This window comes from Urtica dioica, chromosome 3 (genome assembly GCF_054948205.1).
Source record: "Urtica dioica subsp. dioica isolate 48M chromosome 3, U.dioica_male_clone48M_v1_H2, whole genome shotgun sequence".
Classification (NCBI taxonomy): Eukaryota; Viridiplantae; Streptophyta; class Magnoliopsida; order Rosales; family Urticaceae; genus Urtica; species Urtica dioica.
The window spans coordinates 8,657,480-8,729,568 of NC_142758.1; the positions used below are offsets into that span (position 1 = coordinate 8,657,480).

General features: G+C 40.6%; 3 protein-coding genes and 1 pseudogene across 4 annotated transcripts; 3 read left to right on the forward strand and 1 right to left on the reverse strand.

Annotated features, from left to right (window-relative positions):
- The first annotated feature begins 13,111 nt into the window (after positions 1-13,111).
- Positions 13,112-16,442, forward strand: LOC149402336 (UNC93-like protein 1). 2 transcript variants are annotated; one of them, XM_089608195.1, is made up of 5 exons: positions 13,112-13,331; positions 13,441-13,900; positions 14,032-14,338; positions 14,966-15,457; positions 15,890-16,442. In XM_089608195.1, exons 2-5 carry the CDS (start codon positions 13,537-13,539, stop codon positions 16,122-16,124), a joined length of 1,398 nt encoding a protein of 465 aa, XP_089464321.1. In that variant the 5' UTR covers positions 13,112-13,331; positions 13,441-13,536; the 3' UTR covers positions 16,125-16,442. The 2 variants fall into 2 exon arrangements, with proteins under 2 accessions (XP_089464321.1, XP_089464323.1); XM_089608197.1 differs by having other exon boundaries at positions 13,112-13,900.
- Positions 16,443-31,195: 14,753 nt separating this feature from the next.
- LOC149402337 (putative enoyl-CoA hydratase 1, peroxisomal pseudogene) lies at positions 31,196-32,086 on the forward strand (annotated as a pseudogene).
- Positions 32,087-35,231: 3,145 nt separating this feature from the next.
- On the forward strand, positions 35,232-38,306 carry LOC149402338 (Reticulon family protein). Its single transcript, XM_089610158.1, has 4 exons — positions 35,232-35,564; positions 36,054-36,195; positions 36,770-36,839; positions 38,019-38,306. Exons 1-4 carry the CDS (start codon positions 35,386-35,388, stop codon positions 38,135-38,137), a joined length of 510 nt encoding a protein of 169 aa, XP_089466284.1. The 5' UTR covers positions 35,232-35,385; the 3' UTR covers positions 38,138-38,306.
- Positions 38,307-38,368: 62 nt separating this feature from the next.
- Positions 38,369-39,433, reverse strand: LOC149402339 (mitogen-activated protein kinase kinase kinase 20-like). The gene has a single exon (XM_089608324.1). It carries the CDS (start codon positions 39,431-39,433, stop codon positions 38,369-38,371), a length of 1,065 nt encoding a protein of 354 aa, XP_089464450.1.
- Positions 39,434-72,089: the final 32,656 nt, after the last annotated feature.

A 72,089-nucleotide genomic window follows, 5' to 3' on the forward strand; every position in this document is an offset into this window, starting at 1 on the left:
AATCGCCTACGCGTCCGGCATTTCCAACTAGGAATCACCTACGCGTCTGGAATCTCCGCCACAACAAGACACTCTTGACTTAGAGTCTTCCACGTCTCCAAAAGAGAGAAAACACACATTCTCTCTCGCATACGCGATCTCCGAAGTTCTGAGACGTCGCCGAGGACTCCTCCGTGCCTCGTCTCCTTCGTTGAGCACGCCTCTCCACCAAGGCTCCGCGCCTCATACTGCGTCCTACACGCTTGAACTACGTTCTGACCTGATCCCACACACGGGTACGTAGGCAGCCGACAACCAAGGCACGGTCACTCCTCCTCCTCACCCCCTACCTCTCCTGAGAGGCGGGTTGATCGGAGAAAACCCTAGCTCGAGACTATCGAGTTCACACTCGTGGCCCGGGTGCGATCACTTGGTCCGGCCTTGGATCGAACCGCCCGAGGTTTTAAATAGTTGTTCATTTTCGTGCGACAACATTTTGGCGCTAGAAGGAGGGGACTTCCCGACCTATTCAGCCCGAAATCCCTTCTGTTAATCTTCTTCTTTTCTTCTGCGAACTCAACTTTCTCGAACTTGAGAAACGATGAGTAGCCAACCAACCATACGTTCTAAGGGCGTTAACAACCCCGATAACGTCACTGGGACCAAGAAATACTTCTTGCGCTCCCAAACGCATGGTGACAAAGAGTCGCTCCACGAAGAGAGCTCGACCCGCTCACCATCTCCATCTCCTGATTGCTGGGACGACCGCATCACGGAGTTGGAGGAGAGTATCCGACAACTAAAGGCGAAGAACGCGAGGTATCACAACTGACTGGCTCCAAGGTCGAGTCGAGCATCGCTCCTCGAGTCGAGTCATACTCCTCGAGTCGAGCCTTGCTCTTCGAGACAAGTCACACTCCTCGAGTCGAGCATCGCTCCTCGAGTCGAGTCATCCTCCTCGAGTCGAGCCTTGCTCCTCGAGTCGAGTCATTCTCCTCGAGTCGAGCATCGCTCCTCGAGTCGAGTCATCCTCCTCGAGTCGAGCCTTGCTCCTCGAGTCAAGTCATTCTCCTCGAGTCGAGCATCGCTCCTCGGGTCAAGTCATTCTCCTCGAGTCGAGCCTTGCTCCTCGAGTCGAGTCATTCTCCTCGAGTCGAGCATCGCTCCTCGAGACGAGTCATTCTCTTCGAGTCGAGCTTCGCCCCTCGAGTCGAGTCATTCTCCTCGAGTTGAGCCTCGCTCCTCGAGTCGAGTCGTTCTCCTCGAGTCGAGCCATGCTTCTCGAGACGAGTCACTCTCCTCGAATCGGGCTTCGCTCCTCGAATCGAGCCTTAAACTTTACGTACGAAGAGCCTCCATCCGTGTCTCACGAAACGATTTACCAAGCGAGTTGTGCATCCGCACAATGACGCGATAGTTCTCAAAGCCCAAGTGGCTAACAACTTGGTGAAAAGAGTTCTCATCGACAACGGCAGTGCTGCCGACATAATTTTCAAGTCCACCCTAGAGCGCATGAGGCTCGGGGGGCTACGCCCAACTCCGATCCAAACGCCTCTATTCGGGTTCACTGGGGAGAGAGTCATGACCAAAGGCATCATCGATCTACCGGTCACCTTCGGAACTCCCGGAGGCATTGAAGTCGTTCACACGGTCCCATTCCTAGTGGTTGATCAGGAGTCGCCGTATAATGTCATCATTGGGCGACCCACGTGGAACCGACTACGGGCTATTACTTCAACATACCACCTACTGGTGAAGTTCCCCACCGAGGATGGAATCGGCATCATGGATGGCGACCAATCTCGAGCCAGAGTATGTTACATCCAAGGAATCGATGGAAAGACCGCTAGAAGGACGGTTAACACGATCTCCCAATTCAGAGATAGCGTCGAGTCGACCAAGGTCCTCCGCGAAGTCCACAAAGACATCTGCATGACACCCAAGTGCAAGGTGCCGACGTCCTCATCCCAAGCAGAGAGGGACCCTGCAGAGTCCTCCAAGTCATACATGACGGGACCTACTACATCAAATACACAGACGAAACACCGATCTGTCGCATGTGGAATGCGGAACACTTGAGGCAGTACTACCAATAGCCAGCGCTTCCCCCCATTTTATTTCTTTGCTTTCCAACATTCAATAAGGCCTACGAGCCAGCGTTTTAGGATTTCAAATTTTTGAAATATTAATAAAATTCGAAGTTTTTCTTTCAAAATCCACTTTATCAAAGATTTTTAATCATCAAAGATTACACTTGTAAACCCAAAACTCGGGGGCTAGTGACATAGGCAATGGTAAGTACGCTCAAAATCCTCAAGAAAGTACGCTCCGCAAATAGAAAGCACGCTCCACCAAGACAAAACACCCGAACACAAACGGGAACGAGCGTTCAACCAAGACGCCTTCGCGGCGCGCCGTAAGACATCCACGAGATGCAGGCTGAAGACGCCTCCGCGGCGCGCCATAAGACATCCCTGAGATGCAGGCTGAAGACGCCTCCGCGGCGCGCCATAAGACATCCCAGAGATGCAGGCTGAAGACGCCTCCGCGGCGCGCCATAAGCCATCCCAGAGATGCAGGCTAAGACGCCTCCGCGGCGCGCCGTAAGACATCCCCGCGATGCAGGCTAAGACGCCTCCGCGGCGCGCCGTAAGACATCCCCGCGATGCAGGCTAAGACGCCTCCGCGGCGCGCCGTAAGACATCCCCGCGATGCAGGCTAAGACGCCTCCGCGGCGCGCCGTAAGACATCCCCGCGATGCAGGCTAAGACGCCTCCGCGGCGCGCCGTAAGACATCCCCGCGATGCAACCTAAGACGCCTACATGGCGCACGTAAGTCGCGTAAAGGCGCAGCCCGTAAGACGCCTACATGGCGCAACCTAAGACGCCTACATGGCGCACGTAAGACGCGTAAAGGCGCAGCCCGTAAGACGCCTACGTGGCGCAACCTAAGACGCCTACATGGCGCACGTAAGACGCGTAAAGGCGCAGCCCATAAGACGCCTACATGGCGCAACCTAAGACGCCTACATGGCGCACGTAAGACGCGTAAAGGCACAGCCCGTAAGACGCCTACATGGCGCAACCTAAGACGCCTACATGGCGCACGTAAGACGCGTAAAGGCGCAGCCCGTAAGACGCCTACATGGCGCAACCTAAGACGCCTACATGGCGCAACCTAAGACGCCTACATGGCGCACGTAAGACGCGTAAAGGCGCAACCCGTAAGACGCCTACATGGCGCAACCTAAGACGCCTACATGGCGCATGTAAGACGCGTAAAGGCACAACCCGTAAGACGCCTACATGGCGTAACCTAAGACGCCTACATGGCGCACTTAAGACGCCTACATGGCGCAACCTAAGACGCCTACATGGCGCACTTAAGACGCCTACATGGCGCACGTAAGACGCCTACATGGCACAACCATAGCACACCTAAAACGCCTACATGGCGCAACCAAGATGCCTACATGGCTCATCTAAAACGCCTATACGGCACACCTAAGAAGCCTGCATGGTGCATCTAGGCCAACCCTCGAAATGTGCCTAAGGCGCCTAAACAACGCACAAAACCGCTTCTCACGACGCGCTAAGAGTCGCCACAAAGCGTTGAATATGATGACTAAATCGCAACGCACCTGAACCGCCGTACAAGGCGCAGTTCATGCTGTCTTCGCCATCGCCAACTAAACACGATCACCCTCACCTTGGGAGAATCCCCGTTCCATGCGAGTTAATTGAAGCTGCTCGCAAAGACTCGCGAACCCCGCCTCCGAGCAAGAACCTCGCTCGGCCTGAACTAGCTGAGACTTCGCTCCTCGAGTCGAGTCATCCTCCTCGAGTCGAGCTTCGCTTCTCGAGTCGAGTCAGTCTCCTCGAGTTGAGCTTCGCTCCTCGAGTCAAGTCATTCTCCTCGAGTCGAGCTTCGCTCCTCGAGTCGAGTCAGTCTCATCGAGTTGAGCTTCGCTCCTTGAGTCAAGTCATTCTCCTCGAGTCGAGCTTCGCTCCTCGAGTCGAGTCATCCTCCTCGAGTCGAGCTTCGCTTCTCGAGTCGAGTCAGTCTCCTCGAGTTGAGCTTCGCTCCTCGAGTCGAGTCATCCTCCTCGAGCCGAGCTTCTCTCCTCGAGTCGAGTCATCCTCCTCGAGTCGAGCTTCGCTCCTCGAGTCGAGTCAGTCTCCTCGAGTTGAGCTTCGCTCCTCGAGTCAAGTCATTCTCCTCGAGTCGAGCTTCGCTTCTCGAGTCGAGTCAGTCTCCTCGAGTTGAGCTTCGCTCCTCGAGTCGAGTCATCCTCCTCGAGCCGAGCTTCGCTCCTCGAGTCGAGTCATCCTCCTCGAGTCGAGCTTCGCTCCTCGAGTCGAGTCAGTCTCCTCGAGTTGAGCTTCGCTCCTCGAGTCAAGTCATTCTCCTCGAGTCGAGCTTCGCTCCTCGAGTCGAGTCATTCTCCTCGAGTCGAGCTTCGCTCCTCGAGTCGAGTCATCCTCCTCGAGTCGAGCTTCGCTCCTCGAGTCGAGTCATCCTCATCGAGTCGAGCTTCGCTCCTCGAGTCGAGTCAGTCTCATCGAGTTGAGCTTCGCTCCTTGAGTCAAATCATTCTCCTCGAGTCGAGTCATCCTCCTCGAGTCGAGCTTCGCTTCTCGAGTCGAGTCAGTCTCCTCGAGTTGAGCTTCGCTCCTCGAGTCGAGTCATCCTCCTCGAGCCGAGCTTCGCTCCTCGAGTCGAGTCATCCTCCTCGAGTCGAGCTTCGCTCCTCGAGTCGAGTCAGTCTCCTCGAGTTGAGCTTCGCTCCTCGAGTCAAGTCATTCTCCTCGAGTCGAGCTTCGCTCCTCGAGTCAAGTCATTCTCCTCGAGTCGAGCTTCGCTCCTCGAGTCGAGTCATCCTCCTCGAGTCGAGCTTCGCTCCTCGAGTCGAGTCATCCTCCTCGAGTCGAGTTTCGCTCCCCGAGTCAAGTCAGTCTCCCCGAGTTGAGCTTCGCTCCTCGAGTCGAGTCATCCTCCTCAAGTCGAGTTTCGCTCCTCGAGTCGAGCCAGTCTCCTTGAGTTGAGCCTCGCTCCCCGAGTCAAGTCATTCTTCTCGAGTCGAGCTTCGCTCCTCGAGTCGAGTCATCCTCCTCGAGTCGAGTTTCGCTCCTCGAGTCGAGTCAGTCTCCCCGAGTTGAGCTTCGCTCCTTGAGTTAAGTCATTCTCCTCGAGTCGAGCTTCGCTCCTCGGGTCGAGTCATTCTCCTCGAGTCGAGCTTCGCTCCTTGAGTCGAGTCATTCACCTCAAAAGTCGAGCTTCGCTCCTTGAGTGGAGTCATTCTCCTCGAAGTCGAGCTTCGCTCCTTGAGTCGAGCCATTCTCCTCGAGTCAAGCCTTGCCCCTCGAGTTGAGTCATTCCCCTCAAGTCGAGTCTTGCTCCTGAAATCGAACCATTCTCCTCAAGTCGAGCATCGCTCCTCAAAGTCGAGGCACGCTCCTTGATTCGAGTCTCGCTCCTTGAGTCAAATCATTCTCCTTGAGTCGAGCACTGCTCCTCGAGTCAAGATGTCCTCCTCAAGTCGAGTCACACCCTCCTCGAGTCGAGCCATGCTCCTCGAGTCGAGTCACTCTCCTCGAGTCATCCCTCTCGAGTCGAGCATCACTCATCAAGCCATTCTCCCCGAGTTGAGTCTTGCCCCTCAAATCGAGTCATACTCCTCGAGTCGAGCGTCGCTCCTCGAGTAGAGTCATATTCCTTAAAGTCCAGCCAACCTCCTTGAGTCGAGCCTAGCCCCTCGAGTCGAGACTTGAGTCGGCTCCCTGAGTCGAGCCTAGCCCCTCGAGTTGAGACTTGAGTCGGCTCCCCGAGTTGAGCTTTGCTCCTCGAGTTGAGACTTGATTCAGTCTCCTCGAGTCGAGCTTCGCTCCTCGAATCGAGCCTTGAGTCAGTCTCCTCGAGGCGAGCTTCGCTCCTCGAGTCGAGCCTTGAGTCGTTCTCCTCGAGTCGAGTCCCGCTCCTCGAACAAACGGCTGGAGCAACCTGAAGAACAGGTTAGCCAAAGCAGAGACCCGCGCTCGCGCCTGGGGAATAAGGGCCGATCTTCCGAACGCAGACGAAGAAGCGTCACCAAGGCAGGAATGGCGGATGCCCCGTGAGACCGACTTATGCTTGATGCGTGGTCAAACTTTTAGCGTTTATCCCCGAGAAGTCGAAGCCCTCCGGTGTGGCAGAGCCTTCCGCCAGGTGCCACTCCGTCTTCTCGAAGCATCCGCCCGCAGCATCAACCTCCGTCTTCGAGACCTCGGAATGAGCACGCCTCTGCAAAATGCAAAAGTGCAGTCACCTTCCAAGCTGGCCGAGACGGAAGCCATGATCTTCCCCTAATACGTCACGATTACACAATCGTCGCCCTGCTAGTCACCGTCGAGTCCCATGGACTCCGAATTGATGATATTATCAAGCAAAATGCCATCGAAGAAAGACTTGGGCATGACTTCGCCAAAAGATCAACGAGCCGCGACACGCCGGGCTGCCTCTACACAAATGCGTGTCCCGCCTGCCCGCGCATGTCCCCTTTGCTCCGGGACTAGAGCGATGGACGCAAACGCGTCTGCCTCGCCCACGTCGAGCTACTTCTCCTATCCGCTTGGATCCTCCTCCACGTGTCGATCACACACTCGTGTCGAGAGAAACGGAAAAGCGAGAGAGAGCACTAGCGTTCGCAAGAATATTCTCTATGTTCACAAAAGCTTCGCGACAGCGAAGCACTGAGAGATAAATTTTCCTCAAACACCCGGCAGAAACAACTAAAAGTTCACCGCCCGGGGCCTCCCGAGCGATAAACTTGGGGGGCTAATGTTGTCGGTCGTTTTCGGAAAACCCGAGACGCCAAGAAGATACGCCGTTCAAAGGGCCGATGGTCAGGCCGGAGGTCCTGAAGAGCGGCAAGCCTTCTGTCACGAGTCGACGGACAAGTCCTCGTGCCAAATCCTCACGTTCCTCGAGTCGAGCCTCGAGTCGTTCTCCTCGAGTCGAGCCTCGAGTCGTTCCTCGAGTCGAGCCTTGAGTCGTTCCTCGAGTCAAGCCTCGAGTCGTTCTCCTCGAGTCGAGCCTCGAGTCGTTCCTCGAGTCGAGCCTCGGGTCGCTCCTCGAGTCGAGCCTCGAGTCGTTCCTCGAGTCGAGCCTTGAGTTGTTCCTCGAGTCGAGCCACTCTCGTCGACTAGAAACCTTCATATTTTGCATGGAAAGAATGGTATTCGAAGACCCCTAAAGGCCCGCAAGAGTCCGGCAAGACGAACCATTCGTTGCGCGCACAGCAAGCTGCGTCGGCCAGCCGCGCAGCAAGCAGCGCGCCGCGCCGTCAAGACAGCGCGCCGCGCCAGGCAGGCGCGCGCCGCGCCAAGACGCGCCCGCGCCGCGCGCTCCATGCGCCGCGCACCCGCGCGCCGTGCCAAATGACTCGCGCACCGCGCCCCCTGCGCCGCGCACCGCGCGCTGCGCGTTGTGCGCCGCTCTTTGTGCGCCGCGCGCCCCGTGCGCCTCCGCTTGATGCCACATGCGTTCCTAGTCCCACATGGACGAAAAAGAAGCCTTCTAAGGCCCCCAAACACCTATAAATACCCCCTCCCATTGAGGGGAAAGCCATCCCATTCATTCTCAAGGAACTTGAGACTTCTCTCTGCTTCTCTGGATGCCATCCTTGGCCTGAAGCAGATTCTCCACGATTTCTCGTTCTCAGAGATTCTGAAGCGCTTTCCGGGGACTCCCGAGTGCCGCCTCTCTTGATCGAACGATTAATCTTGAGCCCACGAGCGCTGTAACGGTTTTCGACTGAAAATCGCCTACGCGTCTAGCACCCTAGACGCGTCCACCATTTCTGACAAGAAATCGCCTACGCGTCCGGCATTTCCAACTAGGAATCACCTACGCGTCTGGAATCTCCGCCACAACAAGACACTCTTGACTTAGAGTCTTCCACGTCTCCAAAAGAGAGAAAACACACATTCTCTCTCGCATACGCGATCTCCGAAGTTCTGAGACGTCGCCGAGGACTCCTCCGTGCCTCGTCTCCTTCGTTGAGCACGCCTCTCCACCAAGGCTCCGCGCCTCATACTGCGTCCTACACGCTTGAACTACGTTCTGACCTGATCCCACACACGGGTACGTAGGCAGCCGACAACCAAGGCACGGTCACTCCTCCTCCTCACCCCCTACCTCTCCTGAGAGGCGGGTTGATCGGAGAAAACCCTAGCTCGAGACTATCGAGTTCACACTCGTGGCCCGGGTGCGATCACTTGGTCCGGCCTTGGATCGAACCGCCCGAGGTTTTAAATAGTTGTTCATTTTCGTGCGACAACAGTGTATACCTACAACGTAGATTCATACCTGACAAATCCCAACGTCTGCATGAACACGTGTGAGCAGCTAAATCAACTTTGTACATTGTTCCATACATGTTTGAAACTTGGTACTCAGAATCACCGGCCCAAAAAGCAATGTTTTCTGCACTGTGTACCTTGTTAGTTTCAAGTACTCGGAATATGCGTGGACCAATGTCTGATGTCCATTTGTCACCAGCAAGCCTTTGCCTGCTGAACCGTTGCAGAAGGTACATTCGAATGCGCTCTAGCATTGACAAGATGGGTTTCTGCCTAGCCATCAGTATTGCCTTTGCCCCGTTGAAACTCTCGCATAAGTTGTTCAACAGAATTTCACACTTCGGAGTGGTCCTGAAATGACTCCTGGCCCAGTGAGAAGTGCCTTTACTCATTAACCAATCATATTCTTCAGGGGCTTCAGCTTTGATTATTTCCATTTCTGCTTCAAATTTTTGCACGGAGTATGCCATTGCCGCGTGCATCATCTTTGTCTTCAAAAGATGTCCTTTATGAACCTGTACGTAGCAAGATAAATGATAAAGAATGCTTGAATAAAGACATATAACTAAATGAATAAAAGAATAAAGAATGCTTGACTTACCTTCGTAAAATTACTCTGCAAATGCCTGGCACAATGTCTATGCTCGGCCTGGACTGACCCTTCTTCCCACATATCTGACAATGCTTCCTGTAGTCCTTTTTGCTTATCAAATATGAATGTCCAGTGATGGCCATTCACAATGCCCAAATCATCTTTGAGGAACGAAAAAAACCACGTCCATGACACCTTGCACTCTGATTCAACAACAGCATACGCGACGGAAAAGATACTGTTGTTTGCATCAATGCCGATCGCTGTTAGTAACTGACCGGTGTGATGTCCCTTTATGTGGCACCCATCGAAACCAAGAATTGGTCTACAGTATTTAAAACCAGCTTTGCAGCCTTGGAAACAAACATACATACGTTTGAATACTGGTTTGCCATCTGCACCAGTTTCTGATTCGAATTTGATAGTGGAACCTGGATTTGAAGATTCTAGTTCGGCACCATAGCCCCAAAGCTTTGCATATTGTTCCTTGTACGACCCTTCAATTACACGTGCAGCTTCTTTCTTCGCTCGGTACGCCTTCACACGAGAACACTCCAGAATCAAGTCTTTTTGAACCCGATTCATGAAATCTGATGCAGACCATGACTCACTGTCCTTGAATTGCTGCATGTAAGTACGTGCCAACCAAGCCGAGGAGGCAAACCTATTCTTGTTAACTCTAGGGCAAGTATGTTCAGGCCTGTAAGTTTTAACAATGAACACACCTGTTTTCCCCAATAGAGATGCGAATATAGTCCAGTTACAGCTCTTCTGCTTACACTCCGCACGAATACGACTAGGGTCGTTCTACTTAAAGTATACATCTTTACCGGCCTGTATCGCGTACTGTCTGACTGCATCCTTGAACAGTTTTCCAGTTTGGAATACCATTCCGAGTTTGAAGCTTGGGCTCTTTAAATCTGATTCTTTAAACTCCTGGAAGTTTGGGAGTTTTTTCTTGGCTTTCCTAACATCTCTGAACTGAACGCGTGTCGAACTCTCGGCCTCAGTTTCTGCTTCATCTTCAGACGATGAATAGTCATCAAAACCAATTTGTGCATCAATGTCAAAGTCACTATCCTCAGAATCATCTTCTTCTGCATTACTGTATACACCATCGCCATCTACAGCGATGTTGTCTTCGCTTAACTCAAACCCCGGCTCAGCCTCTTCATTGTGTTCAGCATGCTCAGCCTCTTCACTGTGTTCAGCCTGCTCACCATCTTCATTTTCTTCATCATGCTCAACCTCTCCATTGTCTTCACCAAGCTCGGCCTCGTCAACAACGTCCTCCGCGTCCTCGGCCTCATCAACAACGTCCTCCGCGTCCTCGGCCTCGTCAACAACGTCATCAGCCTCGTCAACAACGTCATCAGCCTCTTCATTGAGTTCATCTTGTTCTTGCTGGATCAGCTCTTCTGGTTGGGGTGCACTCATGTCAATGTCAATCTCGACATGATCACTCTCTTCTGGTTGGGGTGCAACGGCAATCTCAACGTCTTCACCATCTTCTGGTTGGGGTGCAATGTCAATGGCCAACGGCCTGGTTCGCTGATAATTATCAGGGTGATCACAGTATATGTCCACATCCCACTGTGTTGATAGCCATTCTGATAACGCTGCCAGTAATATGACGTCAGTGAAAATACACTGAACCCTATCACATGTAGTAGACTTCACATAGAAGACTGGATTGACAGTGTATCCCAACGACTCCCTCGTCACAGACTCCAGTTCCACAATGGACATTCTGTCCATATCAGCGTGGTCCCAGTGATCAATGACACCTCCTTCGTATCTCCAACCACCAGGAAAAAACTCCATTCTACCCCCATGGTGAAAGTTGATTGTAAACTTATTTAATAACTCCTCTGAAAAAAAAAAAAAACAAACCCGAAAGCAAACAAAAGCAAAGCCATTAAATATTGCCCACCAACATCAATAACAACACGAAGGACCCACATCACGGGACACAAAAACAAAAAGAATCCATTAAAGAATCCATTTGTGTTCCTAACGTGACAACAACAATAAAGACACAAACATGTGGTCCCCAAAAATTTCCACTCGGTATAAATCGAGGACAAACCTTGAGATGGGGTATTTGTTGCAGATTTATTCGCAGGCGATTTTTTCGTCGCTCCAGATTTCTTCGCAGGCGATTTTTTCGTCGCACCAGGTTTCTTCGCCGGCGATTTTTTCGCACGAGTCGCTTCACTTGTCTTCGTCACTTCAGATTTCTTCGCACGAGAGGATGATGCAGATCGAGATCCACCACGTTTACTCGACGGAGATGGCCTACCCGGTGATTTTCCCTTCGCCATTAGTTTAGGGTTTGAACGCAAGATTTGGGCATTAGGGTTTAAGAGTTTTTCCTATTTGGGGTTTTTTAAACAATTCGATTTTAAACAATTCGATTTGGGTTTTTTTTCTTTTTTTTTTTTAACAATATACAATTCATTTCATGTGGGGAAATACCCACAATACCCTTACACGGACGAGGCACGTGCTCATTTAACTGACGTTAATGCTTAAATTTTGACGGAAGGACTGCCATGAAACCCAATTCAAGATTAAGGCCAAAAGTGGTCGTTTTATATATTAGGCGGTGGATTGTCAGGAACGCCATACATCAGGGGGCAAAAGTGTCATTAATTCATATATATATATATATATATATATATATATATATATATATATATATATATATATATATGGAATGACATATTGTATGATATATATATATATATATATATATATATATATATATATATATATGGAATGACATATTGTATGACCTTTGAATTGTGGTAATTTCATCTGGTCTATATTTAATGTTAATATAGAACACAATGATGAAATGGCTTTGTGACATGAGTTATACGTAATTGTGTATATAAATATATGGTAAAAATATAAAATAATGGTAGACTTATAGAAAAACGTTTAATTTGTTTGACATATATGTCAACAATTAATTTTGATTGTTGACATATATGTCAATAAATTGTGTTGATTGTTGACATATATCTTATCTAATTGTGTCACTTGACATATTTATGGGTACAAAGACGACACCAAAGCTAGATTTGCTGGTCACCATAGCCAGAAGAAAGAAGCGCTGGCGACTCATCGGAGCGAAGAAGAAGTAGAACGTGATGGAAAGCTCATGAAAACAGAGACTCACTCACGAAGAACCGTGAGAAAATGCCCTCCTCCCGGGTCGGAGTTGTGGAACTGACGCCCGAAAGCCCAGGGGTGCGGCGGCGACTGGAAACTTGAGTTTCCTCAAGAGAGACACTCATAGGTAGATAATTTTTTTTTTTTTTATATATATAAATGAGTTCAAATTGGCTCGAGATCAAATCTATCCTATTATTTTTTGGTCTGCCAAGCAGTGTTCTTAACTTGTTAGAAGAATTGGGTGCCTATGTCTAAAGGCGATTTACAATCCGTCCATACTGAGCCGGTACACACCCAATCCTAAGCAGGTCTAACCCTTTTCAAATTATACGCATAAAACTTTTTCTAAATGAAAAATAGCGCTGTTTTATTCAAGTTTTGTTCTAACACGCATTTTCAAGTTTAACCTCATGAATACTTTCACTTTTTCTTTTCATGGATTGGCTTGAGATCAAGTCTATCCTTTTATCGAGACTTTTAAATTTTGTAGTAGTAATTGCATATCCTTTAGCTGATAGAATTCTTTTGTGTTAAAAAAAAGGGTCCAGCGGCTATATAGCCTAATAGAACTTAGACTTTTGTCAACTATAAGCAAACTAGCCCAAGTAAGATTAATCTAAGCTGGATTAAATTTAATCCCAACGAACTATAAAGATAGAATATAAGCTTTATGAAAGCTGAATTAAAATTAATCGAGACAGGATTAAAAGTCATAGTACTTACAATTGACCATTTTGTTATACCTAATAAAACTATGGCTATTTTGCAAAAATCATAGTTTGAATCGCTACTTCATACCATTTTTCCTAAAAAAAAAAAAAAAAAAGTAATTACTATTCAAGATCGGAACACTATCCAATTTGATTCGGAATTTTATGCGTGTATCATTACAGATTCTTTCAAAATAAATAATGATATATATATATATATATATATATATATATATATATATATATATATACACTTATTCTTAGTCAAACTTTATAAACCACCCGTCATTTTCAGTTACGAGAAAATAAGGAAAGAAAGTCATAGCTCTCAGATTTATCGAATCATTTTGCTGTATTGTAACTCCATTATCATATTTACGCATTACAATGCCAAATTAAGCATTCATGCGGTACATCCACACACGCAGACAGAGGGTCATCTACAATCTCATCGTCCCTGTCTAATCCGAATCCCTCGCCCGAGTTTTAACGCTTGTGGAAATCGCCCGAGTTTAGGGAATTTCCAGGTCTTCATATGAAATCTCTATTGCTGAACCAAATGATATACTTGTTTCTTTATTTAGACCGTAAGAAGAACTAACAAGTCGAATATCCTAGGCGTTTTTTTTTCCCCAGGGAAACGAAGAACATAACCGACCAAATGCCAAGTCCCCGTGAATAACAATTCAGCTCTTCCCGGTCAATCTCTAATTATCTGTCCGAATTCCCGAAATGGGTTTGGAGGGAAACGAAGAACAAGGCACGACGGCGAAGAAATCGTTACTCCGGTACAACTCGCCGCTGATCCAAGTGATCCTGATCGGCGTGGTGTGCTTCTGCTGCCCGGGAATGTTCAACGCGCTGTCGGGGATGGGCGGTGGCGGGCAGGTGGACCCCACCGCGGCGGACAACTCCCTGACCGCCCTCTACGCCGCCTTCGCAATCTCCGGCGTCCTCGGCGGCGGAGTCTACAACGTCCTCGGGCCCCGCCTCACCCTCGCCGCCGCCTGCTCCACCTACGTCCTCTACGCCGCCTCCTTCCTCGACTACAACCGCCACCCACACCGCGGAAGCCAGGCCTTCGCCGTCTCCGCAGGTAATTTTTTTTTTTACCATTTTTAACCGTTAACCGTTCAAAACCGCAAAAAGATATATTAACCGCTCACTTAGTTTTGACCAAAAAGAACGGTTAAAATAAACGGATTTGTTAATTAAATTTATGGGCAGGGGCTCTGCTCGGGGTTGGGGCCGGGCTGCTGTGGGCGGGGCAGGGCGCCATCATGACGTCGTACCCTCCGCCGGGCCGCAAGGGCACCTACATTGCCGTGTTTTGGAGTATCTTCAATACCGGGGGAGTCGTTGGAGGGCTTGTTCCTTTTGTGCTTAATTATCGACGCTCTGAGGCGGCTTCGGTTAACGACGGGACGTATATCGCGTTCATGTGTTTTATGAGCGTCGGGGCGCTTCTCTCGCTCGCCGTCCTACCCCCGAGCAAGGTTGTGAGGGATGATGGCACCAAGTGTAGCAATGTCAGGTTAGAATAGCAATTGATGCGGTTTGATTCATCTTGTATGGTCTAAAGTTTGGTACTTTTGGTACCTTTGAGAATTTATTATAAGGAACAATGCCAAGTGTGACGATCTAGTCCTCAAACTTTTTTTTGGAAAAGTGGTCTTAAAAATGTTAATGCTGTTAGTTTTAAACATTTTCATTATATATATAGATACGGTGTGCGTGCGTGTGTGTGTGTGTGTGTGAGAGAGAGAGAGAGAGAGAGAGAGAGAGAGAGAGAGAGTACACCACATATAACACTTAAAAACATACAAATTTAAATAACTCCTTTATACATTTTAGACAGTATCATCAAAACAAAAGAGTATACTAAAATACAATAGTGCTTTATTTATTTATGTAGTGTTTATAAGGTCTGATAAATTTTAATAAGTTTCTTTTCTGATATTAACAAATTACCCATAACTTGTTTTTAGGCCATAGAATTGCATGTTGAAAACGACCAAAATGATACAAAGTTAATACTTTGAGGATCATTTTGTTCTACCAAAATGCCATTTGTTTTTCTGCACTAAAAGACTGCCTAAAAAAATTACCACTTTCAAATGACTTGGGTATAGGCTGTAAAATGAGGAAAGTAATCTGTCAGGTACTCAAACGTTCGGACGGAGGCGGTGGAGATCGCGAGGCTGTTCCTGAACTGGAAGGCGCTTGTGATCGTGCCGGCGGCGTGGTCGAGCAACTTCTTCTACACTTACCACTTCAACGGCGTGAACGGCGCGCTCTTCACGCTGCGCACGAGGGGCCTCAACAACGCGGTCTACTGGGGCGCCCAGATGCTCGGCTCCGTGGCCATCGGCTTCGTCACCGACTACAGCTCCCCGAGCAGGAGGCGCAGGGGCCTGGCCGGGATCGGGGCCGTCTCCGCCCTCGGGACCGCCATCTGGGCCGGCGGCCTCGCCAACCAGCTCACCTACACGCGTGCCGACCACATCCACAGGCTCGATTTCAAGGACTCTGGGAGAGCCTTCGCCGGGCCCTTCGTGCTTTACTTCGCTTACGGCTTGCTCGACGCCATGTTTCAGAGCCTCGTCTATTGGATCATCGGAGCTTTGGCCAATGACTCCGAAACCTTGAGCAGGTAATTTCGTTTGGGGTGAATTCTACTCTTTGACCAATTTTACTTTTATTCTATTTTTACAATCTCGCCTCATTTTTAATGTGGTAACTTGGAGGCAAAGGCACATACATAAATTCAGTAACATGTATACATATATATATATATATATATATATATATATATGTGTATATGTATTCTACATTTTATTCTAAGAACTCTGCCCATTCAGCTCAATTTTTGTTTCCAAAGGCTTTGAGGTTGTTAGTTAATAACCATGATTACATTTACAGAGGTTGATTATTAAACACTGAATATTCTGATTTAAAAACTATTTTTTTTCTTTTCATTTTTATTTACCTGTAAGAATCTAATGCCACCGTTCTTTCTATATTTTTTACCACAAAAAATGAAATGACTGATAATATTATTGGTATCTGTTTATTATTATTATAGGTATGTTGGGTTTTACAAGGGAGTACAGAGTGCTGGAGCCGCGGTGGCGTGGCAGGTGGATAGGGCCAAGGTGTCGTGGTTGTCGCAGTTGATTATCAATTGGTCGCTAACTACTCTGAGCTATCCACTTCTTGCTGTTCTTGTTCTGTTGGCAGTGAAAGACGACGAACAACCCCAACAACAAAGCGACCTTGAGCTTCCACCGCAATCTAATAAAGCCGTTTCTGTTCCCTAAAATACATTTTCCCATTTAACAAAACGGAAGAATCCAAACCATGTTTAGACGAAAGGCAACCATTCTCAAGTTTCTAAATATCACGAAGAATTCCTGAGTTGATGCTTAGAAAATACAAATGCTTTGTGTTTAAGCTTTTGTCGTCTTTTATCTACCACAGATCAAATAGAAATTTTATGGTAAATATGTAGATGTTAAGCATTTTTGTTAGAAATCTCACGTGAAAAAGAAAAAGACAATGGAACTAACAAGGTGATAAAGGTCATGAGTAGGTCATCATTTACTCCTCTTAATACCAATTGATTTTGAGTTAAAATATCAATTTCGACTATAAAGTAAAAGATTGTTATTCGTGTAGTTGTCATAGCAACCGTGATTTTTGTGTTTATCTTGCATTTATGCTTTTAAAAATCACACTTAACTCGGAGTTGATTATTCAAATGCCGTTTGAATTCCCTTTTAGTTTATAACGTTATTATTTTTTTAAGAAACTTAATAAATTCTCTTTATAGACTTAGTTAGGAATTGCAACGAGTACGGCTTGTGCACATATATCGTTACCCGTACTCATTTGAAAAAAATACGTGTTATTATCTCATATCTATTAACTCGTTTTCTAAAAAAAGGTTGAGTAACACGTATAACCGTCGGGTATTGGGTGTGAAAATTGAATACTCGATTAGTTCATTACTCGTAAACCTTGTTTGCGAAAAAAAAAAAGAACAAAGTAAAAAAAAAAATTATTAACTACTCATTGAGTCTATTAAAAACTATAAATTTAGAGTCAAAGTAAAATTTAAAATGAAAAGGGAGATTGACATAAAAATACCAAATGGATGACACTTACCAAATATAGTCCAAAACCCAAAATTTGACACAACTAGTACTAGAGGTAGGTCTTGTCAAAAAAAAAAAAAAAGTACTAGAGGTAGGTGAGAGAATTAATTATTTCCTTAAGTACCTCAGTCAAAATTTTCTATTATTTCTCTTTTTATTCTTTTTATTTTTTTCTCTCTTGCTTGGCTTCTTCCTTGCTTGGCTTGCTCCAAACTCACATCCATCTTCACTCCTCACGTAGTTTTCATTATGCAGCTCGCCGGAATCCTTCTTCACGAGGCTTGCCTGAATTTAGACTCAGCTGGTCATAATCTCGCAAGAGAGGTCCTTATTTTTCCCTTGGAATAGGAGAACAATCTCCACAATTTTCAGGTTTGAATGATAAACCCAATTTAAAAGTCCGAACTTGAAATAAATTTGCTCATCTTCTTCATTTGTCATTGTCGCAGCGTGGGTCGGGGTTGTGCTCGTCTTCTTCTTCGCTCTGGAGTTTTGGGTCGTCTTCTTCCTTGTTCATGAGTTTTGGGTCGAGATCCAAAAATTCTTCGAACAAATTTTGGTTAGTTCGTCGTCTTTTTAACAAATAAGAACAAGTTTAAGTGATTTTATTCAATTTGAAAGTGATTCCAATGCATTTCTGAATGATTACTTCGCCAAAATGAAGCTTTTGTTTGATTTTCGCAATGAGTTTTCTAGGTGCACGAAGTGCATCCAGCTCGTGACACATGTGTCACGAAGTGGAAGCATTTCGTGACATTTGTGTCACGAACTGGATGTATTTCGATGTTAACAACCTTGTTTTGATACTTATATCTAATGTGACCAATCATATAGAGGGATGAAGGAAATATGTCTATATGCTAAGCATAGCGGGAAGTGGGTAAAATCAGACGTATACCAAGAGGGTGGTACTCTTATACTTTTACTACCGACCAACTTGAATTACCAAAGCTTGATGCGAACATTGTACGCTCGGTTGAATGTGACCCATACAATGCATTCAATCGTCGTCAAACACGAAGCTGACGGGCCCATACCGCCAACCATAGACGATAATGAAAGTTTACGATGTTATTTGCATTCGAGGAAGAACGAACCGAACCAGACGAAGTTGAATCTTGTACTTAAGATAGTCAAGAGCCATTTGAGGATAACAAAAGCGTATCGGACCTCTTCTCCACGCGTTGGATCCACTCCAACACAAACACAAGCGAGAGTGGATATGCTGACAATTGAACCAGGATCATTCCAAGCATGCCAAGTCCTATATCTGAGTCACGTGAATAGGACTTACCAAGTCAGGAGGCTTTCGTCAATGATAACGTAGAGCTGGATGACGTCAATACTTTTGCTCAGGCAACACCGACATCCCAACCCAGATGACCTTTGCCACCAATTATTTTGTCGATAGAGGCTCCACCATCGACTCAACACCAGGCAGAGCCCCCTCTTCCGCCACAGCCGCCCACTCGATCCCAAAGAAAAGATAAGGTATCGAGCCAAGACAATGTTCTGTGTTTGTGTACGGCTCCAGCATCAGATACATGTGTCGATACTATCGATACTGACGTGCTGGATATTTTATCTCTGATAAGTGTACAAAACAAGGATTATATGCAACCAAAGCGGCTTTGTTGAAGCATTTGCGTATGGATGCAATCAATAATCATTATCGTTTTAAAATAAAGAACTCATCTCCGCTCAAACTTCATGTCATTTGTGCGGGTCAAAATTGTGATTGGGCGGTCCGAGCAGTGAAGCTCAAGAACACATACTGTTTTGAAATTAGAAGGTAAAATTTCATATCCGATCAAACTTCATGTCATTTTAATCTGATTTGTTCTGAAATTGCCCAACTTCGTTACACATCAGTCACGAAATAGATGCATTTTGTGACTAATGTGTCACGAAATTGATGCACTTCGTGTTTTATGTGTCACGAAATGGATGCATTTTGTGTAATGAATTTGGGAAATTTTGTGACTCATGTGTCACGAAATCAACCAAAACAAGTAACGAAATATAAATGACCGTGTGTACATCTTTATGTTTTAATATATAAAGCAAAACATACTTGTTCTGTGGAGGACAGACAAAAAGGTCAACCGCAAGCTACTACAATCTTGGTTGGAGAGAGGGTGAAACACCAATTTATCAATCCAAGTGTACATAGTTGTACCCCAAAAGAGATCTAGAGTTACATGCGAACAGAGGTTGGAGTCATTGTTTCATACAGAAAAGCAGGAATGGAAAAGAATGTGTAGTATCGTCCTTATGTGGGACTGAGGATGAGTCGTATGCCTCTCTTGCAAAATACAAATACATGTTAGAGCAAAAGAATCTAGTTTCTCTCATCGACATAAAAATTAATCGTCATAAGTATTTCATGTACTTTATTGTTTCTTTGGCTCCGTTCAGAGAGATATGGAAGTATTGTCAGCCTATCATTATTGTTGATGCAACCTTCTTGACGACCTATCACAAGGGCAGCATGTTTACGGCTTCCGCGATGGACGCGAATGAGCAAATATTCCCGCTTGCCTATGGTGTTGATGAGTCAGAAACTTCCAAGTCCTGGTTTTACTTCTTCAACAAACTGAATGAAGCATTGAGGGAGAAAGATAACATTGTCATCGTATCTGACCGAAACACCGGGATCATTAACGCTGCGAATAAAGTTTTTCCAAGAGCACAACATGGTTTTTGCGCATACCAAGTGAATAATAATTTCAAGGAAAAATTCAAGAAACTTGGCAAGAAATTCAAGTGGAAGATCTATAATGCACCCAAGGGGTATACTATATTTGAATATCAAAAGTTTATGCGCATGTTAGACAAGGAAGACCCGTTGATTCGACCGTACCTTGTGAACGAAGTACGAAATGAGAAGTGGGCACGTTGTTTCTTCAAGACCTCAATGTATACAATCATGACTTCAAACAAACGCAGAGTTTTTTAATGCGCTAACCGTCAAAGCAAGGTCATTTCCAATATTGAAGTACCTTGATTGGTCAAGGGAGAGAATGCAAGTTTGGTTCTACCAATGAAGAGAAAAGGCGTCATCAACTCAAAGTGTGCTGTCAGTGAAATTTCATAAAGAAATGTTACAAAAAAACTTGGTGTCTCGGCAAATATGCAGGTATATGTATCTTTGATATTTAACTTTGTTTATTATGTTATAGTTCGTGACACATTTGTCATGAAACCGATATAGTCTGTGACGCATCTGTCACAAAACCAGTATAGTTCGTGACACATCTATCACGAAATGCAATCAATTAGTGACACATCTTATGTTTATAGTTTTTTTTTTCTTATGATTTAGGTCTGACCTTCTACAGTATACGAATTCGAGGTTTTAGACATAGATGGAACAACATGGGTAGTGAACATAATTGATAAGACGTGCTCATGTCGAGAATTTCAACTGACTTATTTGTATGTGCTCATGCTATTGCGGTTTGTCACATACACAACCTATCTGTAGAGAGCTATTATGCAGAGTACTACACGACCGAGTATTGAAAATTGGCGTATGTAGGGGTTATTCGTCCTCAAGAATGTGAATCGTCATGGACTTTCCCGACAAAATCAAACAGATCAAAGTAAATCCGCCTTACTTCTTAGGTCGTCTGGTAGGTAGACCTAGGAAGATAAGGATTCCATCTCTAGGAGAATCTGATGCCCCACTTCGCAAATGTTCCCAATGTGGAGATGTAGGTCACAATAGAGCTACGTGCTACAACCCTATTCCACCAGAATGAGGGCCACAAAGATGGGTCATTGGCTTGGTTTGTAATTTGACATAGATCTTTTTTATTTTTTCTTATGTTTCCTTTAATGTTTAGAACTTTCTTTGTGTTTTAGTATGTATTTCATTTTCAATGTTTATAACTTTATTGGTGTTGTTGGGTTTATTGACAAGACAAATTTTCAAATTTTTGACGTTGTTGTTACTATCTAGGAGTTGTTGGTGATTATCGCACCTTGATAACCATATTAGTTGCGAAATTAATTAATTACACTAACAAGAGCTAATTAATATCATGGTTATCTAACAATATCTAGATTTACATATTAATTATTCATGTAAGTGACGTCAAGCAACCAATAAGAGCAAGGTTTAAAGATTTAGAGAGACTCACATGATTTGGATCAACTACAGAATCTTCAAGCTTTCACTCCTCCGTATTCAGTCTTATAAAGACTATCTTCAAGCTTTAGCTCCTCGACGATCTAGACTCAACAATGATAATACATTCTCGACAGTCGCGATGCTTAAATCCATCTGTATACTTCTATTCATTGTTGCATCTCTCGACTATGAGATCTGCAAATGGATGTTAAGACTGCCTTTCTGAATGGCAATCTTGACGAGCGCAATTATATGGCTCAACTAGACGGTTTCGTGGAAGAAGGTCAAGAGACCAAGGTTTGTGAGTTTTTTAAATCCATTTATGGATTAAAAAAGGCATCTAGGTCATGGAATATTAGATTCGATGAAACTGAAAAAAGCTTCAATTTTGAGCAGTCGATAGATGAGCCTTGTGTTTACAAGTTAATGCACGAGGGTAAAGTTGTGTTTCTGGTATTGTATGTCGATGATATATTACTCATAGGTAATAACGTGGGTAAGTTATTTGAGGTTAAAATATGGCTGGCAAAACAATTCGATATGAAGGATCTAGGAGAAGTTGCGTACATTCTGGGGATTCAGATCTTTCGAGATCGGAAGAACCGGACTCTATCGCTCTCTCAAGCATCTTACATTGATAAGGTGATGGATCGCTTCTCGATGCAAGAATCCAAGAAGGGCTAAACACCCTTTAGGCATGAAGTCTCACTCTCTAAGGACCAGTCTCCCAAGAGTGCACAAGAGATTGAGGACATAAGAAAGATTCCTTACACCTCAGCCGTAGGAAGTCTAATGTGTGATATGCTTTATACTAGCCCAGATATCTGCTTCAAAGTTTGCGTAGTAAGCCATTTTCAATCCAACTCTGGACCCGAGCACTGGATTGCTGTTAAGCATGTTCTTTAGTATCTTTGGAAAACTAGGAACTTGATGCTTACATATTCAGGTACTGACCTGACTATGACGGGATATACCGACTCCAATTTTCGGGCGGATAAGGATTCGAAGAAATCCACTTCAGGACATGTGTTCATTCTGAATGGTGGATCTGTTGTTTGGAGGAGTACCAAGCAATCTTGCATTGCTGACTCCACAATGGAAGCATAATATATGGCTGCTTGTGAAGCATCCAAAGAGGCTGTATGGCTTAGAAAATTTCTTAAGTATTTGAAAGTCGTTCCAAAAGTCGACGAACCCATGACACTTTATTGTGATAACAGTGGGGCTATCGCTAACTTAAAGGAACCTCAAAGCCATAAGCGCTCTAAGAATATTGAAAGGAAATACCATTTGATTCGAGTGATCGTGCAGCGCGGAGACGTGGAGGTGAAGAAGATCTCGACGGTGGAAAACTTGGCAGATCCATTCACCAAGGCTTTAGCCAGCAAGGTCTTCGACCAGCATCGGGAGGGATTTGGCATGAAGGACTACTCACATCTTCTTTGAGTCAAGTGGGAGTTTGTTGGCATTGGTGCCCACAAGAAGAGTAGTAGTTGTTACTTATATGCATTTGATGTAATAAAGTCTCATGAAGACTCTTTCTTGTAACTGCTGAATAATTAATAAAGAGTTGAAACTTTCATTCATTTTTCCTTGTTTGTTTCGAGCTTTATGATAAACCTTAGTCTTTAGTCCTGAAACAAACCTAACAACAAATGAAGAGTCAAATACAAATTTGCATGAACAAACTCTTCATGGTTTGCTTAAAATAATATATTCACAATCTTAGGATCAAAGGGTTATTGATCTCAGTATGATTGTTAGGAGAACCTATGATGTCTAATTATGAGACATAGAGAGTTGGACACTCTATAGTTCTTCCTATGTACCTTCTGAAGATACTGAATTGACCAGTGCACTTCTAGAGACATTGTAAGAACAAAACCATTTAACCCCTTCTGTCTCAAAGTCACTATGTATGAATTACATCATGCTTATCTCAATCCTGAATTGAGACATGTCATTTCATAGCTTACATACTCTCATTTGAGAAGGTCAGAGTTCTAGATTCACTATATGATATATACAAGACCTATTGATGAAGTACTGAGTTATGAAGATGTCATGAACAACTTTGTGAATATCTCATATATATGGAATTCATGTACAAGATTGCTGAAATGCAATGTATATCACCAAATTGAGTCATGACTTTTTTGGATGAATCAATGTGACTTTTAGCTACTTGTCAATACATTGTTTCTAACTTATTCACAAGTGACAAAGGAGTTGAGGAAATAACAACTAGAAGGGTAAAATGGTAATTTTATAAATCTCATCTAGTTGATGATATTCATGAAGGGTAAACATAGATAATATTCAATGGATCCACTCATCACAATTAAGTATAATTTTGAGTAGAAATTATATTCATTTGAACCGAGAGATTTTCAGTGTCAACTCTTTAGTGGAGTCAGTTGATATTAAGCTAGAACTTGGAAAATGTTTGTAAACTTTTGTGTCCAAGTATGCTAGCTTAGGCTTTGTTCATTTGGATCCATGAGGTCACTACCACCAGTCATTAGAGTAGGATTAGTTAAACTAGTAGCTAAGTCAAAACAAGTTGAAGTGTTGAACTAGACGAATTTTACAAAAATCGTCTAAAGGGCAATTTTATCCATAAGGACATAAGATGGTATAAATGTCAAAATAAGATTTTGGACATTGTCATATGATGACAATGTGAATTAAGTCCACACGGCCAAGATATGATTTGGGCCTTGAGGATTGAATTTCATTTTATGGAATTTTATGTGAAAATTCTACATGGGCTTTTCTTGTATTGTCATTAACAAATAAAAAAACATCTAGAAGCATGTTCTAGATGAAGAATTTTGTGGCCACCATCATAAAAGAAAGAGGGAAATTATTTTGTGCATTGATGTATGAAGATACTTGCCAAAATGAAAAGAGGAAACAAATTTATGGCACATGTCATATAGTGTTGGACGGCCAAGAGAGAAGAAAAGGGAAACAAATTTCCAACCTTGGTATTATTATGATAGGAATGGGAAATAAAGATTGTGCTCTTAAATATGTGATATTCAATAGAAAAGAGGAAATTACCTCTTCAAGGCAATCCCTACTCCTATAAATACCACACCTCATTCACAATGTTAAAACAAGTTTTTGGTTGAGACTTTCTCTCTCTAGCCTTGACCACCCACTTCTCTCTCCCTCTCTTCCTCTTGCTCTTTTGTTTTGGCACCTAAGTCCTCATTGGACCTAGCATTTTGTATTAGCTATTTGGCTCTAAGACTAGTTCTTGAGTCATTGTGTTGAATAGTGCCCACACAATAAATCCCAACCAAACTCAAAGACTCTAGTAGTAGAAACTATTGTGGTTGCTCGGATTCAAGTAGACACGAAGGAGATAAGCTAAGTAGGGAGACAAGCGATTCTGCCAATCCAAAAGCTTCTCAACGCTCAAGCTTCAAACAAGGTTGGTATCGAGTGAAAAGTCATTATAGTTTTATTTTAGATTATATGTTCATGCACTTTAGCTAGGTAGTAAAATCGTTTTACATGTTTAAAAAAAAAATTATATGTCGCCGCTTGCAAGAAGTGATAAATTATTCTTAATCCTAGATCTATTCCAACAAATGGTTTCAGAGCTATGGTCAAAGTTTAAGCATGTCCATGTAATTTAAACTATGAGTATGAAAATTGTTTTCTTAATTTTACTCGGGTAATGAATTTGCTAGAAATCTTTTTTTAGATTTTTTTTTAATTTATTGCTCGGGCCTTTAAATTAAAATGCATATTGATTTTTTACACTTTTGGGATGCTATTAGAACACATTAGAATCAGTTCTAAAAGTTTTTAATGTTTTCTTAATCAAAATCGTGTTTTGAGAAGTTTGAGAATTTCGGGTAATTTTATGAAGCTTGCTTTATTTATTTACTCGCTTGTTTTACAAATGTTGTTATTTTTATTTTATGTTATACTATTACCTTGTTGATAAAACACATCAAAAATACTTAAAAACTCAATAAAATGTTTCGTTACACTTAATTCTTTTGCATTTTTGTCCTCGACCGAACTTCTGTCTAAAATTCCTTGAGCTTAAGACCTCTCGGTAAAACGAGTGCATCTCTCTGCTCCAAATTCGGATTTGAATGGTTCTTAAACCAAATTAAAGGCCTATAAGTCTACTTTCCACATCATTTAGAATTAGCTCAATTGGACACCGGAGCCACCATCTACATCGATTTTACTCCGAGGTGCTTGCAGTCCGGGATTTCATGATTTCTGACAATTTTGGATTCCGGATCCCGGATCCCATTCCGAGAGTTCTAAAACTCAAATGGAAAAGTTTCCTTGAGCAAATTTTTTTTTCTCAATTATAATAAACATAATGTGGAAGATTGAAAAGTTTTGAATTTTTGAATATTTACTTGAAAGTGAGATTTTATAAAACTAGTTTGAATTTTGAAAAATAGTTTTCACTTTCAAACTTGAAAAAGTTTTGTCATCCAAATCAAACATGTTTTCAAAACTATATCTATATCACTTATGTTCAAAATTTATTGCTCTTGAAAATTTGAGTGGGAGGTCTCCTCAAAGACTAGTTGACAAGAAGATGCAAGAAGGTGTGTAATCTCAAACTTCAAATGTTCAAGTGAGTTAAACGTTCACACTTCTCTCACACACTTTCCGTAGTAGAAAATAGGAAACGTCTGAGTATGGACCTTGTGCCTTTATGCACTAGCACTGCTCTTCCTTGAAATATGTCGATCTAGGAATCAATTTCTAGAATTCCACTCTATCTCTCTATACACTAGGAAATGTGTTTCCGAACATATAAGAGACGATGTGCAACCTCTAAAAACTAAGTGGGAGGGTTATACTTGTTGTTTACAGCCCACGATCCCCAACCCTAATTAAAAGTGCAATTGTCACCATACTAAGAGTCACTCTCGTGGCCCTCTCTTAAATGAGAGTACTCAACAGTGCTTTGCTCTGATCATTGTTATAAGAGCTACGTCAGTGAGTGAAACAATGAGACGAGGGGCCTCTGTGGATTGTTTTTCAAAGTAGATCTCATGGACTAAGTGGTTGGTTACACACTTAGACTCAATCCCTAGTAATCCTCCCTCGAGGCCCTGCGAAAGGATATGAGTTATCAAACATTTTTACAAGGTGGCTAGTCAAATTTGATGTATTGACATATTGACTATGCATTAATGATGAGTCATTAACTTATGAAAGGAGACTCTTTTCGGCCTTCCCTCGAAGGAGTAAAGTATCATTTTGTTCATAACACCCTTGGATTTCTTCTGTCTTGTTCATCCTAAAAACTTAAACAAACTTAAATCCTAAACCAAAAGACTAATCATAAACTTGTTTCAACTTAGCTTCAGCAAGATGTCTCTTAACCCTCTCTCAACCATCCTCTCCTCAAACAAACTCGAAGGCGAAAACTACGTTGATTGGAAACGTAACCTCAACATCGTCCTTACTGTTGACAAGCACAAGTGGGTACTCACCACCCCGTGCCCTCCTCAGACGAATGATGATACGACTCAAGAGGACGAGGACGCCTTGGCGGCCTGGCTCCACTCCGATGAGATTGCGAGGTTCTATATCTTAGCATCTATGAACAATGTGCTCCAGCAGCAACATCGTGACATTGAGACAACCGCCGACATGCTCTATAATCTCCATGAGATGTTTGGAGGGCAAGAGCATCAGGCCAGACATCAAGCAGTCCGACAGTTTATGAACTGTTGCATGAAGGTTGGGACTCCTGTCAGAGACCATATGTGTTGATCATTAGTTATCTGAATGAAATGGAAATCCTAGGATCGGAGATTGATGGAGAGACTAAAATATATATGATCTTGTAAACTCTCCCCAAATCTTTCGATACCTTCAAGCTGAACTACTGCATGAACAAGCTAGAGTACACTGTTACCGAGATAATGAAGGAGCTTCACACTGCTGAAGGTCTCACTAAGAGAAAGAGGAACCAAGGAGAGGCAGCTGATACTGAGCACAAAGCCTCCACCTCCAGATCTAAGAAGAGACCTCGCAAGGCTGAGAAAAAGAACCAAGGCAAGGTTCAGAAGAAGAAGAAGCCCCGAGCAATCAAGGTGCACAAGTCTAACGACAAATGCCACCACTGCAATGAACCCGGACACTGGTGCAGGAACTGTCATACATATCTCAAAGCTACGGAAAACGGTATTGTACTTAATACTGAAGCATGCTTAGTAGCTGATAATGTATCAACGTGGATTCTTGACTCCGCTGCTACTAACCATATTTGTTGTTTTGTGACTGGTTTTAGAAAAGCAAAAGTTAGAGGAAGGTGACTTCTCCTTCAGATGGGGTGATGGGAGCTCGGTGTCACAAAGGCCGTGGGATTAGTGACGCTATCTTTTGAAGATTGAACTTTAAATTTGAATAAAATTTATTTTGTTCCTTCCTTCGAGAAAAAACTTGATATCTGTTGCTCGTCTTTGTGAGCAAGATTATTATTTAAAGTTTATTAAGAATTCCAATAATTCTTTCGTCACTGATGCATGTACGAATAATGCTTTTTTTTTTTACATCTATCCCACGCAACCTTCGCTTTTAGACACTGAAATAGATAACGATCTAGTTAGGGAGCCAAAGAAGATCAAACTTTCTGATTCCTCCGATCTAATAAAATCAACATATTTAAGGTCTTCCGGGCTTTAATGGAAAAGCAAACTGGTAAACAGATCAAAACATTTCAATCCGATCGAGGTGGTGAGTATATGTCTCAAGAGTTTGATGACTTTCTTAAAGAAGAAGGTATCGCTTCTCAGCTTACAGCACCTGGCACACCTCTGCAAAACGGAGTGTCTAAGAGAAGGAACCAAACTCTAATGGAGATGGTTAGATCGATCATGAGTTACTCATCACTCCATCTTTCCTTTTAGGGATATGCCTTCGAAACAGCAGCTTACATTCTGAACCATGTTCCGTCTAAAATAGTTCTTGGTACTCCTTATGAACGATGGACTGGCCGTAAAGTAAATCTAGGCCACATCATAATTTGGGGTTGCCCTGCACATGTGCTAAGGCAAAAGACTAGCAAGTTGACTAGTAGGTCAAAATTATGTCTGTTTGTTGGATATCCAAAGGTAACCAAAGGTTTCACAATCTATAGTACCGAAGACAACAAAACATTCGTTAGCACTAACGCTCATTTCCTTGAGGAGGACTTTATGAAAGATGTAAAACTTAGAAGCAAAATTGTGCTTAAAGAAAAGTTGGGTGAGGATGCTTCTATCGCTCTATCGCTCTCTCAAGCATCTTATATTGACAATGTAATGGATCGCTTCTCGATGCAAGACTCCAAGAAGGGCTAAACACCCTTTAGGCATGGAGTCTCGCTCTCTAAGGACCAGTCTCCCAAGACTGCACAAGAGATTGAGGACATAAAAAAGATTCCTTACGCCTCAGCCGTAGGAAGTCTCATGTATGCTATGCTTTGTACTAGACCAGATATCTGCTTCACAGTTGGCGTAGTAAGCCATTTTCAATTCAACCCTGGACCCGAGCACTGGATTGTTGTTAAGCATGTTCTTAAGTATCTTCAGAAAACTAGGAACTTGATGCTTACATATTTAGGTACTGACCTGACTAAGACGGGATATACCGACTCCGATTTTTAGGCGAATAAGGATTCCAGGAAATCCACTTCAGGATCTGTGTTGATCCTGAATTGTGGATCTGTTCTTCAGCTGCAGCCACACTTTAGTCGCCATTTTGTAGAAAGTCATGTCGTTTCTTCGAATTTCGAACGAGTTTTAATGACAAAACGGAAAATACTGTCTTCGTCGGCTACTGAGCTCTCGACAGCGACGTCGCCGCCGATTTTTGCCGAATTTCGTCGGCGGTTAGAACCTTGGTTTTTGCTGACCGAAGAGAGAGAGAGAGAGAGAGAGAGAGAGAGAGAGAGAGAGAGAGAGAGAGAGAGAGAGAGAGAGAGAGTGAAGATGAAGAGTTGCGTGTGAAGTTTTGAAAAACAACATGGAAGAGAGAGGGTTATTGTTTTTTTCTTCTTTAAATTAGATTTAAGAGGCATATTTGTCTTTGCTCAGTAGGATGAATATTAGTTGTTTTATATTTTGAGTTTTAGGCTATATTTGGTAAGTAACATCTATTTGATATTATTAATGTCAATCTCTCAAATGAAAAAACTAAGCAAATTGAAATTTATAATTACAACACAACCACTTAAAGAGTTCGAAGGTATTATCCGTTTACCCATTAACTCATTCCAAACCGGTATTATCCGACCTATTTAGACTGGATAACGGACGGATAAATGGGTATCGGGTAATGATATCATCCTTAGATTTTGTGACTTTCATCTTATATTTGGCTAGCACACTAAAGCTGCAAGCTGGTTAGTAAATAGTATAACGAGATCATATTAAGGTTTAAAATTTTGTGCTTGGAAGAGTTTGTCTGGAGGAAAATGGAATACGCATACGTGACAAATTATTTTGAACAATACAATAAAATACATTATATATACTAGTTTTAGCAATGGGCTAGGCGTGAATGATTTTAAGATATTATAAATGATAATAGCAAGTAAAATTTGTAGAAGTTAACTTGTGTTATCAAGCTTCTTAAACAATGGGCACTAAAGAAACCATCAATCAAGAAAAAACCCTTAAAAATCATGAATAAATAATAAAATGTAAAAAATTTACTTTGTACATTGGTTAGACTTTTATGAGTAAATAAAACTTGCGTTCGCTTTCAATGAAATATGGAAACACATATAAGGTGAAGGGAAATAAATATCAAAGAGAAAAAGAAAGAAAATTTAATAAAGAAAATATAAAACTATTTAAAGATAAGCAATGCGTAACAAAATTACCAAAGGTAAGAAAAATGCTTTTATGATTCTATATTGCATAATCGTTGCTTGCTCCTCTCTCACCAATTCGGGTTGTATGTCATGGTTAAGACATCCGGCTTTCTAAATTGCCGAGCCAATGTCAAAGCTTCTATATATAGCATATCTCGTGGACCACCTGTACTATGTAAGATAATTTTTTTTACCATTATCCATGGTCTTTCAATCTACTCATTCGAACAATATCTATGATATTCTGGCATTCATCAGCTTGAATTTTGGTTTGTTTGTGCTGGAAGTAATCTCACCTTTGTGTTCAACTTTGACATAAATATCAACCACATACTCTGATAAGGCCTTATTTGCAATCTATAACAGTACTAATCACAATCAGAATAATATCAAGAGAAATTGTCACATCTACTATCATTTCAATAACATTTTCCAATAGTCTACTAAAAACTAATTTTGGCCAAAAATACTACTTGACTTTGTGTGGAAAACCCAAAATATCTTTCACTTTAGTATTCCTTACATTTTTATTAAAAACCAAAACTCAATTAATATTTATCTTTATTAATTATTTTTTTCATTTAATTGATTTTATTTCTTTTTCTCTCTCCCTAACCGAGTTTATTCAAAATCTCACCCTCACCAATTTATCAAAATAAAGATAAATATTAATTGTTTTTGGATTTTGGTCAAAATGTAAGGAATATTAAAGTGAATGGTATTTTGGGTTTTCCAGACAAAGCCAAGTAGTATTTTTGGCCAAAATTATGTTTTAGTGGATTATTGGAAAATGTTATTGAAATGGTGGTAGATATGACATTTTCTCTGATACCAAATTAGTACACGTAGCGGCTTTATTTTGCCCCCTGGACTCGAAAATGTTGCAAAACTAAACTTAAAACTCAGATACGTGTTACAAGGCCCCACTTACGTAAGTATTTGGACGTTAAGTTATCACGTTTTGATGATGTGGCATGATTTTAAAGGGTATAATAGTATTTTTTATTATTGTAAATACTTTCAATATTTAAAATTGTTTATCAAATTGTTATTATATCAGTTCGATTTCGATTGTTCGTCAAAGCTTCGCCGTGAATCCTAGACAGAGGAAAGTGATTTTCGCCTGACATCTTCGGTGATTCAGCTAGGTAAAAACCCATGGAAATCCATGTTTTTCCTACAAAAATTAGGGTTTTCTTATTTCAAATTTGGGGCTTTTGGAGCTTCGAAACCCTAACAATGGAGGACCAAAATCTGATCCTCGTGAAGATCAAACCCAACGGGATCGCCTTCGTCACAATCAACCTCCCTAAGTCGCTCAACTCGCTGACCAGAGCGATGATGAAACACCTCGCGCAGGACTTCAAGGCTCTGGACCGCGATGATTTGGTCCGCGTGGTGATTATCTCCGGCTCCGACCGTGCCTTTGCTCCGGCGTTGATCTCACGGCGGCAAAGGACGTTTTCAAGGGAGACGTGAAGGATCTCGAGGCCGATCCAGCGGCGCAGATGGAGCGGTGTCGGAAACCGATCGTCGAAGTGATCGGAGGCTTCGCCGTCACGACGGGGTTCGAGATCGCTCTCGCCTGTGACATCGCCATCGCGACCAAAGGAGCCAAGTTCGTCGACACTCACACCAGATTTGTGATATTTCCGTCTGTCTCAGAAGTTGTCGCCTACAATCGGAGCCAACTAAGCGCGCAAAGTGTCGTTGACAGCGACGCCTCTGAGTGCAGAATTGGGAGATAAATTAGGGTTCATGAACCATCTCGTCGAAGCAGACCAACTTTTGAATAAAGCCCGAGAAGTTGCAGAGGCCATAATCAGAAACAATCATGACTTGGTGTTAAGATACAAGGGTGTCATTAACGACGGTCTCAGGCTCGACCTCACTCACGCTCTTGCGCTCGAAAAGGAGAGAGCTCACTAGTACTATAACGGGATGTCGGTGAATAAGAGCAGAGCTCGAATTGCTATTGGTATTGCGATTTGAGGCTTTCTTTGTGTTTTCAGATGGGAAGCTCTGGAGAGGCGAGCAATAAGGCCATCAATGCTTCAGTGGGAGGGTTGGTTAAGGAGAGAAGAAAAAGAAGAAGAAATGGAGGAGACATGCCTCAGAGAAGGAGAATGAGAAGAAGAGAAGAGAAAGAAGAGTTTTTTTTTTAATTTATTATTATAAAAATAACAAACGAGTGTATATTGATAATTTCACATATTTTAAATCTCACATGACAAAAAACGTGACATTTAACGTCTAAAATTAGACAGAAGTGGCAACGTGTAATAACGCCATTAGTTAAGAGATTCTCAATGCAACATTTTCGAGTAGATGAGGCGAAATGTAACCGAGGTACGAGTCCAGGAGGTAAAAATGAGATTTATTCAAACTCTTAATCTAAATGACTAATTTGGCATCTCGACTTCCAACCGTATTGTATCCAATATTTTATTGAAAATAAAAATATATTTAAACACCAATTTTATTTTTCAGAAGGATTTGTCGATGTTAGGATATATAAACACCGAATCAATTTTTTAATTATATATATTTTTATTTTTAATAAAATATTAGAGACAATGTGGTTGGAAGTCAAATTTTTCATTTTTCAAATGTTTAAAGAAAAAAGACAACTAATTTAGATTAAAGGATACCATTTGGCACATTAAATAATGTTGGGTTTTTGTCCAAAAAAAATGTAGGGTTGTTGTTGTTGTTGTTGTTGTTGTTTTTTTTTTTTTTTTTTTTTTTTTTTTTTTTTTTTTAATTAACAACAAACTGAGAGGATGCATGTGATATTATTCAAAAGGCAATGTATAAATTCTCTGAAAACTCAAGGTTAAGTTTAATATTTTTCCTTATTTTTTAACTAAAATATAATGATATTTCAAAATTGAAGTTCATCATATTCATTTACAGTTGCTAATATAAATTGGCATTGAATAACAATATCTTATAATTCATACCATGGAAACTCTAGCTTACTCATCCCCAATAATGAGCCCCTAACTCACCACAAATTTACGAATCCTCACAATGGAATAGTCACTATTAGTTATCTACGCCCGCGCTCCACATTCTTCCCTCAAGCTTGATCTTGATCGATGGAACCATAGAACACAACCAAAACACCTCGTGTCGCAAATATTGTCGTATTCCTCACTGCCGCCTGCCGATAAAAATCCATCACGTCAGTCGAGAACATAGGGCTCTTCAACGTGTCGTAGCACGTTGGGGTACTGATCTCGATTCAAGTGTGTGCCAATTTTTATCATTTGCCTCTTGAAATTTTTGATGTAGGTTGGAGCTAAAATTATCCAAACTATCTCATTATAAAACAAGTTATGAATATCTCACTTCCCATTCTTATTCTAATAACTCATTTTATTATGCGAATACATCATTTTTTACACTTTATTAACTCATTTTTGTTTTAAGATAATAGCCAATAATTTGCTTAGTTAAACACATAGCAAAGATTTTAATATCTTCCTAAAATACCATTTCCAACTGATTTTTGAAATAATTGATTGGACTTGTTGAAACAAAAAACTCTTGTATGCTTTATAACTCATTTATTTTTATCACCTGTGTGAATTAAAGTTACTCATTAACCATTTATGGTTTATAAAACTAATTATAAAGGTGAATGAAATCAATCATGTGACTAATTAAAGGAAATTATAAATTAATCTTTAATTATTTAATTTCTTGAACTATGTTTAGGGAAAATATCAGACATACCACCTGTATTTTAGTCAAACATTGCGTTTAGATCCCGCATTTTCAATAATATCATGTATCCCCCCACTTTACAGTTAATGATATAAATAAACTCTTAATGTGAATGACTAATTTGGCATCTTGACATCCAACCGTATTGTATCCAATATTTTATTTAAAATAAAAATATATAAACACCAATTTTTATTTCCAGAACGATTTGTCGATGGGATATATAAACACCAAATCAAGTTTTGTAATTATATATATATTTTAATAAAATATTGGAGACAATGTGGTTGGAAGCCAAATTTGTCATTTTCAAAATGTTTAGAGCAAAAAGACAACTATTTTAGATTTTAGGATAATACTTGGCACATTAAATAATATTGGGTTTTTTCCTTACAAAAATGTTGGTTTTTTATTATTTTTATTTTAAATAATTAACAATAAACTTAAAAAAAATGTTGGTTTTTTAATTTTTTTTTTAATTTTAAATAATTAACAATAAACTGAGAGGACGCATGTGATATTATTGAAAATGCAATGTATAAATGTTCTGAAAACTCAAGGATAAGTTTGGTATTTTTCCATATTTTTTTTAACTAAAATGTAATGATATTTCAAAATTGAAGTTCATAATATTCATTTATGGTTACTAATATAAACTATTGACATTGAATAACATTACCTTATAATTCATACCATATGGGAACTCTAGCTTACTCATCTCCGTTAATGAACCTCTAACTCATCACAAATTTACGAACCCTCACAATGGAATTGTCACTATTAATTATCTACGCCACACTCAACATTCTTTCCTCAAGCTTGATTTTGATTGATGGAACCATAGAACACAGCCAAAACACCTTGTGTCGCAAATTGAAATTCTGTTTAAAGAGGGAGAGGCAAGACGTCGCACACAATGTAGAGTCAATGTGTTCGACAACTTGCCTTGATGCAGATAATGGATATGTGTAAAGTAAAGGACACACAATATGTTTGCCTAGTTCGGTGCAACGTCACATACATCTGGAGGCTCTTAGCCAGTGAAAATGATTTGACTATCAAGTAGTCAATAATACAGACAATGGAATTATATGAACAATACCGTAATTAATGCTCAAGAACTATTACTACAAGTGATTACCAAATCAGGGACTCTTCCTGAATTTGAGACCCCTCTCAATTCCACTCTTCAAGCACGCTCTGATGCTCGGTCAACTTCAATATCAACTCATGTGAAGACTTCCATCACTCAATCACAAAACCCAATCTCACAGGAACTCAGATTTCTAGAATAATGTTTAACAACTTGCAACACAAAAATAAGCTAATACGTAACGTAACAACACATATATTGTGGCTAATTGCTTGGTCCATGTGTCTGCTTTTTTTTTTTTCATTATTGGAAATAATTTAGATTAGGTATATTTTGTTTAGCAAGTTATATTAGATGTATTATTGTGTCTAAAATAAATAAAAAATTTCTTCCTAAAAATGAACCTGGTGGTCTTTGACGTGTCTCCACGTGACCCGGGTTGGCTTGACCCATGAGCGTGGAAGAATAAAATAAAGATAAAAATACAGAAAGAGAAAGAGGGAGAAGAAAATTGAGAGAATCGTCGCAGTAGCAAAAATGTCCGAACTTTATACAATTCCACGATGAGCCTAGAAAACAAAACCGAAGAAAAGAGTTGGAGAAAATGGAAAAGTGCAGATCGGAAATGGGAAGATCGGTGATTGTGCTTGTTTGTGGAACGCTGGTGTATTACCACTGCGCTTACAGAGAAGCCAGCCTCGTCTCTCTCTTCTCTGACGTCCTTATCGTCCTCCTCTGTTCCCTCGCCATCCTCGGCCTTCTCTTCCGCCAAATCAACATCTCGTAAGCCTAGTTTCTAATCTGCTTTCGTATCGGATCTTCACGACGAATTTCTTGATTTAGACATGACATTTTGGGGAAAAGTGCAATGATTTTTAGAATGATTATTTTAGGGGAAATTGTGTTCTAATTGGGTTGACTGCGTTGGGTTGAATTCAACTTTTATTGTTCTTGCTCCGTGGTTTATGTTGCTTAATCAAAGGTCTATCGTTTGAGTAAAATTTGCTAATGTCGTTTATTTGGGAGATAGAAATGACATTGAAGTTTTTTTTTTTTTTTTTTTTAGTGGAATGAATGAATATCTAGCTTTTTGGACGATTCTTTATCTTTGATTGAGATGTGTACAATTGATGATATGAACAAAATTAGGAAATTGTATTCAACTAGGAGTGAGACAAAATAAAGTGGACTTGAAATCTCAATAACATGGGTTTTGATGCGTTAAAAGAATCACCTAACTCTGTTGTGGAAATTAAAATTCATGCATGTTAGAGTGCCCGTGGATCCGTTGGAGTGGCAGATTTCACAGGATACTGCCAACAACATTGTTGCCTGTTTAGCTAACACTGTCGGTGCAGCGGAGTCTGTATTAAGGGTTGCTGCGACAGGGCATGATAAACGGCTTTTCTTCAAGGTATTATTCCACAATTTGCAGCATTACATAATTTCTTTATTAGTTGCTTTTTTAGGTGTATGAGCTTGTTTGAAAGATAAGTAGGACTTTTGGACTCATGTTCTATTTTCGAGCTGTCTTGCTTTCTTTTTGCGATTCTGATAAATTATTATCATTGGTTAAAAACATGATGTGCCAGATAGTTTGAGCAACGAAATGTTTCTTGCTTGTACAAAAATAAATAATGTATATTTTTCTCTTTTTTTCGGCAGGCTAACATACGATCTCATTCCTCTAATCCTCCATTTTGCACTTTTGTGCTTTATTCCTCTGTATTAACGTGTTAAGGTGTAAGAACTGGTGGTTGCTAAAATATTAGAGAGGTGATCATATGTTTATAAATAGAATGATGGTGTTGGTATGACAACTCAGGACAGTCCAAGTCTCTTGAATGTTTGTTGTGATCTTGATTTGATATATTTTCTTGTATTTTAGATTCCATGATCATACGTATTTGTGTCGGCACTGGTAATGATAATATAGTCTGAACCAAATTTTATCTCCTTTTTTTCTGCACTTTGTTTTCATATTTCAGGTTATCTTTTTTCTCTATGTGCTGTCAGCTTTGGGGCGAGTAGTCTCAGGCCTTACTGTTGCATATGCTGGTAAGTTAGTATATTTTTAATTTTTAGAACCCTGTTTCACAACTAAGGGTGCTGAGATTATTGTCTCAATCTATGAACCTGAGAGTTAGAATTGTTTTCTACAAGTGTATGGTTTTTATTTTTATTTTTTATTAGGTGTTTACTGTTTGGCTGGATTTCCTATGTTTACTACCCTCAAAACCAAAGCATGGTTGTAATGTATCGATTTTGTTGAAGTATTGATGGCATCATGTTCTTAGATACCATAACAAAGTTATGGTAGGTAGTGTTAAATCCTCACCATATTCTTTTATGTTATGCATACCCATCCATAGAGGAATGTGTTACTACAAGTTTTTTATTTCCTTAAATTCGTAGCTCCTACTTCATTGCCCATAGTCTTAGCACTTTCCTTATTTTTCGTGGCAGAGCCAAGTTTGTACCGTATGAAATTAACTTTGTAGGCTTTGTTTTCCTAAAAAAATTGGTAGCTGTATCATAAACCGTTGAAACATATGAAGATTTTCATTCTAGTATAGAAAATTGTTGCTGCTCATCATGGGTTCTATCACATAGGAGATGCGTGAGAGATGCATGTAATTTTTATTTATTTGTTTTAGTAGATTTGCACTCTGCGTAGACTATCTCTTTATGCAGTCTAGATGACCATGGGTTGATATTACAAATATCAATTTGTATCATATATTTAATATACGATCCCTCACATTCATAAATTTAAATGTAATCTGCTGATTCCAGTTTTTCCCGAGTCTAATAAGTTTTTTTTTCCTTAATATTATTTGTATTCCGTGGTGTTATGTTCATTGAATATCCAAAATTCTTCAATTTAAGGTGTGACTGCCTCAGAAGAGAGTTCCAGGTTTAACTTATTTGCCAGCTCCAATTTTGATTTGCTTAACGATTTCACTTTCACTTTGTTTTTAATAATGTAAAATCAGCTGTGGCCTAAAATCCTACGTCACGTGTGTAAAGGTCGTCATGAAAGAAATTAATCATTGTCCTAAAAGCAAAATAACTGTTCTGACTTCTACGTAGAGAGTTAAACAAGCGCGAACGTAAACTGTAGAAAGAAAGCAAAATCGAAGAGGAACACGTAGTGCTTAAGGTTTATGAGGTTGTAAATTCCGTTCCCAATTATGTGTCTGAATATGTATATATAATATTTTCTACTTGATGTAGGACTATGCTTGTTTTGCCTTTATATGCTGGTAGAGAATTCTGAATTGATCAGCTCACCTCTGTCTCGGTTCCGGAGGAGAAGCAACGCAGAAGCCGAGTTAGAGGACGACGGGATATAGTTTTACAACAACATTCTCACATGCTCATGTAACATCCTGTAGATACCATCACTATCCAGTATAAAATGATTTGTAAATGCCCGGGTTTAACTAACATGTTTTAGCTGTCTCATTTAGAATCTTATTGTATAACTTTTCGTCACAGATCCTAGAAATTTCAGTATTTAAATCAAGTGTAATATTACAACTACAAAGTAAGAGTGAAAAAGAGGGCTCATTCGTATTTTTATTTTATGAAAAAAAGCTGCAGAAAATGTTTTGTATCTGTAACAGCGACTTTACCCCAAATGCCCTCAAGGCACCGGAAGAACAGCCACGTTGTTGTTCTCTCTCCTCAGAGACCATTACATTCTCGCTAACCACTGGGATATTTTTATAACCATCATCATCCAAACCTTCTTCTTCTTCCTCTTTGTCGGTTTCGCAGAGAAACGGGTGAGTCAGCAACTCTGACACGGTGGCCCGGTTGCCCGGGTTTCTCATAAAACACTTTCCGAGGAAATCCCTGGCCTCCTTTGAGATCCCCGGCGGCAAAACTGGCCTGTTCATCGCGATCTTATTTCGAATGTCACTATTGGAGAGGTTGCCGTGTTGCCAAGGCAACTTCCCGCCAAAAAGCTTGAGCACGACGCAGCCGAGAGCCCACACGTCCGAGGCCTGTTCTTGGATAAAGAACAGGGCAGCCTCGGGAGGCAGGTATATCATCGTCCCCTTCAGACTCCTCCGCAGGCCGTCCCTCTCTATCTGGGCCCTCTTAGCCATCCCCAAATCTGCCAGTTTCGCCGTGAAACCGAACTCGCCTTCTTCATCGTCATCGTTTCTGTTTCCGCTGACTAACAATATGTTCTCGGGCTTGAGGTCGCAGTGGACGAAGCCCTCGTCGTGGATCCTCTTGAGGCCCTCGAGGACTGACCTCGTGTGGCGCCTCACGAGCCGCTCCTCGACCGGGGAGGCCTCGTCGATGAGCCGGGCTAGGGTTCCGTCGGTGGCAAGCTCAATGAAGAGGTGGAGAGAGAGCGGGGTTTCATCGCTGCCAAGGTAACGGATCACGTGGGGACAGTCGGAGAGCCTGATCAGGAGGGACTTCTCTCTCTCGAGGTCGGCCCGGCCCCGTGAATCCCACGAGGACTTGACGGCCATGAATTTTGGGAAGTTCTTAAAGCGCTCGGAACGGGGCTCAGTTGGGGCCGCAATGTGGACAGACCCGCTCGAGCCTTGTCCCAGAAGCGGACCTCGCTGCCACCCTCCGGTCATCGTTTCTTCTTCTTTTTCTTGTTCGTATATTTTTCTAGGCATGGTCGTTGGGGAGAAGTATTGCCTTCAGGTTGCAGAGCGTTTTTTTTTCTTTTAATTTTTTTATTACGTACTTAAGAAGTGAAGATATAGTTCGATTCGTATAAAATATGCGAGTTATAATCCTAGTAGGTTTCAAACGATTTTTTGTTTGTTTTTTTAAAACCTAATTTTGCTAGCGGCTCAAAGAAATAATGTGTATTGTTCAACTGACGATGGATGGCTGATTATTTGACTTCGTTAATCAACCCTACGAAAATTATACGAAATACCCACCACGTACCAACAGAGTTTTGAAAGGAAAATATTAATAGTTAAAAATAGGCTCATATATATATATATATATATATATATATATATACTAGAATTTAATAGATAAATCATGGTTTTAATTTTAGCGGAATGATTTGTAAATTATTTTTGAAGTGTATGTATATAGTATACTATTAGTAAATAATGTTTGACAGTCAAACGCTACTTAATATACATAAATAAATAATGTTATACTCATAAAGTATCTCAAATGTGTTTGGATATGGCTTTCGAGGACAGTGCATATTTTAGATACTCTTTAACGACATTTAAATCATACTGATTGATATCCACACACACACACACACATATGCATATATATATATATATATATATATATATATATATATATATTGAATTCCCATCGAATAATACTAAAAAAAAAAATCTGATCGAATAAATATTTAAATATTCAGGAAGACCTGCTTGAGTACATTATCGCATTTTCTTTTATATTTTGGCCGTTGATAATTACAAAGGAAGGGTATTAAATATTACGTGTCACTTGTACAGAGAACAGAGTTTATTTCCGTGGATGATCTAGCAATTTTTTCAAATAATTAATGTTTTGAATATATGCAACAAATTTGTTGATCTTAAACTAAGACTTGTGTTACAGGGGTATTTTGGTATAATGCAAAATTACACATGGGCCCACCTAGGGCGTATCAGCTGGCCCATGCAACCAGGCCACAAGAGCCGTGTGGAGGCAGAAGAGTCTCGGCCAGTGCTCCTCCAGAGGCCTTGGCCGAGAGGTCCCGACCACTGCTCCTTGCGAGGCCTCGGCTGGGATGTTCCGCCCAGCACTCCCCCACAGGCCTCGGCCGAGAGGTCCTGGCCACAGCTCCTCACAAGGCCTCAGCTAGGAGGTTCCGCCCCGTGGTCCTTGAGAGGCCACGAGGTCTCGTTCGACGCAACTCAGACACATAAAGTGGACTACTTTACTCGTTCCAACGCATTCAAATGTCTATAACTACCAGGATAATGAATACGTGAGTATTGAAACGTTGTCTGAAGGTTCATTGAAGCTCGTTTCACTTTAAACACCCCAAAACCTCACAATTGATCCATCGCAACCCTGCTAATGTTGAGCGTCTGAGAGGTAATTAGAGGCACTGCCTCTGAGTCCCTTTGAAGTTAATTTCTATTCTTTTTTGTTTCAGATCATCCGACGAACAGGTTTCCCGACCATTCGCGAAGAGGAACTTGAATTCTTTGGCTCAAGCACGATCACTTGGTCCGGCTTTGGATTGAATTGCTCGCACCACTAAAATGTTGCACAAAAAATGAGCGACAACACTTTGTATATTGATTATTTTATGGAGGAAATGGCAGCATAAATACATATAATTTTACTCTGGATTCATTTTACTACCTATTCTTTTTTTCTTTTGACGGGTAAAATACCTATTGTTTTGTTTCGTCATCACCGTTACTACTTACCCTGTTTTTTGTCCCAGAATTTAACGGCTGTATTAAAATATATTTTGTAAATCAAATTTGATATTAAATGAATAAAAACTAATAGTAAAAAAAAACCCTCAACAATTGGAAAAGAAATACGTACAAAAAATAAAAGAGCCCTAAATCCCCAAATTTGAAAAGCGAACAATTCGCGGTGATTGTTGATCGATGATGGAAGAAGATACGCAACCCGGGTGAACTGAAGATATCGAGCTCGAAGAGGAAGAGTATGGTGACCAAGGAGAGTACGAAGCTGATTTACGGAACACAAACCACCCTCAACAATGGTGGTGTGCCGTCAACGAGGTCTGTAACGACGTAGGACCAGAGCTTGAAGAGTCTGATGGATATAGGTCTGAGACTGACCTTGAAAGCTTGCATAGCGACGACGGCGACGAGGGGCAGATGAGGAAGACGAGTAAAGAGTTCAACCCGCGAGGAAATATAGACAAATTCAAGTTTAAACTAGGTATGGAATTTCCCACAATGGGCCATCTGAGGCATAATATGAAACACGAGTTCATAGGGATATGGAATTTCAATATTGTTTCAATGATCAGAATCGAATTAGAACCAAATGTCGAGGAAAATGGTATAAATGGGTTCTCTATGCTAAGGTTCTGAATTCGGACAAGAAGACGGGGAGGATTAATACGCTAATAGATAAGCACGAATGTGGAATTGTCTTTGATAATAAGCATGCGACCAGTACATGGCTCGCCAATCACTTCTTGGACCAATTCAGACTAAACCCCAACTTGGACTATCAGAATTTTAAGGAATCAAGTTTAGCGGCAAAGTTCACCAATGTCTCGAAGAATGTGTTCTATAGAGAAAAGAAGAAGGCAAGAGAAGCTTTGGAGGGATCTGTGAAGGACCAGTACGCGATTCTTGATGATTATTGTAAGCAACTAACATTAACAAACTCAGGTACGACTGCTATATTGAAAACAACTCTTGTTGGTAATAAAAGGGTTTTTGAAAGAGTTTATATCTGCCCAAAAGCATGCAAAGACGGATTTAATAAGGGTTGTAGGCCCTTGATATGTTTTGTTGGGTGTTTTCTCAAAGGATATTATAAGGGTATGTTACTCACTGCTGTGGGTATCGATCTGAATAACTCTCAGTTCCCAATTGCGTTTGCTATCATGGAGAAAGAAAATGCACAGACGTGGACCTCGTTTATGATGCTTTTTAGTGTAGATCTTCAGATTATGAACCCGAGTAGATTCACAATGATGATGATAGGCAGAAAGGGTACGAGAGAGCTTTGATAGATGTGTTCCCTGGAGCTGAAACTAGATTCTGTGTTTGACATCTACACTCAAACTTCAAGAGTATTCATAGTGGATTATTGCTGAAACAAATGTTGTGGGCTTGTGCTAAGGCAACGATAGAGCCATAGTTCAAAAGAGGATGGCAGAGCTCAAGGACGAGGAGGAGAAGGCATATGATTGGCTAGTGCGGAAGGATCCTAAAGAGTGGAGTAAATCACACTTCAAGATGGATGTGTAATGTGATATGCTCTTGAACAAGGGACAAGCCCATAGTCACTCTACTAGAGAAAGTTCGGTTTTGGTTAATGTGCAGATTTGCTACTAAGCGAGGAGATGTTGAAAAATGGGTTCATCCAATTGGCAATAAGAAAAGGGCACTCATTGAGAAGTATAAGAACACAACTAGATATTGTAAATCCACATTGGTTGGAAATGCTAAATTTCAGGTTACCTTTCTTGGAACTAAGTTCTTTGTGGTTGATTTGAGGTAAAAAAAAAACATGCACGTGTAGAAGTTTTCAACTAAATGGAATACCTTGCCCACATGCTTTGGCGTGTATTTGGGCATCAGGATTGGACGCGTTTGATTTTGTTAATGATTGGTATAAGAAAGAGGCGTACGTGGCAGCGTATAGTGGGATAATTGAACCGATGACCAGCCCAGATAAATGGCCTGAACCTTGCCTTAACCCAATCCAACCACCTACTGAAATATCAATGCCAGGAAGACCAAAGAAGAAAAGGAATAAAAGCAATGACGAAATACCACCTGGTATCGAGAGAGAGCTTAGACAAAATGCTACAAACATCATTGGAGGGGCCAAGTGAATCATTTCAGTAAGTGTGGCCAAACCGGGCACAAACGAGTCACATATCCTAATTCAGTTTATGACCAGGTAAGCTGTTGCTTATGTTTTATTTTAATGTATTATTTCAATGAATTTTAATGTCCTAATCTACTGTATAATACCTTTTATAGCCGGTCAAACAAGGAAAAAAAAAGAGGAAGACCAACAAAGACTAATCCAACTGTTGAGACAGTTAAAAGAAGGGAAAGGAGGAATAAACAAAAATCAAAATCAAAGTCCAACAATTCAGAATCAGGCTCTTCTCAGCCTAACTCAATGCTGCAACTTATTAACACATTTTGATTTCTTTTGTTTATGGAATTTTATTTACAAATAATTGGCTGCGTAGCCATCTAAAACACTAGCAATTTCGTTTTAGCCAACCTTTCGTTAATTTCCCGTAAATAGCCATCTTGCTTACATGGCAGCTTATTAATTGAATTAGTTTTACATTTTTGCCCTTACGCTATTTTAATTAGGCAGTTTTTTTTAAAATTTCGAATTAAATATTGAAACCGAATAGGGAAGTTTTCAAATTTGAAATTTGAATTTTGCGCAAATTTTGAAAGTTCTCAGCCCATTAATTGTTATGTTTGGAAATTTTCAGCGTTGACTTTAGGTAATTAGTTTCTATTTTCGTTGCAATTCATTATGGATAAAATCTGTAAATATATTCTTCATTCATTGATATTATTTTGTCTTCCATATTCATAATTTCCAGAATTTTCATGCCCAAAATATTTTCAGAATTTTTTTCAGTTTATTTACACGATTATACTGTAAATATGCTTTGTATTTACAGTGAATATACTATAAATATGCTTTGTATTTACAATGAATATACTGTAAATAAGCTTCGTATTTACACGAATATAATGTAAATATGATTTCTATTTACACGAACATACTGTAAAAAAAAAAAAAAAAAAAAAACTCTTCTTCGCGGAGTCCATAATATCGATCGGGACCTTTTGACGCAGATTCTTCTCTTCTCGGAAAATTCAAACAGGGAGCACGAGAGAAAAAATATTAATATTAACCGCTTCTCAAACAAATCGAACTAAATCCGCCTTCCTCAGCACCGACACACGACGCCTCATACTTTGCCGAATAACCAGAGCCAGCTATTGAAATTCAGCCTTCAATTTTAACCAACAAAAATCAATTCAACAGCTTCAATTCATCCAAACCCGTCAGACCAAACAGGGAGCATGAGAGAAAAAAAATCAACGACAAAGCTTAACCAAGCAAGAACATACAATCAGCCATTAGTCCCACCCTACACATTTTCACCTTCTAAATACCATGACGAAGTCAATTTCATCAAAATTACAACACATCAACATAGATCTAGCCCTTTTTATTTCCATAACGTACCTCGAGCAAAACGGAGCATCTCCGACCACCGATCGGAGGACTTTCATGAGGGCTTTTGTTACCCATGTCATGAACTTCATTTTTATACCGGCGGTGAACACCACCTCCCTCTGGTGATCGGAAACTCAACATTGGGGCGGAGGTCTTTTCCGGCGAACTCCCACGACAATGAACCGAAATTTTTAGCAAGCATGATGGATGTTTTCTTGAACCTCTCTTCGACACGAGTTCATAGCACTTGGAATCACCCAAATCAGAGCTCAAACGATAGAGATATGGTCAATTGAAGTTTTGAGGAAAAAAAAAATGAAATGAAATTTTTGAGAGAGAGAGAAAGAGAAAGAGAGTGACGAGAAGAGGAAGAAGAAGCCTTTTTTTCTTCTTCTTAAAAACAATAAATGAGAGTGGTTGCATGTGAAGTGTGAACGCATGATACGGTTATAATTACCTCCTCGATTTTCGCTATCATTAATGACCAAAATTTTGAGCTGATTATCCTAATAACGCTGATACAAATTGGGCGGGAATAACTAAGGGCAGTCTCGTCCTATTTTTGCTGTAAATAAATCCACATGGCTATTTACCATTAATTAACAAAATGTGGGCTAAAAATAAATTGCTTATTTTCAGGAGGGTATTTAGCTTGATTACCCTTTTATTTATGGCAATTGGTGTATGGCTATTGTGTATGACCAAAATGTTATTTTTGTGTGGCAAGTCTTTTTGGCTATTTTTGCCTCTGTTTATGGCTGTTGTGTATGAACATGATAAGTAATATACTAGCATATTTGCCTCTGTTGATTTTGTTGTGTACATATTGCTTGAAAAAAAAAATTCAGACCAATCCATATCACAAAAACAGTTTGTAACATCAACCATTTCATTAAACCAGTTCGAGTTTGTCTCTGATCTACACCAATTCATTAGACATATCTGATCAGTATATAACATCAACCAAAACACAACCATGATCAAATACTAATTCATTATACCGATCTGTATATAACATCAGCTGATCTAAAACACATACATAATGCCAATACACATAACCAAAACCAACACAAATACATAAGCTATCCCAATTTCACGCTGTTTGAAGCTTGACTTCACCTTTGACGCTTGTACTGCATCCAACCTCAATTGGCCATTTTTGAGTTGCAAGTGATTTATTCTTCTCAACAATCCCATGAATTACTTGTTTTGATCTCTCGTACATAGCAGGATCAATCCAAACAAAGGCATCGCAACCACCGTCCAACTGAATACCATGAACCGAAAAAAAAAACAAAAAACAAAAAATTACCACCTGCAAACACGTCTAAAATGTAATCAGAATCACAATTTCGAACTAAAAAAACTTACTTTTTTCTTGTACCGATGAACCTCCTCCCATGGTTCAAATTAGTCCATGTCTCTTCATCTCTGGTCAGAGAAAAGGATTTCAGACTTAAAGACCAAGTATTTGGTCGCATCGATGCTCACTGTCCTTTGCTACAATTACTTCCGAATGACGATGATGATTTTTCATCTCCCATAGGAATAGGTATTTTTAATCTCTTCAAAATGTTTTATGTTCAAATATTTGCTTAAAAATGAAAATAAAACCGATTTATCTCTTGTAAATGTATTCTCTTCAAAATATTTGTCCCTGGTAACTTAACAGGTTAAGTAGTAACGGTGACAATGAAACAAGACAATAGGTATTTTACCTTTAAAATAAGAATAGGTAGGAAAATGAATCCAGAGTAAAACTATATGTATTTATGCCGCCATTTTCTCTTATTTTATGATGTGTTTTATACACCTAAAAGACCTGCTAGGGCTTGAGTTTTTATGGTGAATTATTTGAGTTATTTTTTTTATGTTGAATCTTTTTTATTTATTTATTTTTTTCGCAGAAACCCTTGTTTATAGAGAATGGTTTCTTGAATATGCAATTCTGATGCTGTTTTTTTGTTTTTAAAAATTTATTATGTTATGGGATTCGTATATTTAAGTATATGATTATCGAGTAATAATATATGTAGGACAAAATATTGTGTTTTCTCATATTCTATTTGAATCTTAAAAAATACTAGTGCTCTTTAAAATAGTTTTCTTTGTAAATCTATCTCTGAGATTTTAATACAAATATAATTAGATTCTTGTCACGTTACTTAAATCAATTAAAACATTAAATTTCACAACTTTATTATTGAAATCAAGAAAGAGAAATTTATAAAAATATCCTTTTTTGATTGTTCTTATTATTTCGTGACAGATCTCCTATAAAATTTTAAAATCTTGTACGAAATACAAAATTTCTTAACTAAACTGTCGCAAAATTAAGTATTTTGTATCTTTCACAAATTCTTAAAGATATTATAATATTTTCACAATTTATTAATAATAAAAATGTGAAATTTTAAATTTTAGTTAATTTTAATAAAATGATATAAATTTAATAATATGTGCGTCAAAACCTCTATATCTTTTACGTTCTCATCATGTATTTACTTATTAATATTTAATAATATGTACTTCTAATAAGCTAAAAATTATTTTGGGATTTTACAATCTCCTCTACTTATTAATATTTTTGTCTCGAAAATTAACAAGAAGGTCGAAAATAAAAACCATAAACTCTTAGTTTGGAATAGTAAGTCTCAAGAAAAGTTAGGGATACTGAATTCTCATGTCTTCTTCCCATTCCCAAGTCAACATTTAAATCTTTCATTTCCAAGACAACAAACTCAATCCTTAACTCTTGACCACTAGTTATTATTGGTACGCTTTTGAAATAGTACTCTAATAATAAAACATCATCGGACGGTAAGACCGTCATCTTGAAAACTTTTTTAGTTTTCTCTAAACGGTCACCTAAATTCCTAGCCAACTCTAAAAAGAGTATGTAGCACCTAAGTCAAACAATATAAAGGCATCATAACAGACTACGGAATCTGATCTGTCGAAGTGTTGGCTAGGACACCGCTATTAGTGCAAGCGTAAATGTGACCTTGACGTGGTGTGCTTCTAGTCGGCCTTGAAAAGTCAGTGGTCCTTCGAATGCAATTTGCATGAAGTTGAGTCGCTCGTCGCGATTATTTTCTTGATACTGCAGTCCCTTGCAAAGTTATGCTTTGGACAATCTTTGAGAAGTGTCCTGGCTAACCACACTTATAACACGAAATAGTACTTATCTTACAATCTCCTGGGTGCATCCTCCTATCTATGTTGCGCTTAGGAAAAGACCCGTTCTCCATCTTGACTTTATAATTTGCATCACCACCATTTTCAAGGTGGCTTCCTCTTCTTCCTGTTTTCGTTATCGAGATATTACGTCTTGTCGACTTGGTTGTTGAAGGGAGGCTGGCCGGACTTCTTATTGTAGTCTAGCCCTCTACTTTTAGTTTTCTCTTATTTTCATGCCTTGTAGCACTGGTCTCGCTCCTCCTTCACTTGAAGAAGATGGTATTCAGCACGCATTGCACGTTCGAGACAGTCTGCAACAGTGGATGGTGGATGACTTCTACTATCAATAGCTAAAGCAAGCTCGGAACATTCCCATCATCCTTCTGACTCTCGCTGACTCAGTTGGAACCAAGTGATGGCATAATCTGGCCAGCTGGTTGAACTTCTTTACAACTTCAGTCACAGTCATCATGGCTTCCCTTAACACTGCAAACTCCTTATGTTGAGTGTTCATCACCCGCATGTTGAAATACTTCTTATTGAACTCCTCGACAAAGTTATCCAAAGACATAACATGTGTGTCTCTTCTAGTGGCTACTGTCTCCCACCAATATCATGGAACAAACGACGTGCATATCACCTTCTCGGTCTCCGATATGTTCATGAAGTTGAAGACTGTCTTGATCTCTGACATCCACTCATCAGCCACCAAAGGATCCGCCGATCCTTCAAAATTCGGGGCTCTAGCTCATCCTCATGAACTTCTCGAAGAGATCATCAATCACAATGACTTGCCCACATGAGGTACATACTGCGGTGGTTCTGGTGGTGGTTGTTGACCTTCTTCAAAATTTCCATTCACTTGGAGAAATTGGTTCCTTAGCTCCTGTATCTTAGCTCCTTGAGCTTCGATACGATGCAACAATGCTGTAACTAGTACCGCCAGGCCAGGATGACCTGCTGGCTGAGGTACAGGGCTAGGACCTAGGGATTCTCTATGCCCTCTTGTTCGGGATATGGATCAACATGAGGATCATCTTGCACTGGAACTTCTGCGGAAACTCTACCTCTTCATCTACCTCGGCCTTGTGTCCTTCCTCTATCGCGTCCACGAGCAGCTTGTAAGTTTTCTAATTAAGTAAAATAAAAGTATAACTAAGACATAAACAAAAAAATAAAATTACTAACTTACTTGAGTAGGGGATGTAGCCATGCGATCAAATAGTAAAAGGGGTCGTAGGTTTGTTGCTCTGATACTAACTGTGACGACTCGACTTTTCGGACCGTCTTACTCTACTTGCTTTTTAAAGTTTAGAAAAATTGGAATATTTTTTTTAAACACATCGTACAAGGGCAAACCAAAATTTTAAAGATTTTAAAAAGGAACAAAAAAATTAAAGAAAAATATGAAGATTGCATTTCAAACATTTCATGTGAAGTACTTAACCAAAACTGAAAATATGAAGTATCAATTTAAAACCAAACACAACGACAAAAATAGTAAAACATAATCCATGATATAAATTTCAACCAAATTAGAAAACTCTTTGAAACTTTGTAACTTCGAAATAAATGAAAATAAAAATCTTAAAATTTATTTCTTAAAGACTCGTAGCGGAAGACTTATTCCGTGAACGGAAACCACAACCCAACCCAACCCAACCCTCTCGCTATCGACGCGGCTAGTCCATCCTGCTAAGTTCTTTGTATGTTGTTTACCTGCAACACAGATGTAAAGTTTTTTTTTCGAAGAAATGAGCTTACACTAAGCGAGAATAATATAAAACTCACAAAATAAAAAGAGTAATGTAATGCATGACCGGTTATTAGTATTTTAAAACTAATCGGTGACTTGATCTTTCTCTTCTTGATTCGATAACCTTTTAGTTCGGGGTGCCCCTAGGGTAGTCATACCTATTTGGGTGCGCAATTTAGAGACGAAGATATCGGTTTATGGCCCACACATTGCTCTATCTTTTAAACTTATTAGGACCTCGGCTCGAGAAATTTCCCCATTTGGACCTCGGCACGAGAAACTTCTCCTCTTATTTGGTATTGACTTGAGTTACAAAGTATGGGTTCATCATGGTGAAAGTCTTCCATGTGATGAGGCCTTTGTGAAGGGTAAAAAAAGGGGGAATCAAGGTTTTCATGATCTTGATTTTAGTGTTGATCATGTTTCTCAAATGGTTGAAGATGTTCAAGCACATAAAATGGACGACTTGCGTGAGTTTGAGACACTGCTTAAGGACTCAGAGAAACCTTTGTATCCAAACTGTGTGAAGCATACAAAGCTATCAATATTTATAAGGTTATTCAATTTGAAAGCAAAAATACGGGGTCAGCAATGCATGTTTCTCAGACTTAGTATGTCTCCTTCAGCAGCTGCTACCAGAAAACAATGAGATACCTTCTTCATTTAAGGAAACTCTATGTACTCTAGGCATCGGTTATAAGAAAATACATGCTTGCCCTAATGATTGTATTTTATATCGTAAAAAGTACATTAAGAAGTATACGGATGAGACAACATGAGGAATTCCTGCAAAGGTTTTATGATATCTTCCAATTATTCCACGATTCACTAGGCTCTTTTGTAATTTGGATCATGCCAAGAACTTAATTTGGCATTCTGAAGTAAGGATTAAAGATGGAAAATTGCGCCATCGAGCCGATTCACCAGCATGGCAACAATTGGATTCACTATGGCCTGAATTTGGCGCCGAATCGAGAAATCTTAGGCCAGGACTTTCATCAGATGGAATAAACCCATTCAAATGTTTTAGTAGCACATATAGTTGTTGGCCTGTACTTGTCACCATTAACAGTCTTCCTCCTTGGTTATGTATGAAATGAAGGTTTATGTTTCTCTCACTACTAATACCAAGGTCTAAACATCCAGGGAACGATATTGATGTCTATTTGGCAACTTTAGTTGATTATTTAAAGGTTTTATGGGAGAACGGTGTTCTAGCTTATGATGCTCTTCAAAGGTCTACTTTTACACTTAGAGGTGCCTTATTATGGACTGTAAATGACTTTCCTACATATGGAAAGTTATTTGGATGTTCAGTGAAAGGTTATAAAGCATGTCCAATATGCTTAGAAGGTACCAAAAGTGAATACTTGAATCATGGTAAGAAAAACATCTACATGAGGCATAGAAGTTTCTTACCGGAAAATAACATTTTTAGACGGTGGAGGAAGGCTTTCAATGGAGAACAAGAATTCGATGAGGCACCTATTCCTTTTTCGGGAGTCGAGATAGAATCCAAATTAAGTCAAATACGGTTCAAACCATTTGGAAAAATAAAGAAGAAAAGAAAGGAGAAAGTCACGTTGCTAGTGAAAAATGAAAGAAAGACAACAAAGAACTCATATAGTGAAAGCAAATGTTGGAAGAAGAAATCCATTTTTTTTTTCCAATTAGAGTATTGGAAACACCTACTTCTTCGGCATAATCTCGATGTGATGCACATCGAAAAAAACGTTTGTGATAGTATTGTCAGGACTCTTATGAACATTCCCGGTAAAACAAAAGATGGTATTGCATCTCGATTAGACCTTGTCGACATGGGAATTAGCCTCTAAGTGGAATAGAAGTCGCACGTATTTACCTCTAAGTAGCTTCTCGTTGACTAAAGAGGAGAATCTCTTATTTCGCCAAACGTTATCAGACATAAAGGTTACGGAAGGTTATTGTGCAAACATCGGCAACTATGTCATGATGGAGGATTTGAAACTTGTTGGCATGAAATCCCATGATTGTCACATACTCATGCAGCACTTCCTACCGGTGGATATTCAATCTATTTTACCTGAAGTTGTCAGAAATGTGATTACTAGATTGTCGTTGTTCTTCAATATTCTTTGTAGCAAAGGGGTTGACGTGTCAAAGCTGGCCGCATTACAAAATGATATTGTGATGACACTCTGCGTACTCGAACAACATTTCCCACCATCATTTTTTTGATATAATGGTTAATCTTACAATTCACGTGGTGAGAGAAGTTCAATTAGGCGGTCTTATTTTTTTGCGATGGATGTTTCAATATGTATGGAATATGAAAGTAACAAAGGGTTATGTAAGGAATCGAAACCGTCCGGAAGCCTGTATAGTTGAAAGCTACATTGTAGAAGAAGCTGCTGAATTTCGTTTGGAATACTTGCACGATACTCAACCTATAGGGATTCCTAATGATCTTGAAGAGAATATATCAGTGAGTATAGGAGTAACCAGTGGTTCAATACGTAAAGTTCCACATGAAGAGTTATTAAAAGCTCATCGAACTGTGTTACAAAATACTAATGAAGTTCAACCTTTTATTAGGTATGCAAAATATTCTTACATCTATAGACAAGCATTATACTCGGTTCTCTTATAATGTTAATAATATATTCTGCTCATGTAGCGAACATTTTTCTTGGTTGAAAAATAAATATCTTGCAAAAGCTAAGCATCCAAAGTGGATTGAAGATGAGCATCATCGCACATTAGTTGATTGGTTTTACAATAAAGTAAGAAAATCAATAAATTATATTTCCAGTTATAATTGTATTTTCCATTTCAAAATACTAATTTTTCTATTTTATCTTATTTTAAAATAGATAATATGTATGATGGAAGATGACATAAATGGTGTATATGACACTCTTCAAATGATGTATAGCATTCCTAGTACTCAAGTTATCAAACACTCTGGATATATTATTAATGGCATTCATTTTAGCACTAGAGATCGAGACAAAAGTAGAGTTACCCAAAATAGTGGTGTAAGCTTAGTTGCAGAAACTATGCAAGTCTCAAGCTCTAAAGAGAAACGCCCTGCTTACTCTTGTATTTATTTTATGGGGTTATTACGGAGATATGGGAACTTGATTATGCAGCATTTCGTGTTCCTTTATTTCTTTGTGAATGGGTTGATAACGAGAGTGGTGTTCATGTTGATAAAAAAAATGGCTTCACTTCGGTGGATCTTAGTAAATTAGGTCATAAGAGATAACCATTTATCATGGCATCGCATGTAAAACAAGTGTTTTATGTCAAGAAGCAAAATGATGAGAGATGGTCTCATGTATTCGCAACTCAACCAAAAGATTATGACAAAGAAGTTTGCGATGAAGATGAGTATGACATTTTAGCCAATGATTTGACACTAATTAAAAGCCTATTATCTAGTAATACTCATGGTGAAAATTTTGAAGAACACCATAGCTCGTATGTTAGAGATCATGAATAAAGCATTTGGATTGAAAATTAAACAATGATGTAGTATGAACTTGTAATATATTCTATGGTACAGCTTACTATATATTTCCCTTATTGACAAATTTTGTTACGCACACAACATCTAATAAGTTTTTTTTTTCTTATAGGTTGATATGAATGACCCTGATGATTATGATAACTACGTCCTACAAGATGAGGATGAGGATTTTGAGATTCAGCCCAACAATATCAAAATATTGATGATGAAGATAATGAGTATAGTGTACCACTACAAGCATAGGTGACTGAACAAAAACGTATTGGAGTTACGAAAGCGACCCAAATGATTAGAGTAATTAAGAAAAGAAGTTAAGGGAATAAAGCTAAAATTGAGTATAATTCAAGGGGACAACCTATCAAGGAGCAAAACAAAAACTTTCAAAGTTACTTGGGAGTTTTGGCTCGTCGCATGGTTCCAATCACGGGAAAGAGTTGGGATGAAATCCCTCAAAGCATAAAGTTTCTAATTTGGAATTATGTGAATGTATGTAATGATTTGTTTTTAAAATTATATTATGTTGATATTGTGTTAATAAATTAATAACATTTTTGCAGGAAACTTTTATTGTAAGTCCAAAAAGTCGAGAGCATGTGTTGCGATCAGTTTGCACAAAATGGAAAAACTTCAAGTCAAGAATGACAAGCTACATATACAACAATTTGACACGGCCATTGATATATGCAAAGACTCCCCCAAATTACGCGACCTTTCCCATAACATTTTCATAACCTACTTGCATTTTCTACGAAAGGAAATAAAACACTTTCAAACATCATTTACAAAACGTTCATTAAACAAACAGCGGAAATAAAGTTAATTCATATACGAGAAATAGCAAGGGTTCTTAGAGCTAGTCCACTAAAAACCGGTAAAATTTTTCGCATTTAAAAGAGTTACAAAAATGCGGACTACCCTAGCTTGCTATTCGTAAGCACAGGCCCACTATCGTGCTTATCGAGTTTCAAAACGTAAAAAGAGTTTCGGACCGATTATTTATACGTTACTACATTATAAAAGTTCTTTAAAAAAAGACGATATAAAACTTTTACGAGCATACAAGCTCGGTTTCAAAAACCTGATACCCATTTTCCAAATAAACACTTCCTATGCCACAGGTCGTCATGAGATCTACCTCGACTAGCAATCCTTCTTTGCATGAGTTTTTCCTTTATCTACAGGGAAAGGGATTTATGGGGTGAGTCACACCGACTCAGTAAGTTGGATATCTAACTTAGAGCTACATGAGATGCATGAATGCAGAAGACAAATGCAGATGACAGATTCAAAAGGATAAAGAAGTTTAAGTCATTCAAGTAGCGCAAAAGATTATTCAATAACAGGAACATATACAGTTTTAGAACTCAGTTTTAAAACAATCAATCACACAATCATATAGGAATCTGGCTAACAATCGTCTTCCTAAAAACTCATCCATCTCACTCATCCCGGCGCCTTACATCAGTGGACTGGCCAATCAACACTTTAGTCCGTAGCCGTTCATAAGAGATGAGTAAACCATTCTGAGAACTCGAGCCTAGTCCTCGGAAGGCCGAAGTTTTAACGTCTGGGATCCACCAGCATATGTAGGAGGGCCTTAATGCGCGTTTGGTAGAGGGGATTTAACCCTCACCAATCTCTGGTTGATTCAGAGTTCATATTCCCCTCAGGATAGGTAAGCCACCCGTCGACTTCCCATTAAAGGGCCTCTGGGGATGTCACCCACTACATTGCCGACGAAGGTTCATTATGTTTTACATGAGCTGACTACAGCCTACCTGTCTATCCTATTACAGGAGGAGATCTTATCGGGATAAAGCCCATCATTAACATTATTAGTTTCACTGTATGGCTCTTTATGTATTTTAGAAGGAGTTGTCGATAGCTGTAAGGCTGGACCTTCTCGTAGAACAGTTCCTCTCGGGATTGAATCTAGAGGACACCGTCTTTCCTTCTCACGTTGTCCTCCTCATCAGGACAAAGGGGTAAAACCTATTACAGAAGCTTAACATAGCTTTAAATGCTTCAAGGTTCTTAACTCGCTAATCGTTTAATCCTATCATTTATTATCTTATCAGTTAGTGGCCGAAGCCTTATTCGATGGTCTTGTCTAACTAAGGGTTTCTCTTGGTTTTAGGATTAAACATAAACAATTATTCTACTAAGATCCACTCCCTTTTGGCGCCTCCATCTTGAATCTCACTTACCCGGAATAGTTCGTCGGAGAACTTGATGAATTCTGGAGTCTCTTTGCTTTACACGCTTCTTGAGACCTCTATCACGTCCTGAAGCATCGAGAGAACTAGAATCTGAAGTTGGAATTTCGTTAGTTATTGGATTTGGAAATGTCGAAGAGAATTAAGGTTCGTTGTCGGAATTTCTTGTGAGTCGGTTCGGGGTTCGAGAGTTTAATTTATTACTTTCCTGGTCTTTCGGAAATTATACTTACTTAAGACCCGTACACGTTTCATACCAAATAAATAGTACAAAATAAAATCCAAAAATTATTTTTAACGAGTCTCAAATAAATAGTAAATCCAAAATCATAAAAACCGAAAATTCTAAAATAATAAACTAAAATTAAATTTCTGAACACCTTTTAATTAAATAATTCATAATTATTTAACATGATATTCAAATTATGAGATCTACGATCTAACTCAAAGTGTAAAGCTACACATCGATTAACACGACTTACAAGTGAGATCGAGATCCATTCTTTCTTGAATTCTTTAACCTTCGGCTTCGGTGCGTACGGTAACCGGCTCTTGTTCGTCTCGATTCGATCTATCAAAAAGCTGTGAAATTCAAAACGAGCATCGAGTCAATTTAACAATCCAAATTCAGACTCGAATCCTAACATTCTAGTTTTTTGTTCTCACTCTGAGATCCGAGAGATTCCCGACCAAAACGACGAACCAAACTTAATAACTAATGATTGCTAATCAAACAAAAAACGAAACCAACATGAAACATAATGATCCCAAATCCAATCTCAGCCAAACAAACAATTAACCAAACACACAAAATCGAACGCTCGACCAAACACAGACAAGTCAAAAGTATTTCCCGACAGCAAGACCCACTAACACTTAAGCCATCATAACTCAAGTTACAAAACTTAAAATCGATTGATTCTAGCCGGAGATGAAGGTAGACTCACTTAGCTTTCTAACGAGATATTACAAGTATATATACAACAGGAATAGCTATCTCAAGTATACCGGTCTGCCCATGTCAATTTAAAGAGGTTGTTCAAAACAGTTTTTTTTTTTTCAAAATTTCGGCCAAAATAATCTCAAACCAAGAAATTCCAAGTTCAATCTTCAAATTCAAGCCATATTCATCATCAATTGAGCTCAATGAACAAATAAAACCATCCAATTTCTCAGAAATCATCACGGATTCTAAAACCCCCAATTTGGATCTATGAACCCTAGAAACGAAAATCCATCAGGGAAGAGAAATTCTCACCTCAATCCGTGGAGTTGAGTGTCCTTGATGAGTTCTCACTTCCTCCCGACGTCTTCTCCCGGTCCGGCATCACCGTGGCTCACGGCGGGGTCATTCTTCCTCCGTGCGGTGGTGGAGGAGCTCGGTGATGGCGCGCGAAGAGAAGAAAGAAAGGAGAGAAAGAGATGGTTATGCTGATGATGGTGAGGCTCGGCAAAGATGGTGATTTGTGTTGACAAATTTTTCTTTTCTTGTTGCAGGTGTGGCTGTGCGCACGCGGGAGAGACAAAGAAAAAGGAAGAAGAAGAAGAAAGAAATAAGAGAAAAGAAAGAGGGAAGGATAGTAGGTGAGGTGGCCGAAAATGAGAGGAGAGAGGAAAAAAATGCCACATGGCAGCTCCTCCTCACGCCACACAGGGGATAGGTGGCCCACTACTCAAAGGACACGTCACTCTCTAAACAGCTCTTCTTCAACTTTTTCTTTCAATCTCGTCCCTCAATTTGTTGCACATTAGTCCTTTCAAAATAAAACTTCACAACTTCGTCCTTGATTAATTGAAAATATTCTTGAAAAATAACCGAGAAAATTCTCGTTAATTCCCATTACCTTGAATATATTTAAAGGATTTCGGAATTTATTTTTACTCTCGGGATTTTTAAATCTCCAAGTATGTTCCGAATAATTTTATTCGGAAAAATAAAAATAATATCGAGTTTAGTCGAATATTTTTATTTCGAAATTTCTTAAACCTTGAATATTATTTCTTCTTCGTTTTTCTTTTTTTTTTTCCAAATTTATTATGAATTTCTTCCGAAATTCTAAAATTTTACTTAAAACGTGAAACGAGAAAATGTAGGGAGAATATTTCTAGTTATATGAGACGAGAGAGATATTGAGCTTCGATAATTCATTCAACAGAGAGAGAAGAAAATTTCCTTTATTTATTAATGAGAGGAAATGTTATAGAATCTGACGTGTACAAAAGTCAGGTCTCACAAAAGGATTGGGACATATTCCTTGAATCCCGTTTGTCCGAAGAATGGCAGGTGCATATAATGATTTAAAAGAATCGTATACTATTTCAAGTATATATAACTATTGATGTCCAATTTAGGAGAAACGTCAAAAATATCAACTTCGGCAAAGTTTCACAAAACCGCACACAGAACTTCTCGTAAATCACTTGCACAGATTGAATATGAAATGCTAAGCATACAATATTGTTTTGGGTGAAATAATGATGCTTTTCTTAATATCTTTATGGCACACTTTATTGTTATAGATGCAGCAACAACCTGAATGCCTGATACCGGATAGATTAGTTGTTTGGATTAAATCTCAAAAAGATAAGAAAGGACGGTTGATATATGCAGAAACAATTGATGTCGCCGCAAAAATTGTAAGTTCATTTTAATTAATTAAAAAAATCTTGAAAATGATTTTTTTTTAATCTTAAATGACCATATTTTTTCTAGGACGACTATACTATGAAATTTAAGAATGAAACTCTGAAGCTAAATGGCAGCAATGATATCTTAACAATGGCTTTAGATAAACCCGAGCACTCGAGCCATGTTCGTGGTGTTGGTGGTTATGTGACGCCAAAACATTATTTTTACAATCTATGAAATATGTTGTGTTTCAAAATGAAAAGAGGTTCTTAGAACAAGAAATGAAGCTGGAAAATAAGGATGTGCAGATGTGTGACCTAATTGAAAAAATGAACAAGTTACACGATCAACTTAATCAAAGACTACAAACAAGGGAAAGTCCGACTATTCAAACTATGACTCCCTAGGTATTCTATTTTACAAACACACTCTATTATAGTTTCAATAGATTTTAGTATTAATATGTGTATTTTTTTTAACAAGGCACAAGTACAGTAATCACCATTTAACAAACCTGTTAATGACACCTCGCCTCTTAAACTGAATACACAACAAAAGAATTTGGTAAAAGTGTTTCTGCTTTAATTATGAATCAAATTCCTATTCATATATAGTTTACTAATTTAAATCATATGTAAAGGCCTAAGGATGAAAGAGGAAGAAGTCTCCAACTATTGAACTAATGGATCAAGACACGCCACATGCCAGTCAAAGTACAGATCTAGACAATGTACGAGTTGATACATTATTTACACAGTCAAAATTTTTTTATACCAAACATTTTATGTTTTAGGATATACCATTCAAACTTGCTGTTGAATCAACAAATAACATTGTTGCGTTTGGAAGAATGATCAGAACCTCTGATAAGATACACGTTGTTATGTTAGGAGAACTAAATTATCGTGTGGAGGTCACACGCATAAAAGAAGGATGCGAATGTTGTCAATGGTGCCCAAAAGAAGAGTTGTAGTCTTTATTTTGTACATTTGATGTAATAAAGTCTCACGAGGACTCTTCCTTGTAATTGCTTATTCATTAATAAAAAGTTGAAGCGTTCATTCATTCTTCCTTGTCTGTTTGAAGCTTTATGATAAAACATTAGTCTTTAGTCCATAAACAAACTTAACAACTTACGAAGAGACAAATGTAGATTTGCATGAACAAACTCTTCGTAGTTTGCTTAAAACGATATATTCGCAATCTAAGGGTCAAAGGACTATCGACCTCAGTACGATTGTTAGGAGAATCTATGATGTCTAGTTATGGGGCATTGAGAGTTGGAGACTCTATAGTTCTTCTAGGTATCTTTCGAATGTACTGAATTGACCAGTGCACTTCTAGAGACAAGATAAGAACAAACCATTTAACCTCTTATGTCTCGAAGTCACTACGTATGAATTGCATCGTGCTTACCTTAATCCTGAAATGAGACATGGCGTCTCACAGCTTACGTATTCTCATTTGAGAAAGTCAGAGTTCGGACTCACTATGTGATTCTGAACAGGACCTATTGGTGAAGTACTAAGTTGTGAAGATGTCATGAGTAACTTTGTGAAGTTCTCATAGATATGGAATTCATTTACAAGATTGCTGAAATGCAATGTATATCACCTCATGCTTTGTTCATTGTAATGTGAATAAATGAACTGGCCAGTGTCCAAATTGAGTCTTGACTCGTTTGGATGAAACAATGTGACTTGTTAGCTCCTCGTCAATACATTGTTTCTAACTTATTCACAAGCGACAAAGGAGTTGAGGAAATAACAGCTAGAAGGGTAAAATGGTAATTTTGTAAATCCCGATTAGCTGATGATATTCATGAAGGGTAAACATAGATAATATTCAGTGGATCCACTCATTACAATTAGGTTGAATTCTTGAGTAGAAAATAAATTTATTTGAACCGAGAGATTTTCAGTGTCAACTCTTTAGTGGAGTCAGTTGACATTAAGCTAAAATTGGAAAAAGTTTGTGAACTTTTGAGTCCAAGTATTTAGCTCAAGCTTTGTTCATTTGGATCCATGAGGTCACTGTCACAAATCACATCGAGTAGGAATAGTTAAACTAGAAGCTAAGTCAAAACAAGAACGAGACAAGTTTTACGAAAATTGTCGTAAGTGTAATTTTGTCTTTTTGGACATGGCATGAAATGAATGTTAATAAATTTTTTGACATGGTCATATGATGTCATAAACCACTCGGCCATGATGTGTTCATTGGGCCTTGTGAATTAATTTCATTTCATAGAATTTTACTTGAATATTCTTAATGGGCTTTTCTTATGTTGTCATGAACAAGTGAAGAAAAATCTAGAAGGGCCTTCTAAAAGGTCTTGGCCACCCAACCCAAAGAGAAAAAGAGAGAGTTTTTGTGCATTAATGTATCAAGATACTTGCCAATGGAAAAAGAGGAAACAAATTTCGCCTATATGGAAAGGAGAATTTCGGCCAACTAGAGTCAAGGGACTAGCCAAATAAAAGAGGAAACAAATCCAAGGAGTCAGAAAGACTCCCCTTGGTTGTGTGACTCTATGGGCTAAGTGACAAATTTGGCTCATGAATATGTGATATTCTATAGAAGTGGAAACTACCTTATTGAAGGTATTCCCTCCCCTATAAATAGAGGCCTCATTCTTCACATTTCATTCATCCCAAGTTTTAGAGATTGAGAGCTTCTCTCTCTAGCTTGGCCGCCCATCCCCTCTCTCTCTCTAAGTTCTTTTCGTTTTTTTTTTTGGCACCTAAATCCTCATTTGACCTAGTGTGTTTTAGCTCTTCGACTTTGAGATTTGTTCACGAGCCAACGTGTTTAAAAGTGCCCACTCACTAATTCCTTTTCTCTCGAGTGATTCTTGTGATAGAAACTGTCGTGGTTGCTCGTGTTGCCGAGGAAAGAAGAGAGACGTGCTGCGAGGGGAGACGAACGTTGCAACTTTCCAAAAGCTTCTCAACGTTCAAGCTTCTAAAAAGGTTAGTAAATTTATTATGCTCATAATAGTTTTTATTTACATGTACTTGCTCTTTGTCTAGGTTAGTAAAATCGTTTTACTTGTCAAAAGAATTTTTTTAAAATTCCGCCGCTTACCCGAAGTGTTAAACTTTTTCTTAAACCCTAAATCAATTCCAACAGCGAAGATGTACCACTACCTATACCAGTTGGTGACGAGCTGACTATTCTAGTGCATGCTCTTAAGACTTATGTTGCATGGGCAAAAGCTCTTGTTTTATTCAATGAAACATTGCATGAGACAAATAATCGTAAAGTGGCTTTGCAACGGAAATTGCTTCCACAATTCCAACATGTTTCACATGATAAAAAGAAACAAACTTTGGTAAGGAGAAACACATATGCGGTTTATTTTTTTAATGACAATAATATTATTAAGTAGTTCTGTTTGCTTGTAAAAATTTGACCCTCTTTATTTTTTAAAGATCCATGATGAAAAAAAGAGGAAATTACCACTTCAAGATGATGATCATGAAGCAATGCAGGTACCATTTTGTCTATACTTATTGACTGATTTTGCAGCTAAAAATGATTATATATTTCTTATTTTTTTCTAGAAAAATATTGTGGTACATAAAATCCATCCCTAGATACCCTTAAAGGAAACTGACTTGGTAAGGGCTAAGTTATGAGTTTTTTTTAGCTTATATTATCATTTAGTTATTTATTCTAATTTTTTATTATAGGGAATCATGTGCAAACTTCGATTCGAATACGTGAATTATGTTGTTGGTGTTGGAATATTGACGGAAAATAATGGACCCACAACTGAAGTGCATGGTGTTTTATGGGAGAACTGATTTGTTTGGTTAAAATCATTAAAGTAAGGGAATGGTGTGAACATTTTTCACTGCCTATTCCCGTTACTGACAAATTCACGACACTTGTTAATGCTTTGGATTCATTCGTTGCATGGCCTAAAGATCTTATCATTTCCAACCAGATTAAGGTACAACATCCCAATTGCAACATACACATATAAATAATGTTTATATCTATCAACTACTATTTGTGTTGGTTGTATGTGTAGGATCAAAGTATTGTAAAAAAGCATTCTCTTGGAGCATCTTTGGCTAGAGAAAAATCAGAATTGTTGTTGCCAATCGAAGAACCATTACAACCTCAACATTTTGAAAATATAAGCATGACCCTATCGGTAGGGTCACAAAATTACTCTAATGCTATTACAATGTCGACAACATTAGCAAATATTTGGCAACAAGTTAGTTTGTAGGATGAAAATGAAGATGCAGTCTTGTTGTTTGATTCTGCCATATTAGGTTTTAACTTCAGTCTCAATTTATTCAAAGATGACATTTTTAATTTTTGCCTCATGCAAACTATAGGATCCTCCGCTGTAATAGTAATTTAGAAGTTAGTCTAATTTCTAACACTTCATGATTAATGTAATTTTTATGTCTATTGCACTTAAAATTTTTTATTTTTAACTTTTTCAAGTACATCCATAAATTAATAAAAAAACAAGGAAAACAAGACAAGTTTTTATTGATGGATCCTTCTCGGATTGCTTCACGTCTTGGTAATCGAGTTGATAGAGTTTTAACCTCACAAAAAAAGAATGAAGCAAGTCAAAGTCGGTCAAGTACTCCTTGCTCCTTGGAATGTTAGGTAAGCATCATTGACTTCATTTTAATTTCAATTGAGGACATATAATGATATATGCTGAAAATATATATGAATCATTGGGTCCTACTTATCATCGACGTTCATTCAAGAATAGTATACTACTTGGATCCACTACAAAGAAAATTACTACAGGATGTCAAACTTGTTTTGAATGAGTAAGTAACTAATATAAATTATGCACTAAGTTTAAATGGTTACTCATATTTTAATTTGACGATATGATTATTTTTAAAGGGCTTTTAAAGTCGAATGATTGAGAAAAAGAACAAAAGGAATAAAGACGGATTCACAATTTCATTATTGGAAGTTATGTAAGGTATGTTGTCATTGATACGCATTATATATAATTTAATTTCATATGTAAATTTATATAGTTTTGACTATGCTTATGATTTTTCATACTCCTATCCAACCACTTGACTTTGAATGTGGCTATTATGTACTGATGTTCATGAAAGAGATTGTTGAAGCCCAATCCTACTTAGATGTAATCAATTCAACTGTAAGTGTCTATTTTTCTACGGTTTGAGGCATATGGGATGCAATATAATATTAATATGTTTATTATATTGCAGTTGTATGGAAGAAAAGTATATACATTTCCTGTAATCAATGAAGTACGAGAAGAGTGGGAGAAATCAGTGTTAGAGGGTTTGAAGCTTTGAATTCTTAGAGTTTATAAATAGACCATTTAATTAGTTTTTTTTAAGGTTTATATACCGATCATTGTTTTTTTTAGTATATGAATCAGACTAATTGTTTGATATATTGATTATGTAAAAGTTATGTAGTAAAGCATAATACTTTCTGAGTAATATATTTTTGTTCCGTCTATAATGTGAGATTGTGTGTGTCAAAAGGAATTTTACATTCATCACCAGTGTCGAAATATTTATATATTATTTTATTTTCCTAAAATTTAACTGAATTAAAATAAAATAAAACTGTTTGGTTTACAATGGTTGTCGCAAAGAGTCATAAAAACTATTTGACGACTACTAATAACAGCCATAAAATCTATCAATCATAAAAGCTCTTTTATGAATATCAAAAACTTGGTTTTACGACTAAATTTAAGAGTCATAATAGCTCACTGTCATAAAAAGCATTTACGACTGTTAAAACGTATATTTTATGACTGCTATCCACAGTCATAAAAATTCGACAGTTAAAAAAAAACATTTTATGACTGTCAAATATAAGATTATATGACTCTTGAGCGATAGATTTTATGAGTGTCAAATTGTTTTAATGACTGTGGCTTCTAAGAATGCAAAGCAACGGTCGTATTATATATTTTACGACTATTATGGACAATGATCAATGGCCATTTCTTTAGTAGTGTGCCTCTTACTCTACTTCGGTCTAGTGCCCTTCCTCTACCACGTCCATGAGCAGCTTGAAAGTTTTCCATCTAAGTAAAATAAAGTATGACTAAAATATATTAAAAAAATAAAAGTACTAACTTACATGAGTAGGGGACGTAGTCGTGCGATCGAATATCAAATGGGGTCATAGATTCATTGCTTTGGTTCCAACTGTGACAACTCGACTTTTCGGACCGTCTTACTCTACTTGCTTTTTAAATTTTAGAAAATTCTTAAAAAAATTGGAGGAATTTTTTTTAAAACACATCGTACAAGGGAAAACCAAAATTTTAAAGTTAAAAAGAAACAAAAACATTAAAGAAAATATGAAATTTGAATTTCACACCACTACTACAAAAATAAATTTTAGAAGCGACGCTTGGAATTAGAAGCGACAAGACGCTTCTAATTAGTCTCTTCTTAACTATTCGACGGAAATACAATATTTTGTCTTGAATAAGTCATACTATTCAGATTAGAAGTGACAAGTGACTTCTAATTTTTTCCGCCAATTAGAAGCGACATGTCGCTTCTAATCTCTCAAAATTTAATTTTCTTGTTTTCTCCGCCAAAATTTTCAGATGTTAACATACCAAAATTTTGTGGTATGTTGAATTTAAAAGCGACTTTAGACTATGACATTTGGTGATGGTGGAAAGGGTGTAGTTGTTGGCAAAGGAATTCTTAATCTGAAAGGTGTTCCTCAACTTGAAGTTGTCATTCATGTTAATGGACTAAAAGCTAATTTTCCGAGCATAACTCAACTGTGTGACAAATACCACAGTGTTGTTTTCACCAGTGAGGGATGTAGGGTCCTTCATGAGGGTGACTCATGTGTGATGACATGAAGGAGGTCCTCGAACAATTTTTACCTTCTAGGAGATGAAGGATCAATGTCTCGATCTAGGTGTATGGTCAGTAAATCTGATGAGATGAACTTGTGGCACAAGAGGATGAGGCATCTAAATTACAAGTATATGAAGAATATTACAACCGGTGGACTTGTCAGAGGAATCCCTGAGCTTGAGGGAGATCTTACTGTTGTATATGGAGACTGTCAGATTGGGAAACAGACCATGACTTCTCACAAGATTACGTCTCAGATCAACACTACCAGACCTCTGGAGCTGCTCCATATGGACTTGATGGGTCCCTTTCAAGTTGAGAGCTTAGGTGGTAAAAAAATACGCTTTTGTTTGTGTTTATGATTATTCTTGCTATTCATGGGTTGACTTTCTTCTAGAGAAATCAGAAGTTGTCAAAGCCTTTATCACGTTGTGCACCTGGCTACAGAGGGAGAAAGGTGTATGTATATCCTCTGTCAGAAGCGACCATGGAAGGGAGTTTGAGAACAAATAGTTTTCTGATTACTATGATACTCAGGGTATTTATCATCAGTTCTTTCTCCTATCACTCCTCAGCAGAATGGAGTTGTTGAGCGCAAGAATCGATCCTTAGTAGAGATGGCGAGAGTTATGATTCATGCTAAGGGAATGCCTTTGAAATTTTGGGTTGAAGCTATTAATACCTCATGTTACATCATCAACAAGGTGTATGTTTGCATCGGTACTATGAAGATGTGTTATAAGTCATGGAAAGAGAAAATGGCCTCCATCAAATATTTTCACATCTTTGGAAGTGTATGCTACATTCTTAATGACAAGGAGCACATGCAGAAACTAGACCCCAAGAGTGATGAAAGCATTTTCCTACGATATTCCACCACCAGCCGGGCCTACAGAGTCTTTAATAACCGTACTCAATCTGTAATGGAGTCAGTCAACATGACTATAAAGGATGAAAATGAATCTAAAGCTCTTGATAATGAAGATATTGATACATTCCCAGATGTTCAAGATGTTGGTTAAACAAAGACTTCTGCAACTATTCGAGCCAAATTTCCTGGCTCATCTGATGATGAATCGGTTCAAGACTTGAATGAGAAACAAGTCACCGAAAATGATCCTAGCTAGGTTCTTCAACCTTCTTCGAGGATTCAGAAAGATCATCCTCTATCCTTTATTATTGGTGATCCACGTGTCGGATGGAAGACCAGAGATAAACCTACTATCAACTATCATGATATGTGTTGTTGCCGTTTTCGGACAACTATTTATCACCCGCAACGGTTCGACCCAAGGCCGGACCAAGTGGTCGTGTTCAGGCTTCGAGTGTCTTAGACTTGGTATCCCAAGTCTACTTTAGCAACTGTGGTGGGGGTGTCAGCCGTCGTTGTACTTGAAAATGGGCTAAACAAGAAGCTAGCAAAGGGAAACAGAGGGGTTGCCTCTGTTTACCTCTCCGACGCTCAACATTAGTGGGATTGAGGTGGATAAGAGGGTTTGAGTGTTTAGAGACCAAAGATGAGTGTAAGAGTCAAGTATGAGTTCGACGGCATTTCAGTGCTCAAAGTTGGATTACCTGATTCGAGGGACGGATCCTCGTATTTATATGCAACCAATGGGTGGTTTGAGGACCCCCTTGGCCGAGTGAAGTTTGAGCTGGCCATCGGCAGGGCATAGTTTGGGTCGGCCGATGGCCGGGCGTGGGTTTCGCTTGGCCATTGGCCGAGGATCACCCGGGCCGGCCAATGGCCGGGGCTTCACTTGAGCTGGTCATTGGCCGAAGGGAACTCCCGAGCCGGCCAATGGACGAGGGCCGGTCATTGGCCGAGTCTGGCGTAGGGCCTACCAATGGCCGAGGCAAGCCCTTGGGTCAGTCATTGGCCGAGGCTGGCGTTAGGGCCGGCCAATGGCCGAGGCAGGCCCTTGGGTCGGCCATTGGCCGAGGCTTGTGTTAGGGCCGGCCATTGGCCGTCTTGTCCTTGTTTTGCCGGATCGGGACGGGCCGGTAACATTAGCCCCTCGAGTTTATCACTGGGTGCAGCCCGTGTGGTAAACTCAATGCCTTCTGTCACTGTCGACCCATCGGAGCGTCTTGTCGTCAAGAGGTATCGCCCTCCTTTAATAATATTTTATTAGTCTCTCGACTTGTTTGTTTTTTTTCTTTTCTCGTCACACGTGTCGATGGACCCCAACAACCACCTGTCGATGTGTGGGACTTTTGATGATGACCTCTCCACTCTTATTGACGACTCCCACATGGATTTGGAGGACTTTTGGAATCGGATTTCTTTGCCTCCAGTCGGTCACCACTCATTTTTATCATTGTGCTTGGGTTTCTCCAGGAGAGAGGCGATGAACATGGCCGGGTGTGACTTTCCTTCGGTGACACCTGGCTGGTCGGTGAGAAGGGGTATCCGACAATCAGTGGCTCAACGCTGGCCGGCGCATGCGCCGGTCGCATGACCTAGACGAGGAGCGCGTCGGGGAGGCACAGCACGGCCAGGGCGGGGCCGGCCCAGGTGAGGAGCACCCTGGAGATGCCTCACGGGCAGGCGAGGCAGACTGGGCAGGCGCAGGTGGCGCTGGTGAGCCACGCGACCTAGGCAAGGCCGTGCTTGGCGAGACAGGCGCCGGAGGTGGCGTGCCGGCCCTGGGCGACACTGTCTTGGCCGACGCCGGCGCCAAAGGACGGGCTCGCCAGCCGGACGGAGCTGTTTGGGCGGATGCGAGCGACGATAAAGGCCGGGGCGATCCGGGTCGGGCCACGCCAGGGGAGACGCGTGCTGGTGGATGTGTGCCAATGTTGGGCGGCGCTGTCCAGGGGCGCCCCGGCGCCGGGGAATGGGCGTGCCGGCCGGGCGATGTCGGTCAAGGTGCGGCGGGCAACACAGCCCCCGCGCTAACCCTAAGCACTGGCGGGGCGGGCTTGCGCGAGGAGGGCCTAGCCGCCCGAGGATCGGGCCGTGTCTTTAGGCCAGGCGCGAGCGAGGATGGCCTGCCGGATCGGTTTAAGCACGTCGTTAGGGATGACTTAAGCACGTCGTTAGGGGCGACTTAAGCACGTCGTTAGGGACGGTTTTTTTGTTGCTTGTAGAAGAGCATGTAGATTTTTTTATCGAGACTTGTGACTCTATCATTGATTGGTGACTCAAGAATCCGTGCATGTTTGATACGAGGACTTTCAAGTCGACTCATGGGCTTGTGACTCAACTCAAGGAGTAAACTCAACTCGGGGAGTCATGCGTATTTAACACGAGGACTTGTGGGTCGACTCGTGAGTTTGGGACTCGACTCGAGGAGTAAACTCAACTCGAGGAGTCATGCATTTTCGACACGTGGACTTGTAGGTCAACTCGTGAACTTGGGACTCTTCTTGACGATTAACTCATCTCGAGAAGTTACGCGTAAAGTCGACGTGATGACTTGTCAGTCGACTCGCAAATTGAGACTCGACTCGAGGAGTGAACTCAACTCGTGGAGTTATGCATAGAGTCGTCACGAGGACTTGTCAGCCAATTTATGGACTCGGGACTCGACTCGAGGAGTGAACTCAACTCGAGAGTTACGTGTAGAGTCGACACGAGGACTTGTCAGCCAATTCGTGGACTCGGGAATCGACTCGAGGAGTGAACTCAACTCGAGGAGTTACGCGTAAAGTCGACGCAAGGACTTGTCAGTTGACTCACGAATTAAGACTCGACTCGAGGGGTGAACTCAACTCGAGGAGTTATATGTAGAGTCGACACGAGGACTTGTCAGCCAATTCGTGGACTCAAGACTTGACTCGAAGAGTGGACTCAACTCGAGGAGTTACGTGTAGAGTTGACACAAGGACTTGTCAGCCAATTTGTGGACTCGGGACTCGACTCGATGAATGAACTCAACTCGAGGAGTTACGCATAGAGTCGACACGAGGACTGGTCAGCCAACTCGTGTATGGAGATTGTTTCTCTTCGGAACCTTCGATCTAACCATCGGCCCCTTAAGACTTCGTTATACTTTCGTTTTTTATTTTTGAGGTTTCCATTAAGTATTGTTCCCCATTATACTTCTCTTGTGATCTCGCGTCGTGTGTTGAGTTTTTCTCTCAAGTCACTCCCATGAGATTCCCTTCGGGAATTGAGGCAGTCTCTCAAGTCTCCATTGGCCGTTACCATTGGCAATGGTATGTCATTCGAGCGACGTCATCGACGGACGCCGCGACCATCAATGTCATCTTCTCTCCAGGGGTTTTGAATGCAGATGGTGAGCTTGGAGCGTCCCTTTCGGAACCTTAAGATTGAGCGCCCTTGAGTATTACTCGATCTTTGATGCCTTGATGTGGTCACCCCAGGGTGTCTCCTCGAGGGCGCATGTGTGTGTTCACTCGGTGATTGATGTCTTGATGCAGTTGCCTGAGGGTGTCCCCTTGAAGGTGTGCGTGCGCGTTCACTTTCGTGAATAACGTGGTCGAGGTTGGTCTCATTGGTGTTTGATTTCGCCACGTAGTTGGGGTCTTTCTCATTGTGGTTGACGTCATCCTCGATGCCGTAGCCGAGGAGGTCGGCGATGAGTGCGCCATTCACCCCTGGCTGCTCGAGGAGTTTAGAGAGTCTCCGGGCCGTGTCTTCACAGAGAGCGTCATTGGCGTCACCGTCCATTTCGTGGACGGCTGGTTCGAGGGGCAGGCTCTCGTTGTCACGAGGCCCTTGAACCCCAATCTGGCGTGCCAAGCTTCCCAACGCGTATCTCGAGCTAGTCGCTCGGTCGGCCGCGGAGGTGACATGCAATTGACTCATCTATCGAGAGTTTTTCCGTCAAAGGTAGAAGAAGAGTAGTAGAGGGAATGTGTCGCCAAGGTCGGGAGATCCTCTCCTTCTAGCGCCAAAATATTAACGCTCATTTTTGGACAACGATTTAGAAGTCTAAGCAGTTTAACCCCCGGACGGACCGAGTGGTCTCGATTCAACTTGAGCGTGTCGGACTCGATGTCTCGAGTCTTCCCTTAGCTATCAATGGTCCTTGAGTTCGCCGACACACCTGAAAAAGATAAGAGAACCGTGAACTAAGAAGGGGAAACAGATGGAGTGCCTCTCTTTACCTCTCCGACGCTCAACATTAGTGGGATTGAGGTGGAGTATAGAGGTTTTAGAGGGTGAGAGGCCAAAGATGACTGAAACGAGTGACCCGGATGTTCGACAACGTTTCAGGACTCAAAAATGAATTACCTTTGGGAGATGACGGACCTCTGTATTTATAGGCGACCAAGGGGTGTTTGGGGAACCCCTTGGCCGAGTGAAAGTCGGCCGGCCATTGGCCGGGCGGGACTTGGGTCGGCCAACGACCGGGAGATACTGGCCGGCCATTGGCCGGGCGCGACTTGAGCCGACCAATGGCCAAGCGAGACTTGAGTCGGCCATTGGCCGGGCGGGACTTGGGCCGGCCAATGGCCGGGCGAGACTTGAGCCGGCCATTGGCCTAGCGAGACTTGGGTCGGTCGTTGGTCGGGCAGGGCTTGGGCCGGCCAATGGTCGGGCGAGACTTGGGCCGGCTAATGGCCAGGCGATGCTTGGTCGACCAATGGTCGAGCGAGACTTGGGCCGGCCAACGGCTGGGAGAGACTGCGCTGGCCATTGGCCGGGCGTGACATGAGCCGGCCAATGGCCGGGCGAGACTTGAGCCGGCCATTGGCCGAGCGAGACTTGGGCCGGCCGTTGGCCGGGAAAGACTTGGGCCGGCCATTGGCCGGGCGGGACTTGGGCCGGCTAATGGCCGGGCGAGACTTGTGCCGGCCAATGGCCAGGCGAGACTTGGCTGGCCATTGGCCGGGCAAGACTAGGGCCGGCCGTTGGTTAGACGGGAATTGGGTTGGCTGTTGGCAGGGTGAGACTTGGGCCGGCCATTGGTCAGCTGGGAGAAGGCCGGACGGTCCCTTGCCGGCCGGGAGACTGCCGGCCGGGAGGTGTCGTGACGGTCCTTGACCAGCCGGGAGTCGGCCAGACGGGGCCTTGGCCGGCTGGGAGTCGGCCGGACGAGACTTGGCCGGCCGAGAGGTGTTGTGACGGTCCTCGGCCGGACGGGCCCGGGCGCCGGCCGGGAGGTGGCATGACGGTTTTTCCCTTGTTGGTCCAGACTGGCAAACAACACCTCGCTTCCACGTGGTTCTTCGAACCGCGACGTGTATTGACTTCTTTGCCCCTGTCGGTCGTTGACGGGTTGACAACAGAAGACTCTGGTTGCTACTCACATCAAGGTTCTACAAGATGAAAATGGAGTCCCAGTTGATCAAACTCTCTATAGAAGCATGATTGGTAGTTTACTTTACTTGACTGCGAGCAGACCTGACATCTCCTATACTGTTTGAGTATGTGCTAGATATCAGTCAAATCCTAAAGAAATTCATCTCTATTCTTTCAAGAGAATAATCAAGTATGTGAGCGGCACAGTTGATTAAGGTATTTGGTATACTAATTACACTAGTGCCTCTATTGTGGGGTAGTGTGATGCGGATTGGGCTGGGAGTGCTGAAGACAGGAAGACCACACATGGTGCCTGGTTCTTTTTGGGTAACAATCTCGTGTCTTGGTTCAGCAAGAAACAGAACAACATATCTCCTTCTACAGATGAGGCAGAGACCATTGCTGCTGGAAGTAGTTGTGCTAAAATGTTTTGGATGAAACAAATGTTGTGTGAGTATGGTGTTCAACAAGTTGTTTTGCCCTAGTACTGCGACAACATGAGTGCCATTGCCATCTTGAAGAATCGAGTACAACATTCGAGAACAAAGACTATCGATATCAAGCATCATTTCATCAAAGAACTGGTTGAGAATAAGGTGATCGAGCTGAAGCATGTTTATACTAATGATATATATTTGGATGTTGGTTCCTATTCTATTGCTATTTTTATCAAGTCGATTCATATTGCAGAAACCCTAGTGCATTGCGTATCTTCTTTGTCGGATTTGAGACTTTACACTTCCTTCTTTTTCGACAATGGTGAAACATCTAGTAACTACTTGGTCGATGACGTCTCGATGTTGTGAAAACTCTTCCAATGTTCATCTCTAATCAGAATCCGGTCCAATGCCTCGGATTCCTTCTCCCACCGTCATCTCAGAGAGTGATGAGGTTAGCTCTTCCCCTTTTCCAATGATTAGAAGGCCTTCACAAAGAACTAGGAAGGCTCCAGCGATGAGAAGAGATTTTATAGAAGATAAGGATAGTGTGTTTGAGGATACTGCTGAAGGGT

Coding starts and splice junctions, on each gene's coding strand:
- LOC149402336 (XM_089608197.1), top strand. CDS start 13,537: ATGGGTTTGGAGGGAAACGAAGAACAAGGCACGACGGCGAAGAAATCG. Junction 13,901..14,031: donor GGCCTTCGCCGTCTCCGCAG/GTAATTTTTTTT, acceptor ATTTATGGGCAG/GGGCTCTGCTCGGGGTTGGG. Junction 14,339..14,965: donor ACCAAGTGTAGCAATGTCAG/GTTAGAATAGCA, acceptor GTAATCTGTCAG/GTACTCAAACGTTCGGACGG.
- LOC149402338 (XM_089610158.1), top strand. CDS start 35,386: ATGGAAAAGTGCAGATCGGAAATGGGAAGATCGGTGATTGTGCTTGTT. Junction 35,565..36,053: donor TTCCGCCAAATCAACATCTC/GTAAGCCTAGTT, acceptor CATGCATGTTAG/AGTGCCCGTGGATCCGTTGG. Junction 36,840..38,018: donor CCTTACTGTTGCATATGCTG/GTAAGTTAGTAT, acceptor TACTTGATGTAG/GACTATGCTTGTTTTGCCTT.
- LOC149402339 (XM_089608324.1), bottom strand. CDS start 39,433: ATGCCTAGAAAAATATACGAACAAGAAAAAGAAGAAGAAACGATGACC.